Source organism: Ambystoma mexicanum, chromosome 3p (assembly GCF_040938575.1).
Source record: "Ambystoma mexicanum isolate Mex_15411 chromosome 3p, UKY_AmexF1_1, whole genome shotgun sequence".
Taxonomy (NCBI): Eukaryota; Metazoa; Chordata; class Amphibia; order Caudata; family Ambystomatidae; genus Ambystoma; species Ambystoma mexicanum.
The window spans coordinates 922,760,137-922,832,225 of record NC_090925.1 but is presented as its reverse complement, the minus strand read 5'-3'; positions in this window follow the sequence as shown (position 1 = coordinate 922,832,225).

Genomic DNA, 72,089 nt, shown 5'->3' with positions numbered 1-72,089 from the left:
ACCCCACCCCCCGCTCATGCCCCGTGTCTCCCTCCCATTCCCCCCACCCGGCTCATGCCCTGTGTCTCCCTCCTTTCCCCCCCACCCCCCGCTCATGCCCCGTGTCTCCCTCCTTTTCCCCCCACCCCCCGCTCATGGCCCGTGTCTCCCTCCTTTTCCCCCCCACCCCCCGCTCATTCCCGTGTCTCCCCTGTTCCCCCCACCCCCTGCTCATGCCCCGTGTCTCCCTCCTTTTCCACCCCACCCCCGCTCATGCCCCGTGTCTCCCTCCTTTTCCCCCCACCCCCCACTCATGCCCTGTGTCTCCTCTGTTACCCCCCACCCCCGCTCATGCCCAGTGTCTCCCTCCCGTTCCCCCCACCCCCGCTCATGCCCCATGTCTCCTCCTCTCCCCCAACCCCCCGCTCATGACCCGTGTTTCCCCTGTTCCCCACCACCCCCCGCTCATGCCCTGTGTCTCCCTCCTTTCCCCTCCACCCCCCGCTCATGCCCGTGTCTCCCCTGTACCCCCTTCCCCCCACCCCCCGCTCATGCCCCGTGTCTACCTCCCGTTGCCCCCCACCCCCGCTCATGCCCCAGATCTCCCTCCCATTCCCCCCCACCCCCCGCTCATGCCCCGTGTCTCCACTGTTCCCCCACCCCCCGCTCATGCCCCGTGTCTCCCTCCATTCCCCCCCACCCCCCGCTCATGCCCTGTGTCTCCCCTTTTCCCCCCACCCTCTGATCATGCCCTGTGTTTCCCCTGTTACCCCATCCCCCGCTCATGCCCAGTGTCTCCCTCCCGTTCCCCCACCCCCCGCTCATGCCCCGTGTCTCCTGTGTTCCTCCCCACCCCCGCTCTACCCCGTGTCTCCCTCCTGTTTCCCCCACACCCCACTTATGCCCCATGTCTCCCCTGTTCCCCCCCACCCCCGCTCATGCCCCGTGTCTCCCTCCTTTTCCCTCCCACCCCCTGCTCATGCCCCGTGTCTCCCTCCTTTTCCCCCCACTGCCCGCTCATTACCCGTGTCTCCCCTGTTACACCCCCACCCCCCGCTCATGCCCAGTGTCTCCCTCCCGTTTCCCTCCACCCCCCGCTCATGCCCCATGTCTCCCCTGTGTCTCCCCCCACCCCCGCACATGTCCTGTGTCTCCCTCCTTTTCCTCCCCACCCCCGCTCATGCCCTGTGTCTCCCCTGTTCCCCCCCACCCCCCGCTCATGCTCTGTGTCTACCTGACGTTCCCCCCACCCCCCGCTCATGCCCTGTGTCTCCCTCCTTTCTGCCCCACCCCCCGCTCATGCCCTGTATCTCCCCTGTTCACCCCACCCCCCGGTCATGCCCTGTGTCTCCCTCCTTTTCCCCCCACCCCCCGCGTCTCCCTCCTTTTCCCCTCACCCCCCGCTCATGCCCCGTGTCTCCCCTGTTCCCCCATCCCCCGCTCATGCCCCATGTCTCCCTCCTTTTGCTCCACACCCCCGCTCATGCCCCGTGTCTCCCTCCTTTCCCCCCCCACGCCCCACTCATGCCCTGTGTCTCCCCTGTTACCCCCCACCCTCCGCGCATGCCCAGTGTCTCCCACCCGTTCCCCCACCCCCCGCTCATGCCCCATGTCTCCCTCCTTTTCCCCCCACCCCCCGCTCATGCCCCATGTATCCCGTGTTCCCCCCACCGCCCGCTCATGCCCAGTGTCTCCCTCCCGTTCCCCTCCACCCCCTGCTCATGCCCCGTGTCTACCTGATGTTCCCCCCACTCCCTGCTCATGCCCCGTGTCTCCCTCCTGTCCCCCCCACCCCCACTCAGGCCCCGTGTCTCCCTCCTGTCCCCCACACCCCAGCTCATGCCCCGTGACTCCCTCCTGGTCCCCCCCACCCCCGCTCATGCCCCGTGTCTCTCTGCTGTTCCTCCACCCCCTGCTCACGCCATCGCCACATGGTGGCGTGCGGAGGGCTGAGGAGGGGGATCTGCCACCTGCACAGTAAGCTCATGCCCGTGTCTTCCTCCCATTCCCCCACCCCCCGCTCATGCCCCGTGTCTCCCGTTTCCCCCACCCCCTGCTCATGCCCCGTGTCTTTCTCACGTTCTCCCCCATCCCCCGCTCATTCCCTGTGTCTTCCTCTTGTTCCCCCCACCCCTCGCTCATGCCCCGTGTCTCCTTCCCATTCCCCACCCCCGCTCATGCCCCATGTCTCCCTCCTTTTCCCCCACCCTCCGCTCATGCCCCGTGTCTCCCACCTGTACCCCCCACCTCCCGCTAATGCCCCGTATCTCCCTCCTTTTCCCCCACCCCCTGCTCATGCCCCGTGTCTCCCCTGTTCCCCCCACACCCCGCTAATGCCCCATGTCTCCCCTGTTACCCCCATCTCCCGCTCATGCCCAGTGTCTCCCTCCCGTCCCCCCATCCCCCGCTCATGTCCTGTGTCTCCCCTGTTCCTCCCCATCCCCTCTCTACCCGTGTCTCCCTCCTGTTCCCCCACCCCCCGCTCATGCCCCATGTCTCCCCTGTTCCCCCCACCCCCGCTCATGCCCCGTGTCTCCCTCCTTTTCCCCCCCACCCCTGCTCATGCCCCATGTCTCCCTCCTTTTCCCCCCCACCGCGAGCTCATTACTCGTGTCTCCCCTGTTACCCTCCACTCCCCGCTCATGCCTAGTGTCTCCCTCCCATTCCTCTCCACCCCCCGCTCATGCCCCATGTCTCCCCTGTTCCCCCACACCCCCCGCTCATGTCCTGTGTCTCCCTCCTTTTCCCCCACCCCCCGCTCATGCCCTGTGTCTCCCCTGTTCCACCCCAACCCCCGCTCTACCTGATGTTCCCCCCACCCCCGCTCCTGCCCCGGGTCTCCCTCCTTTCCCCCACCTTTCCTTTTCCCCCCCACCCCCTGCTCATGCCCCATGTCTCCCTCCTTTTCCCCCGCACCGCGAGCTCATTACTCGTGTCTCCCCTGTTACCCTCCACCCCCCGCTCATGCCTAGTGTCTCCCTCCCATTCCTCTCCACCCCCCGCTCATGCCCCATGTCTCCCCTGTTCCCCCACACCCCACGCTCATGTCCTGTGTCTCCCTCCGTTTCCCCCACCCCCCGCTCATGCCCCGTATCTCCCCTGTTCACCCCGCCCCCCGCTCATGCCCCGTGTCTCCCTCCCATTCCCCCCACCCGGCTCATGCCCTGTGTCTCCCTCCTTTCCCCCCCACCCCCGCTCATGCCCCGTGTCCCCCTCCTTTTCCCCCCACCCCCCGCTCATGGCCCGTGTCTCCCTCCTTTTCCCCCCCACCCCCCGCTCATGCCCGTGTCTCCCCTGTTCCCCCCACCCCCTGCTCATGCCCCGTGTCTCCCTCCTTTTCCACCCCACCCCGCTCATGCCCCGTGTCTCCCTCCTTTTCCCTCCACCCCCCACTCATGCCCTGTGTCTCCTCTGTTACCCCCCACCCCCGCTCATGCCCAGTGTCTCCCTCCCGTTCCCCCCACCCCCCGCTCATGCCCCATGTCTCCCTCCTCTCCCCCAACCCCCTGCTCATGACCCGTATTTCCCCTGTTCCCCACCACCCCCCGCTCATGCCCTGTGTCTCCCTCCTTTCCCCCCACCCCCCGCTCATGCCCGTGTCTCCCCTGTACCCCCTTCCCCCCACCCCCCGCTCATGCCCCGTGTCTACCTCCCGTTGCCCCCCACCCCCGCTCATGCCCCAGATCTCCCTCCCGTTCCCCCCCACCCCCCGCTCATGCCCCGTGTCTCCACTGTTCCCCCACCCCGCGCTCATGCCCCGTGTCTCCCTCCATTCCCCCCCACCCCTGCTCATGCCCTGTGTCTCCCCTTTTCCCCCCACCCTCTGATCATGCCCTGTGTTTCCCCTGTTACCCCATCCCCCGCTCATGCCCAGTGTCTCCCTCCCGTTCCCCCACCCCCCGCGCTCATGCCCCGTGTCTCCTGTGTTCCTCCCCACCCCCGCTCTACCCCAAGTCTCCCTCCTGTTTCCCCCACACCCCACTTATGCCCCATGTCTCCCCTGTTCCCCCCCACCCCCCGCTCATGCCCCATGTCTCCCTCCTTTTCCCCCCACTGCCCGCTCATTACCCGTGTCTCCCCTGTTACACCCCCACCCCCGCTCATGCCCAGTGTCTCCCTCCCGTTTCCCTCCACCCCCCGCTCATGCCCCGTGTCTCCCCTGTGTCTCCCCCCACCCCCCGCACATGTCCTGTGTCTCCCTCCTTTTCCTCCCCACCCCCGCTCATGTCCTGTGTCTCCCCTGTCCCCCCCACCCCCCGCTCATGCCCTGTGTCTACCTGACGTTCCCCCCACCCCCCCCTCATGCCCTGTGTCTCCCTCCTTTCTGCCCCACCCCCCGCTCATGCCCTGTATCTCCCCTGTTCACCCCACCCCCCGGTCATGCCCTGTGTCTCCCTCCCGTTCCCCCCCACCCACGCTCATGCCCTGTGTCTCCCTCCTTTTCCCCCCACCCCCCGCTCATGCCCCATGTCTACCTCCTTTTCCCCCCACCCCCCGCTCATGCCCCGTGTCTCCCTCCTTTTCCCCCCACCCCCCGCTCATGCCCCGTGTCTCCCCTGTTCCCCCACCCCCCGCTCATGCCCCATGTCTCCCACCTTTTCCTCCCCACCCCCGCTCATGCCCCGTGTCTCCCTCCTTTCCCCCCCATGCCCCACTCATGCCCTGTGTCTCCCCTGTTACCCCCCACCCTCCGCGCATGCCCAGTGTCTCCCTCCCGTTCCCCCACCCCCGCTCATGCCCCATGTCTCCCTCCTTTTCCCCCCACCCCCCGCTCATGCCCCATGTATCCCGTGTTCCCCCCACCGACCGCTCATGCCCAGTGTCTCCCTCCCGTTCCCCTCCACCCCCTGCTCATGCCCCGTGTCTACCTGATGTTCCCCCCACTCCCTGCTCATGCCCCGTGTCTCCCTCCTGTCCCCCCCACCCCCGCTCAGGCCCCGTGTCTCCCTCCTGACCCCCACACCCCCGCTCATGCCCCATGTCTCCCTCCCTTTCCCCCACCCCCTGCTCATGCCCCCCTCCTTTCCCCCCACCCTCCGCTCATGCCCCGTGTCTCCCTCCTTTCCCCCCCACGCCCCACTCATGCCCTGTGTCTCCCCTGTTACCCCCCACCCTCCGCGCATGACCAGTGTCTCCCTCCCGTTCCCCCAACCCCCGCTCATGCCCCATGTCTCCCTCCTTTTCCCCCCGCTCATGCCCCATGTCTCCACTGTTCCCCCACCCCCCGCTCATGCCCCGTGTCTCCCTCCATTCCCCCCCACCCCCCGCTCATGCCCTGTGTCTCCCCTTTTCCCCCCACCCTCCGATCATGCCCTGTGTTTCCCCTGTTACCCCATCCCCCGCTCATGCCCAGTGTCTCCCTCCCGTTCCACCACCCCCCGCTCATGCCCCGTGTCTCCTGTGTTCCTCCCCACCCCCGCTCTACCCCGTGTCTCCCTCCTGTTTCCCCCACAACCCACTTATGCCCCATGTCTCCCCTGTTCCCCCCACCCCCGCTCATGCATCGTGTCTCCCTCCTTTTCCCCCCCGCCCCCTGCTCATGCCCCGTGTCTCCCTCCTTTTCCCCCCACTGCCCGCTCATTACCCGTGTCTCCCCTGTTACTCCCCCACCCCCCGCTCATGCCCAGTGTCTCCCTCCCGTTTCCCTCCACCCCCCGCTCATGCCCCGTGTCTCCCCTGTGTCTCCCCCCACCCCCCGCCCATGTCCTGTGTCTCCCTCCTTTTCCTCCCCACCCCCGCTCATGCCCTGTGTCTCCCCTGTTAACCCCCGCCCCCCGCTCATGCCCTGTGTCTACCTGACATTCCCCCCACCCCCCGCTCATGCCCTGTGTCTGCCTCCTTTCTGCCCCACCCCCCGCTCATGCCCTGTATCTCCCCTCTTCACCCCACCCCCCGGTCATGCCCTGTGTCTCCCTCCTTTTCCCCCCACCCCCCGCTCATGCCCCGTGTCTACCTCCTTTTCCCCCCACCCCCCGCTCATGCCCCGTGTCTCCCTCCTTTTCCCCCCACACCCCGCTCATGCCCCGTGTCTCCCCTGTTCCCCCACCCCCCGCTCATGCTCCATGTCTCCCTCCTTTTCCTCCCCACCCCCGCTCATGCCCCGTGTCTCCCTCCTTTCCCCCCCACGCCCCACTCATGCCCTGTGTCTCCCCTGTTACCCCCCACCCTCCGCACATGCCCAGTGTCTCCCTCCCGTTCCCCCACCCCCTGCTCATGCACCATGTCTCCCTCCTTTTCCCCCCACCCCCCGCTCATGCCCCATGTATCCCGTGTTCCCCCCACCGCCCGCTCAAGCCCAGTGTCTCCCTCCCGTTCCCCTCCACCCCCTGCTCATGCCCCGTGTCTACCTGATGTTCCCCCCACTCCCTGCTCATGCCCCGTGTCTCCCTCCTGTCCCCCCCACCCCCGCTCAGGCCCTGTGTCTCCCTCCTGACCCCCACACCCCTGCTCATGCCCCGTGACTCCCACCTGGTCCCCCCCAACCCCGCTCATGCCCCGTGTCTCTCTTCTGTTCCTCCACCCCCTGCTCACGCCATCGCCACACGGTGGCGTGCGGAGGGCTGAGGAGGGGGATCTGTCACCTGCACAGTAAGCTCATGCCTGTGTCTTCCTCCCATTCCCCCACCCCCCGCTCATGCCCCGTGTCTTTCTCACGTTCTCCCCATCCCCCGCTCATTCCCTGTGTCTTCCTCTTGTTCCCCCCACCCCTCGCTCATGCCCCATGTCTCCTTCCCATTCCCCCACCCCCGCTCATGCCCCATGTCTCCCTCCCATTCCCCCCACCCCCTGCTCATGTCCCATGTCTCCCTCCTTTTCCCCCCACCCTCCGCTCATGCCCCGTGTCTCCCACCTGTACCCCCACCCCCCGCTAATGCCCCGTATCTCCCTCCTTTTCCCCCACCCCCTGCTCATGCCCCGTGTCTCCCCTGTTCCCCCCACACCCCGCTAATGCCCCGTGTCTCCCCTGTTACCCCCATCTCCCGCTCATGCCCAGTGTCTCCCTCCCGTCCCCCCATCCCCCGCTCATGCCCTGTGTCTCCCCTGTTCCTCCCCATCCCCTCTCTACCCGTGTCTCCCTCCTGTTCCCCCAGCCCCCGCTCATGCCCCATGTCTCCCCTGTTCCCCCCACCCCCGCTCATGCCCGTGTCTCCCTCCTTTTCCCCCCCACCCCCTGCTCATGCCCCATGTCTCCCTCCTTTTCCCCCCCACCGCCCGCTCATTACTCGTGTCTCCCCTGTTACCCTCCACCCCCCGCTCATGCCTAGTGTCTCCCTCCCATTCCTCTCCACCCCCCGCTCATGCCCCGTGTCTCCCCTGTTCCCCCCCACCCCCCGCTCATGTCCTGTGTCTCCCTCCTTTTCCCCCCACCCCCCGCTCATGCCCTGTGTCTCCCCTGTTCCACCCCAACCCCCGCTCATGCCCCATGTCTACCTGATGTTCCCCCCACCCCCCGCTCCTGCCCCGGGTCTCCCTCCTTTCCCCCACCACCCCCCGCTCATGCCCCGTATCTCCCCTGTTCACCCCACCCCCCGCTCATGCCCCGTGTCTCCCTCCCATTCCCCCCACCCGGCTCATGCCCTGTGTCTCCCTCCTTTCCCCCCCACCCCCCGCTCATGCCCCGTGTCTCCCTCCTTTTCCCCCCACCCCCCGCTCCTGGCCCGTGTCTCCCTCCTTTTCCCCCCCACCCCCCGCTCATTCCCGTGTCTCCCCTGTTCCCCCCACCCCCTGCTCATGCCCCGTGTCTCCCTCCTTTTCCACCCCACCCCCGCTCATGCCCCGTGTCTCACTCCTTTTCCCCCCACCCCCCACTCATGCCCTGTGTCTCCTCTGTTACCCCCCACCCCCGCTCATGCCCAGTGTCTCCCTCCCGTTCCCCCCACCCCCCGCTCATGCCCCGTGTCTCCCTCCTTTTCCCCCCACCCCCCGCTCATGGCCCGTGTCTCCCTCCTTTTCCCCCCCACCCCCGCTCATTCCCGTGTCTCCCCTGTTCCCCCCACCCCCTGCTCATGCCCCGTGTCTCCCTCCTTTTCCAACCCACCCCCGCTCATGCCCCGCGTCTCCCTCCTTTTCCCCTCACCCCCCGCTCATGCCCCGTGTCTCCCCTGTTCCCCCATCCCCCGCTCATGCCCCATGTCTCCCTCCTTTTGCTCCACACCCCCGCTCATGCCCCGTGTCTCCCTCCTTTCCCCCCCCACGCCCCACTCATGCCCTGTGTCTCCCCTGTTACCCCCCACCCTCCGCGCATGCCCAGTGTCTCCCACCCGTTCCCCCACCCCCCGCTCATGCCCCATGTCTCCCTCCTTTTCCCCCCACCCCCCGCTCATGCCCCATGTATCCCGTGTTCCCCCCACCGCCCGCTCATGCCCAGTGTCTCCCTCCCGTTCCCCTCCACCCCCTGCTCATGCCCCGTGTCTACCTGATGTTCCCCCCACTCCCTGCTCATGCCCCGTGTCTCCCTCCTGTCCCCCCCACCCCCACTCAGGCCCCGTGTCTCCCTCCTGTCCCCCACACCCCAGCTCATGCCCCGTGACTCCCTCCTGGTCCCCCCCACCCCCGCTCATGCCCCGTGTCTCTCTGCTGTTCCTCCACCCCCTGCTCACGCCATCGCCACATGGTGGCGTGCGGAGGGCTGAGGAGGGGGATCTGCCACCTGCACAGTAAGCTCATGCCCGTGTCTTCCTCCCATTCCCCCACCCCCCGCTCATGCCCCGTGTCTCCCGTTTCCCCCCACCCCCTGCTCATGCCCCGTGTCTTTCTCATGTTCTCCCCCATCCCCCGCTCATTCCCTGTGTCTTCCTCTTGTTCCCCCCACCCCTCGCTCATGCCCCGTGTCTCCTTCCCATTCCCCACCCCCGCTCATGCCCCATGTCTCCCTCCTTTTCCCCCACCCTCCGCTCATGCCCCGTGTCTCCCACCTGTACCCCCCACCTCCCGCTAATGCCCCGTATCTCCCTCCTTTTCCCCCACCCCCTGCTCATGCCCCGTGTCTCCCCTGTTCCCCCCACACCCTGCTAATGCCCCATGTCTCCCCTGTTACCCCCATCTCCCGCTCATGCCCAGTGTCTCCCTCCCGTCCCCCCATCCCCCGCTCATGTCCTGTGTCTCCCCTGTTCCTCCCCATCCCCTCTCTACCCGTGTCTCCCTCCTGTTCCCCCACCCCCCGCTCATGCCCCATGTCTCCCCTGTTCCCCCCACCCCCGCTCATGCCCCGTGTCTCCCTCCTTTTCCCCCCCACCCCCTGCTCATGCCCCATGTCTCCCTCCTTTTCCCCCCCACCACGAGCTCATTACTCGTGTCTCCCCTGTTACCCTCCACCCCCCGCTCATGCCTAGTGTCTCCCTCCCATTCCTCTCCACCCCCCGCTCATGCCCCATGTCTCCCCTGTTCCCCCACACCCCCCGCTCATGTCCTGTGTCTCCCTCCTTTTCCCCCACCCCCCGCTCATGCCCTGTGTCTCCCCTGTTCCACCCCAACCCCCGCTCTACCTGATGTTCCCCCCACCCCCGCTCCTGCCCCGGGTCTCCCTCCTTTCCCCCACCTTTCCTTTTCCCCCCCACCCCCTGCTCATGCCCCATGTCTCCCTCCTTTTCCCCCGCACCGCGAGCTCATTACTCGTGTCTCCCCTGTTACCCTCCACCCCCCGCTCATGCCTAGTGTCTCCCTCCCATTCCTCTCCACCCCCCGCTCATGCCCCATGTCTCCCCTGTTCCCCCACACCCCACGCTCATGTCCTGTGTCTCCCTCCGTTTCCCCCACCCCCCGCTCATGCCCCGTATCTCCCCTGTTCACCCCACCCCCCGCTCATGCCCCGTGTCTCCCTCCCATTCCCCCCACCCGGCTCATGCCCTGTGTCTCCCTCCTTTCCCCCCCACCCCCCGCTCATGCCCCGTGTCCCCCTCCTTTTCCCCCCACCCCCCGCTCATGGCCCGTGTCTCCCTCCTTTTCCCCCCCACCCCCCGCTCATGCCCGTGTCTCCCCTGTTCCCCCCACCCCCTGCTCATGCCCCGTGTCTCCCTCCTTTTCCACCCCACCCCGCTCATGCCCCGTGTCTCCCTCCTTTTCCCTCCACCCCCCACTCATGCCCTGTGTCTCCTCTGTTACCCCCCACCCCCGCTCATGCCCAGTGTCTCCCTCCCGTTCCCCCCACCCCCCGCTCATGCCCCATGTCTCCCTCCTCTCCCCCAACCCCCTGCTCATGACCCGTATTTCCCCTGTTCCCCACCACCCCCCGCTCATGCCCTGTGTCTCCCTACTTTCCCCCCCACCCCCCGCTCATGCCCGTGTCTCCCCTGTACCCCCTTCCCCCCACCCCCCGCTCATGCCCCGTGTCTACCTCCCGTTGCCCCCCACCCCCGCTCATGCCCCAGATCTCCCTCCCGTTCCCCCCCACCCCCCGCTCATGCCCCGTGTCTCCACTGTTCCCCCACCCCGCGCTCATGCCCCGTGTCTCCCTCCATTCCCCCCCACCCCTGCTCATGCCCTGTGTCTCCCCTTTTCCCCCCACCCTCTGATCATGCCCTGTGTTTCCCCTGTTACCCCATCCCCCGCTCATGCCCAGTGTCTCCCTCCCGTTCCCCCACCCCCCGCTCATGCCCCGTGTCTCCTGTGTTCCTCCCCACCCCCGCTCTACCCCAAGTCTCCCTCCTGTTTCCCCCACACCCCACTTATGCCCCATGTCTCCCCTGTTCCCCCCCAACCCCCGCTCATGCCCCATGTCTCCCTCCTTTTCCCCCCACTGCCCGCTCATTACCCGTGTCTCCCCTGTTACACCCCCACCCCCGCTCATGCCCAGTGTCTCCCTCCCGTTTCCCTCCACCCCCCGCTCATGCCCCGTGTCTCCCCTGTGTCTCCCCCCACCCCCCGCACATGTCCTGTGTCTCCCTCCTTTTCCTCCCCACCCCCGCTCATGTCCTGTGTCTCCCCTGTCCCCCCCACCCCCCGCTCATGCCCTGTGTCTACCTGACGTTCCCCCCACCCCCCGCTCATGCCCTGTGTCTCCCTCCTTTCTGCCCCACCCCCCGCTCATGTCCTGTATCTCCCCTGTTCACCCCACCCCCCGGTCATGCCCTGTGTCTCCCTCCCGTTCCCCCCCACCCACGCTCATGCCCTGTGTCTCCCTCCTTTTCCCCCCACCCCCCGCTCATGCCCCATGTCTACCTCCTTTTCCCCCCACCCCCCGCTCATGCCCCGTGTCTCCCTCCTTTTCCCCCCACCCCCCGCTCATGCCCCGTGTCTCCCCTGTTCCCCCACCCCCCGCTCATGCCCCATGTCTCCCACCTTTTCCTCCCCACCCCCGCTCATGCCCCGTGTCTCCCTCCTTTCCCCCCCACGCCCCACTCATGCCCTGTGTCTCCCCTGTTACCCCCCACCCTCCGCGCATGCCCAGTGTCTCCCTCCCGTTCCCCCACCCCCGCTCATGCCCCATGTCTCCCTCCTTTTCCCCCCACCCCCCGCTCATGCCCCATGTATCCCGTGTTCCCCCCACCGACCGCTCATGCCCAGTGTCTCCCTCCCGTTCCCCTCCACCCCCTGCTCATGCCCCGTGTCTACCTGATGTTCCCCCCACTCCCTGCTCATGCCCCGTGTCTCCCTCCTGTCCCCCCCACCCCCGCTCAGGCCCCGTGTCTCCCTCCTGACCCCCACACCCCCGCTCATGCCCCGTGACTCCCTCCTGGTCCCCCCCATCCCCGCTCATGCCCCGTGTCTCTCTTCTGTTCCTCCACCCCCTGCTCACGCCATCGCCACACGGTGGCGTGCGGAGGGCTGAGGAGGGGGATCTGCCACCTGCACAGTAAGCTCATGCCCGTGTCTTCCTCCCATTCCCCCACCCCCCGCTCCTGCCCCGTGTCTCCCGTTTCCCCCCACCCCCCGCTCATGCCCCGTGTCTTTCTCACGTTCTCCCCCATCCTCCGCTCATTCCCTGTGTCTTCCTCTTGTTCCCCCCACCCCTCGCTCATGCCCCGTGTCTCCTTCCCATTCCCCCACCCCTGCTCATGCCCCATGTCTCCCTCCCTTTCCCCCACCCCCTGCTCATGCCCCATGTCTCCCTCCTTTCCCCCCACCCTCCGCTCATGCCCCGTGTCTCCCTCCTTTCCCCCCCACGCCCCACTCAAGCCCTGTGTCTCCCCTGTTACCCCCCACCCTCCGCGCATGACCAGTGTCTCCCTCCCGTTCCCCCAACCCCCGCTCATGCCCCATGTCTCCCTCCTTTTCCCCCCACCCCCCGCTCATGCCCCATGTATCCCGTGTTCCCCCCACCGCGCGCTCATGCCCAGTGTCTCCGTCCCGTTCCCCTCCACCCCCTGCTCATGCCCCGTGTCTACCTGATGTTCCCTCCACTCCCTGCTCATGCCCCGTGTCTCCCTCCTGTCCCCCCACCCCCGCTCAGGCCCCGTGTCTCCCTCCTGTCCCCCACACCCCCACTCATGCCCCGTGACTCCCTCCTGGTCCCCCCCACCTCCGCTCATGCCCCGTGTCTCTCTTCTGTTCCTCCACCCCCTGCTCACGCCATCGCCACACGGTGGCGTGTGGAGGGCTGAGGAGGGGGATCTGCCACCTGCACAGTAAGCTCATGCCCGTGTCTTCCTCCCATTCCCCCACCCCCCGCTCATGCCCCGTCTCTCCCGTTTCCCCCCACCCCCCGCTCATGCCCCGTGTCTTTCTCACGTTCTCCCCCATCCCCCGCTCATTCCCCGTGTCTTCCTCTTGTTCCCCCCACCCCTCGCTCATGCCCCATGTCTCCTTCCCATTCCCCCATCCCCGCTCATGCCCCATGTCTCCCTCCTTTTCCCCCCCACCCTCCGCTCATGCCCCGTGTCTCCCACCTGTACCCCCCACCCCCCGCTAATGCCCCGTATCTCCCTCCTTTTCCCCCACTCCCCGCTCATGCCCCGTGTCTCCCCTGTTCCTCCCACACCCTGCTAATGCCCCGTGTCTCCCCTGTTACCCCCATCTCCCGCTCATGCCCAGTGTCTCCCTCCCGTCCCCCCATCCCCCGCTCATGCCCTGTGTCTCCCCTGTACCTCCCCATCCCCTCTCTACCCGTGTCTCCCTCCTGTTCCCCCACCCCCCGCTCATGCCCGTGTCTCCCCTGTTCCCCCCACCCCCTGCTCATGCCCCGTGTCTCCCTCCTTTTCCACCCCACCCCGCTCATGCCCCGTGTCTCCCTCCTTTTCCCCCCACCCCCCGCTCATGCCCCATGTCTACCTCCTTTTCCCCCCACCCCCCGCTCATGCCCCGTGTCTCCCTCCTTTTCCCCCCACCCCCCGCTCATGCCCCGTGTCTCCCCTGTTCACCCCACCCCCGGTCATGCCCTGTGTCTCCCTCCCGTTCCCCCCCACCCCCGCTCATGCCCTGTGTCTCCCTCCTTTTCCCCCCACCCCCCGCTCATGCCCCATGTCTACCTCCTTTTCCCCCCACCCCCCGCTCATGCCCCGTGTCTCCCTCCTTTTCCCCCCACCCCCCGCTCATGCCCCGTGTCTCCCCTGTTCCCCCACCCCCCGCTCATGCCCCATGTCTCCCACCTTTTCCTCCCCACCCCCGCTCATGCCCCGTGTCTCCCTCCTTTCCCCCCCACGCCCCACTCATGCCCTGTGTCTCCCCTGTTAACCCCCACCCTCCGCGCATGCCCAGTGTCTCCCTCCCGTTCCCCCACCCCCCGCTCATGCCCCATGTCTCCCTCCTTTTCCCCCCACCCCCCGCTCATGCCCCATGTATCCCGTGTTCCCCCCACCCTCCGCGCATGCCCAGTGTCTCCCTCCCGTTCCCCCACCCCCCGCTCATGCCCCATGTCTCCCTCCTTTTCCCCCCACCCCCCGCTCATGCCCCATGTATCCCGTGTTCCCCCCACTGCACGCTCATGCCCAGTGTCTCCCTCCCGTTCCCCTCCACCCCCTGCTCATGCCCCGTGTGTACCTGATGTTCCCTCCACTCCCTGCTCATGCCCCGTGTCTCCCTCCTGTCCCCCCCACCCCCGCTCAGGCCCCGTGTCTCCCTCCTGTCCCCCACACCCCCACTCATGCCCCGTGACTCCCTCCTGGTCCCCCCACCCCCGCTCATGCCCCGTGTCTCTCTTCTGTTCCTCCACCCCCTGCTCACGCCATCGCCACACGGTGGCGTGCGGAGGGCTGAGGAGGGGGATCTGCCACCTGCACAGTAAGCTCATGCCCGTGTCTTCCTCCCATTCCCCCACCCCCCGCTCATGCCCCGTCTCTCCCGTTTCCCCCCACCCCCCGCTCATGCCCCGTGTCTTTCTCACGTTCTCCCCCATCCCCCGCTCATTCCCCGTGTCTTCCTCTTGTTCCCCCCACCCCTCGCTCATGCCCCATGTCTCCTTCCCATTCCCCCATCGCCGCTCATGCCCCATGTCTCCCTCCTTTTCCCCCCCACCCTCCGCTCATGCCCCGTGTCTCCCACCTGTACCCCCCACCCCCCGCTAATGCCCCGTATCTCCCTCCTTTTCCCCCACTCCCCGCTCATGCCCCGTGTCTCCCCTGTTCCCCCCACACCCTGCTAATGCCCCGTCTCTCCCCTGTTACCCCCATCTCCCGCTCATGCCCAGTGTCTCCCTCCCGTCCCCCCATCCCCCGCTCATGCCCTGTGTCTCCCCTGTTCCTCCCCATCCCCTCTCTACCCGTGTCTCCCTCCTGTTCCCCCACCCCCCGCTCATGCCCCATGTCTCCCCTGTTCCCCCCACCCCCGCTCATGCCCCGTGTCTCCCTCCTTTTCCCTCCCACCCCCTGCTCATGCCCCATGTCTCCCTCCTTTCCCCCCCCACCGCCCGCTCATTACCCGTGTCTCCCCTGTTACCCTCCACCCCCCGCTCATGCCTAGTGTCTCCCTCCCATTCCTCTCCACCCCCGCTCATGCCCCGTGTCTCCCCTGTTCCCCCCACCCCCCGCTCATGTCCTGTGTCTCCCTCCTTTTCCCCCCACCCCCCGCTCATGCCCTGTGTCTCCCCTGTTCCACCCCAACCCCCGCTCATGCCCCATGTCTACCTGATGTTCCCCCCACCCCCCGCTCTTGCCCCGGGTCTCCCTCCTTTCCCCCACCACCCCCCGCTCATGCCCCGTATCTCCCCTGTTCACCCCACCCCCCGCTCATGCCCAGTGTCTCCCTCCCATTCCCCCCACCTGGCTCATGCCCTGTGTCTCCCTCCTTTGCCCCCCACCCCCCGCTCATGCCCCATGTCTCCCTCCTTTTCCCCCCACCCCCCGCTCATGGCCCGTGTCTCCCTCCTTTTCCCCCCCACCCCCCGCTCATGCCCGTGTCTCCCCTGTTCCTCCCACCCCCTGCTCATGCCCCGTGTCTCCCTCCTTTTCCACCCCACCCCCGCTCATGCCCCGTGTCTCCCTCCTTTTCCCCCCACCCCCCACTCATGCCCTGTGTCTCCTCTGTTACCCCCCACCCCCGCTCATGCCCAGTGTCTCCCTCCCGTTCCCCCCACCCCCCGCTCATGCCCCATGTCTCCCTCCTTTTCCCCCCCACCCCCCGCTCATGCCCCATGTCTCCCCTGTTCCCCCCACCCCCGCTCATGCCCAGTGTCTCCCTCCCATTCCCCCCCGCTCAAGCCCTGTGTCTCCCCTGTTCCCCCCACCCCCGCTATTGCCCCATGTCTACCTGATGTTCCCCCCACCCCCCGCTCATGCCCTATGTCTCTCCTTTTCCCCCCTACCCCCGCTCATGCCCCCCGTCTCCCCTGTTCCCCCCCACCCCCCCCTCATGCCCCATGTCTACATGATGTTCCCCCCACCCCCTGCTCATGCCCCGTGTCTCCCTCCTGTCCCCCCCACCCCCGCTCAGGCCCCATGTCTCCCTCCTGCACCCCCACCCCCGCTCATGCCCCGTGACTCCCTCCTGTCCCCCCCACCCCCGCTCATGCCCAGTGTCTCCCTTCTGTTCCTCCACCCCCTGCTCACGCCATCGCCATACGGTGGCCTGCGGAGGGCTGAGGAGGGGATCTGCCGCCTGCACAGTAAGCTCATGCCTGTGTCTTCCTCCCATTCCCCCACCCCCCGCTCATGCCCCATGTCTCCCCTGTGCCCCTCTACCCCCCGCTCATGCCCCGTGTCTTCCTCACGTTCTCCCCCAGCCCCCGCTCATGCCCCGTGTCTTCCTCTTGTTCCCCCCACCCCTCGCTCATGCCCCGTGTCTCCCTCCCATTCCCCCACCCCCGCTCATGCCCCATGTCTCCCTCCCGTTCCCCACACCCCCTGCTCATGCCCCATGTCTCCCTCCTGTACCCCCACCCCCGCTAATGCCCTGTGTCTCCCTCCTTTTCCCCCCACCCCCCGCTCATGCCCCGTGTCTCCCCTGTTCCCGCCACCCCCTGCTCATGCCCCGTGTCTCCCTCCCATTCCCCCCCACCCCCCACTCATGCCCCATGTCTCCCTCCTGTAGCCCCCCACCCCCGCTCATGCCCAGTGTCTCCCTCCCGTTCTCCCCTACCCCCCGCTCATGCCCCATGTCTACCACCCATTCCCCCCACCCCCTTCTCATGCCCCGTGTCTCCCTCCTGTACCCCCACCCTCCGCTCATGCCCCATGTCTACCTGACGTTCACCCCGCCCCCTGCTCATGCCCTGTGTCTCCCTCCCGTTCCCTCCTCCCCCCGCTCATGCCCTCTGTCCTGTGTCTACCTCCCGTTCCCCCCCCCCGCTCATGCCCCGTGTCCCCCCTGTTCCCCCCACTCATGCCCCGTGTCTCCCCTGTTCCCCCCACCCCCGCTCATTCCCCATGTCTCCCTCCCGTTCCCCCCCACCCCCCGCTCATGCCCCGTGTCTCCCTCCTTTTGTACCCCCCACCCCCCGCTCATGCCGCATGTCTCCCTCCTGTACCCCCCACACCCCGCTCATGACCGTGTCGCCCTCCTGTTCCCCCCACCCCCCGTTCATGCCCCGTGTCTCCCCTGTTCCCCCACCCCCGTTCATGCCCCGTGTCTCCCTCCCATTCCCCCACCCCTCGCTCATGCCCCGTGTTTCCCCTGTTCCCCCCACCCCCTGCTAATGCCCCGTGTCTCCCCTGTTCCCCCCCACCCCTACTCATGCCCCATGTCTCCCCTGTTCCCCCCGCCCCCTGCTCATGCCCCGTGTCTCCCCCGTTCCACCCACCCCACGCTCATGCCCTGTGTCCCGTGTCTACCTCCCGTTCCCCCAATCCCCCGCTCATGCCCTGTGTTTACCGCCCGTTCCCCACCCCACGCTCATGCCCGTGTCTCCCCTGTTCCCCCCACCCCCTGCTCATGCCCCGTTTCTCCCTCCTGTTCCACCCCACCCCGCTCATGCCCCGTGTCTCCCTCCTTTTCCCCCCACCCCCCACTCATGCCCTGTGTCTCCTCTGTTACCCCCCACCCCGCTCATGCCCAGTGTCTCCCTCCCGTTCCCCCCACCCCCCGCTCATGCCCCATGTCTCCCTCCTCTCCCCCCAGCCCCCTACTCATGACCCGTGTTTCCCCTGTTCCCCACCACCCCCCGCTCATGCCCTGTGTCTCCCTCCTTTCCCCCCCACCCCCGCTCATGCCCGTGTCTCCCCTGTACCCCCTTCCCCCACCACCCGCTCATGCCCCGTGTCTCCCTCCTTTTCCCCCCACCCCCCACTCATGCCCTGTGTCTCCTCTGTTACCCCCCACCCCGCTCATGCCCAGTGTCTCCCTCCCGTTCCCCCCACCCCCCGCTCATGCCCCATGTCTCCCTCCTCTCCCCCCAGCCCCCTACTCATGACCCGTGTTTCCCCTGTTCCCCACCACCCCCCGCTCATGCCCTGTGTCTCCCTCCTTTCCCCCCCACCCCCGCTCATGCCCGTGTCTCCCCTGTACCCCCTTCCCCCATCCCCCGCTCATGCCCTGTGTCTCCCCTGTTCCTCCCCATCCCCTCTCTACCCGTGTCTCCCTCCTGTTCCCCCACCCCCCGCTCATGCCCCATGTCTCCCCTGTTCCCCCCACCCCGCTCATGCCCCGTGTCTCCCTCCTTTTCCCTCCCACCCCCTGCTCATGCCCCATGTCTCCCTCCTTTCCCCCCCACCGCCCGCTCATTACCCGTGTCTCCCCTGTTACCCTCCACCCCCCGCTCATGCCTAGTGTCTCCCTCCCATTCCTCTCCACCCCCCGCTCATGCCCCGTGTCTCCCCTGTTCCTCCCACCCCCGCTCATGTCCTGTGTCTCCCTCCTTTTCCCCCCACCCCCCGCTCATGCCCTGTGTCTCCCCTGTTCCACGCCAACCCCCGCTCATGCCCCATGTCTACCTGATGTTCCCCCCACCCCCCGCTCCTGCCCCGGGTCTCCCTCCTTTCCCCCACCACCCCCCGCTCATGCCCCGTATCTCCCCTGTTCACCCCACCCCCCGCTCATGCCCAGTGTCTCCCTCCCATTCCCCCCACCCGGCTCATGCCCTGTGTCTCCCTCCTTTCCCCCCCACCCCCCGCTCATGCCCCGTGTCTCCCTCCTTTTCCCCCCACCCCCCGCTCATGGCCCGTGTCTCCCTCCTTTTCCCCCCCACCCCCCGCTCATGCCCGTGTCTCCCCTGTTCCTCCCACCCCCTGCTCATGCCCGGTGTCTCCCTCCTTTTCCACCCCACCCCCGCTCATGCCCCGTGTCTCCCTCCTTTTCCCCCCACCCCCCACTCATGCCCTGTGTCTCCTCTGTTACCCCCCACCCCCGCTCATGCCCAGTGTCTCCCTCCCGTTCCCCCCACCCCCCGCTCATGCCCCATGTCTCCCTCCTTTTCCCCCCCACCCCCCGCTCATGCCCCATGTCTCCCCTGTTCCCCCCACCCCCGCTCATGCCCAGTGTCTCCCTCCCATTCCCCCTGCCCCCCACTCATGCCCCGTGTCTCCCCTGTTCCCCCCACCCCCTGCTCATGCCCCGTGTCTCCCTCCTTTCCCCCCCGCTCAAGCCCTGTGTCTCCCCTGTTCCCCCCACCCCCACTATTGCCCCATGTCTACCTGATGTTCCCCCCACCCCCCGCTCATGCCCTATGTCTCTCCTTTTCCCCCCCACCCCCGCTCATGCCCCATGTCTCCCCTGTTCCCCCCCACCCCCCGCTCATGCCCCATGTCTACCTGATGTTCCCCCCACCCCCTGCTCATGCCCCTTGTCTCCCTCCTGTCCCCCCCACCCCCGCTCAGGCCCCATGTCTCCCTCCTGCGCCCCCACCCCCGCTCATGCCCCTTGACTCCCTCCTGTCCCCCCCACCCCCGCTCATGCCCAGTGTCTCTCTTCTGTTCCTCCACCCCCTGCTCACGCCATCGCCATACGGTGGCCTGCGGAGGGCTGAGGAGGGGATCTGCCGCCTGCACAGTAAGCTCATGCCTGTGTCTTCCTCCCATTCCCCCACCCCCCGCTCATGCCCCATGTCTCCCCTGTGCCCCTCTACCCCCCGCTCATGCCCCGTGTCTTCCTCACGTTCTCCCCCAGCCCCCGCTCATGCCCCGTGTCTTCCTCTTGTTCCCCCCACCCCTCGCTCATGCCCCGTGTCTCCCTCCCATTCCCCCACCCCCGCTCATGCCCCATGTCTCCCTCCCATTCCCCACACCCCCTGCTCATGCCCCATGTCTGCCTCCTTTTCCCCCCACCCTCCGACATGCCCCGTGTCTCCCTCCTGTACCCCCACCTCCGCTAATGCCCTGTGTCTCCCTCCTTTTCCCCCCACCCCCCGCTCATGCCCCGTGTCTCCCCTGTTCCCGCCACCCCCTGCTCATGCCCCGTGTCTCCCTCCCATTCCCCCCCACCCCCCACTCATGCCCCATGTCTCCCTCCTGTAGCCCCCCACCCCCGCTCATGCCCAGTGTCTCCCTCCCGTTCTCCCCTACCCCCCGCTCATGCCCCATGTCTACCTCCCATTCCCCCCACCCCCTTCTCATGCCCCGTGTCTCCCTCCTGTACCCCCACCCTCCGCTCATGCCCCATGTCTACCTGACGTTCACCCCGCCCCCTGCTCATGCCCTGTGTCTCCCTCCCGTTCCCTCCACCCCCCGCTCATGCCCTCTGTCCTGTGTCTACCTCCCGTTCCCCCCACCCCCGCTCATGCCCCGTGTCCCCCTGTTCCCCCCACCCCCCACTCATGCCCCGTGTCTCCCCTGTTCCCCCCACCCCCGCTCATTCCCCATGTCTCCCTCCCGTTCCCCCCCACCCCCCGCTCATGCCCCGTGTCTCCCTCCTGTTGTACCCCCCACCCCCCGCTCATGCCCCATGTCTCCCTCCTGTACCCCCCACACCCCGCTCATGACCGTGTCGCCCTCCTGTTCCCCCCACCCCCCGTTCATGCCCCGTGTCTCCCCTGTTCCCCCCACCCCCGTTCATGCCCCGTGTCTCCCTCCCATTCCCCCACCCCTCGCTCATGCCCCGTGTTTCCCCTGTTCCCCCCACCCCCTGCTAATGCCCCGTGTCTCCCCTGTTCCCCCCACCCCCTACTCATGCCCCATGTCTCCCCTGTTCCCCCCGCCCCTTGCTCATGCCCCGTGTCTCCCCCCGTTCCACCCACCCCACGCTCATGCCCTGTGTCCCGTGTCTACCTCCCGTTCCCCCAATCCCCCGCTCATGCCCTGTGTTTACCGCCCGTTCCCCACCCCACGCTCATGCCCGTGTCTCCCCTGTTCCCCCCACCCCCTGCTCATGCCCCGTGTCTCCCTCCTTTTCCACCCCACCCCGCTCATGCCCCGTGTCTCCCTCCTTTTCCCCCCACCCCCCACTCATGCCCTGTGTCTCCTCTGTTACCCCCCACCCCGCTCATGCCCAGTGTCTCCCTCCCGTTCCCCCCACCCCCCGCTCATGCCCCATGTCTCCCTCCTCTCCCCCCAGCCCCCTACTCATGACCCGTGTTTCCCCTGTTCCCCACCACCCCCCGCTCATGCCCTGTGTCTCCCTCCTTTCCCCCCCACCCCCGCTCATGCCCGTGTCTCCCCTGTACCCCCTTCCCCCACCACCCGCTCATGCCCCGTGTCTACCTCCCGTTGCCCCCCACCCCCGCTCATGCCCCAGATCTCCCTCCCGTTCCCCCCCACCCCCCGCTCATGCCCCGTGTCTCCACTGTTCCCCCACCCCGCGCTCATGCCCCGTGTCTCCCTCCATTCCCCCCACCCCCCGCTCATGCCCTGTGTCTCCCCTTTTCCCCCACCCTCTGATCATGCCCTGTGTTTCCCCTGTTACCCCATCCCCCGCTCATGCCCAGTGTCTCCCTCCCGTTCCCCCACCCCCCGCTCATGCCCCGTGTCTCCTGTGTTCCTCCCCACCCCCGCTCTACCCCGTGTCTCCCTCCTGTTTCCCCCACACCCCACTTATGCCCCATGTCTCCCCTGTTACACCCCCACCCCCCGCTCATGCCCAGTGTCTCCCTCCCGTTTCCCTCCACCCCCCGCTCATGCCCCGTGTCTCCCCTGTGTCTCCCCCCACCCCCCGCACATGTCCTGTGTCTCCCTCCTTTTCCTCCCCACCCCCGCTCATGCCCTGTGTCTCCCCTGTTCCCCCCGCACCCCCCGCTCATGCCCTGTGTCTTCCTGACGTTCCCCCCACCCCCCGCTCATGCCCTGTGTCTCCCTCCTTTCTGCCCCACCCCCCGCTCATGCCCTGTATCTCCCCTGTTCACCCCACCCCCGGTCATGTCCTGTGTCTCCCTCCCGTTCCCCCCCACCCCCGCTCATGCCCTGTGTCTCCCTCCTTTTCCCCCCACCCCCCGCTCATGCCCCATGTCTACCTCCTTTTCCCCCCACCCCCCACTCATGCCCCGTGTCTCCCTCCTTTTCCCCCCACCCCCCGCTCATGCCCCGTGTCTCCCCTGTTCCCCCACCCCCTGCTCATGCCCCATGTCTCCCACCTTTTCCTCCCCACCCCCGCTCATGCCCCGTGTCTCCCTCCTTTCCCCCCAACGCCCAACTCATGCCCTGTGTCTCCCCTGTTACCCCCCACCCTCCGCGCATGCCCAGTGTCTCCCTCCCGTTCCCCCACCCCCCGCTCATGCCCCATGTCTCCCTCCTTTTCCCCCCACCCCCCGCTCATGCCCCATGTATCCCGTGTTCCCCCCACCGACCGCTCATGCCCAGTGTCTCCCTCCCGTTCCCCTCCACCCCCTGCTCATGCCCCGTGTCTACCTGATGTTCCCCCCACTCCCTGCTCATGCCCCGTGTCTCCCTCCTGTCCCCCCCACCCCCGCTCAGGCCCCGTGTCTCCCTCCTGACCCCCACACCCCCGCTCATGCCCCGTGACTCCCTCCTGGTCCCCCCCATCCCCGCTCATGCCCCGTGTCTCTCTTGTGTTCCTCCACCCCCTGCTCACGCCATCGCCACACGGTGGCGTGCGGAGGGCTGAGGAGGGGGATCTGCCACCTGCACAGTAAGCTCATGCCCGTGTCTTCCTCCCATTCCCCCACCCTCCGCTCATGCCCCGTGTCTCCCGTTTCCCCCCACCCCCCGCTCATGCCCCGTGTCTTTCTCACGTTCTCCCCCATCCTCCGCTCATTCCCTGTGTCTTCCTCTTGTTCCCCCCACCCCTCGCTCATGCCCCGTGTCTCCTTCCCATTCCCCCACCCCTGCTCATGCCCCATGTCTCCCTCCCATTCCCCCCACCCCCTGCTCATGCCCCATGTCTCCCTCCTTTCCCCCCCACCCTCCGCTCATGCCCTGTGTCTCCCCTGTTACCCCCCACCCTCCGCGCATGCCCAGTGTCTCCCTCCCGTTCCCCCAACCCCCGCTCATGCCCCATGTCTCCCTCCTTTTCCCCCCACCCCCGCTCATGCCCTATGTATCCTGTGTTCCCCCCACCGCCCACTCATGCCCAGTGTCTCCCTCCCGTTCCCCTCCACCCCCTGCTCATGCCCCGTGTCTACCTGATGTACCCCCCACTCCCTGCTCATGCCCCGTGTCTCCCTCCTCTCCCCCCCACCCCCGCTCAGGCCCCGTGTCTCCCTCCTGTCCCCCACACCCCCACTCATGCCCCGTGACTCCCTCCTGGTCCCCCCCACCCCCGCTCATGCCCCGTGTCTCTCTTCTGTTCCTCCACCCCCTGCTCACGCCATCGCCACACGGTGGCGTGCGGAGGGCTGAGGAGGGTGATCTGCCACCTGCACAGTAAGCTCATGCCCGTGTCTTCCTCCCATTCCCCCACCCCCCGCTCATGCCCCGTCTCTCCCGTTTCCCCCATTACCCGCTCATGCCCCGTGTCTTTCTCACGTTCTCCCCCATCCCCCGCTCATTCCCTGTGTCTTCCTCTTGTTCCCCCCACCCCTCGCTCATGCCCCATGTCTCCTTCCCATTCCCCCATCCCCGCTCATGCCCCATGTCTCCCTCCTTTTCCCCCCCACCCTCCGCTCATGCCCGTGTCTCCCACCTGTACCCCCCACCCCCCGCTAATGCCCCGTATCTCCCTCCTTTTCCCCCACTCCCCGCTCATGCCCCGTGTCTCCCCTGTTCCCCCCACACCCTGCTAATGCCCCGTGTCTCCCCTGTTACCCCCATCTCCCGCTCATGCCCAGTGTCTCCCTCCCGTCCCCCCATCCCCCGCTCATGCCCTGTGTCTCCCCTGTTCCTCCCCATCCCCTCTCTACCCGTGTCTCCCTCCTGTTCCCCCACCCCCCGCTCATGCCCCATGTCTCACCTGTTCCCCCCACCCCCGCTCATGCCCCGTGTCTCCCTCCTTTTCCCTCCCACCCCCTGCTCATGCCCCATGTCTCCCTCCTTTCCCCCCCACCGCCCGCTCATTACCCGTGTCTCCCCTGTTACCCTCCACCCCCCGCTCATGCCTAGTGTCTCCCTCCCATTCCTCTCCACCCCCCGCTCATGCCCCGTGTCTCCCCTGTTCCCCCACCCCCCGCTCATGTCCTATGTCTCCCTCCTTTTCCCCCCACCCCCGCTCATGCCCTGTGTCTCCCCTGTTCCACCCCAACCCCCGCTCATGCCCCATGTCTACCTGATGTTCCCCCCACCCCCCGCTCCTGCCCCGGGTCTCCCTCCTTTCCCCCACCACCCCCCGCTCATGCCCCGTATCTCCACTGTTCACCCCACCCCCCGCTCATGCCCAGTGTCTCCCTCCCATTCCCCCCACCCGGCTCATGCCCTGTGTCTCCCTCCTTTCCCCCCCACGCCCCGCTCATGCCCCGTGTCTCCCTCCTTTTCCCCCCACCCCCCGCTCATGGCCCGTGTCTCCCTCCTTTTCCCCCCCACCCCCCGCTCATGCCCGTGTCTCCCCTGTTCCCCCCACCCCCTGCTCATGCCCCGTGTCTCCCTCCTTTTCCACCCCACCCCCGCTCATGCCCCGTGTCTCCCTCCTTTTCCCCCCACCCCCCACTCATGCCCGTGTCTCCCCTGTTCCCCCACCCCCTGCTCATGCCCCGTGTCTCCCTCCTTTTCCACCCCACCCCCGCTCATGCCCAGTGTCTCCCTCCCGTTCCCCCCACCCCCCGCTCATGCCCCATGTCTCCCTCCTTTCCCCCCCACCCCCCGCTCATGCCACATGTCTCCCCTGTTCCCCCCACCCCCGCTCATGCCCAGTGTCTCCCTCCCATTCCCCCTGCCCCCCGCTCATGCCCCGTGTCTCCCCTGTTCCCCCCACCCCCTGCTCATGCCCCGTGTCTCCCTCCTTTCCCCCCCGCTCAAGCCCTGTGTCTCCCCTGTTCCCCCCACCCCCGCTATTGCCCCATGTCTACCTGATGTTCCCCCCACCCCCCGCTCATGCCCTATGTCTCTCCTTTTCCCCCCCACCCCCGCTCATGCCCCATGTCTCCCCTGTTCCCCCCCACCCCCCGCTCATGCCCCATGTCTACCTGATGTTCCCCCCACCCCCTGCTCATGCCCCGTGTCTCCCTCCTGTCCCCCCCACCCCCGCTCAGGCCCCATGTCTCCCTCCTGCGCCCCCACCCCCGCTCATGCCCCGTGACTCCCTCCTGTCCCCCCCACCCCCGCTCATGCCCAGTGTCTCTCTTCTGTTCCTCCACCCCCTGCTCACGCCATCGCCATACGGTGGCCTGCGGAGGGCTGAGGAGGGGATCTGCCGCCTGCACAGTAAGCTCATGCCTGTGTCTTCCTCCCATTCCCCCACCCCCCGCTCATGCCCCATGTCTCCCCTGTGCCCCTCTACCCCCCGCTCATGCCCCGTGTCTTACTCACGTTCTCCCCCAGCCCCCGCTCATGCCCCGTGTCTTCCTCTTGTTCCCCCCACCCCTCGCTCATGCCCCGTGACTCCCTCCCATTCCCCCACCCCCGCTCATGCCCCATGTCTCCCTCCCGTTCCCCACACCCCCTGCTCATGCCCCATGTCTGCCTCCTTTTCCCCCCCACCCTCCGCTCATGCCCCGTGTCTCCCTCCTGTACCCCCACCCCCGCTAATGCCCTGTGTCTCCCTCCTTTTCCCCCCACCCCCCGCTCATGCCCCGTGTCTCCCCTGTTCCCGCCACCCCCTGCTCATGCCCCGTGTCTCCCTCCCATTCCCCCCCACCCCCCACTCATGCCCCATGTCTCCCTCCTGTAGCCCCCCACCCCCGCTCATGCCCAGTGTCTCCCTCCCGTTCTCCCCTACCCCCCGCTCATGCCCCATGTCTACCTCCCATTCCCCCCACCCCCTTCTCATGCCCCGTGTCTCCCTCCTGTACCCCCACCCTCCGCTCATGCCCCATGTCTACCTGACGTTCACCCCGCCCCCTGCTCATGCCCTGTGTCTCCCTCCCGTTCCCTCCACCCCCCGCTCATGCCCTCTGTCCTGTGTCTCCCTCCTGTCCCCCACACCCCCACTCATGCCCCGTGACTCCCTCCTGGTCCCCCGCACCCCCGCTCATGCCCCGTGTCTCTCTTCTGTTCCTCCACCCCCTGCTCACGCCATCGCCACACGGTGGCGTGCGGAGGGCTGAGGAGGGGGATCTGCCACCTGCACAGTAAGCTCATGCCCGTGTCTTCCTCCCATTCCCCCACCCTCGCTCATGCCCCGTCTCTCCCGTTTCCCCCCACCCCCCGCTCATGCCCCGTGTCTTTCTCACATTCTCCCCCATCCCCCGCTCATTCCCTGTGTCTTCCTCTTGTTCCCCCCACCCCTCGCTCATGCCCCATGTCTCCTTCCCATTCCCCCATCCCCGCTCATGCCCCATGTCTCCCTCCTTTTCCCCCCCACCCTCCGCTCATGCCCCGTGTCTCCCACCTGTACCCCCACCCCGCTAATGCCCTGTGTCTCCCTCCTTTTCCCCCCACCCCCCGCTCATGCCCCGTGTCTCCCCTGTTCCCGCCACCCCCTGCTCATGCCCCGTGTCTCCCTCCCATTCCCCCCCACCCCCCATTCATGCCCCATGTCTCCCTCCTGTAGCCCCCCACCCCCGCTCATGCCGTGTCTCCCTCCCGTTCTCCCCTACCCCCCGCTCATGCCCCATGTCTACCTCCCATTCCCCCCACCCCCTTCTCATGCCCCGTGTCTCCCTCCTGTACCCCCACCCTCCGCTCATGCCCCATGTCTACCTGACGTTCACCCCGCCCCCTGCTCATGCCCTGTGTCTCCCTCCCGTTCCCTCCACCCCCCGCTCATGCCCTCTGTCCTGTGTCTACCTCCCGTTCCCCCCACCCCCCGCTCATGCCCCGTGTCCCCCCTGTTCCCCCCACCCCCCACTCATGCCCCGTGTCTCCCCTGTTCCCCCCACCCCCGCTCATTCCCCATGTCTCCCTCCCGTTCCCCCCCACCCCCCGCTCATGCCCCGTGTCTCCCTCCTGTTGTACCCCCCACCCCCCGCTCATGCCCCATGTCTCCCTCCTGTACCCCCCACACCCCGCTCATGACCGTGTCGCCCTCCTGTTCCCCCCACCCCCCGTTCATGCCCCATGTCTCCCCTGTTCCCCCCACCCCCGTTCATGCCCCGTGTCTCCCTCCCATTCCCCCACCCCTCACTCATGCCCCGTGTTTCCCCTGTTCCCCCCACCCCCTGCTAATGCCCCGTGTCTCCCCTGTTCCCCCCCACCCCCTACTCATGCCCCATGTCTCCCCTGTTCCCCCGCCCCCTGCTCATGCCCCGTGTCTCCCCCCGTTCCACCCACCCCACGCTCATGCCCTGTGTCCCGTCTCTACCTCCCGTTCCCCCAATCCCCCGCTCATGCCCTGTGTTTACCGCCCGTTCCCCACCCCACGCTCATGCCCCGTGTCTCCCCTGTTCCACCCCACCCCCCACTCATGTCCTGTGTCTCCCCTGTTCCCCCCACCCCTGCTCATGCCCCGTGTCTCCCTCCTGTTCCCCCACCCCCTGCTCATGCCCCGTGTCTCTTTCCTGTTCCCCCCACTCCCTGCTCATGCCCTGTGTCTTCCTCCTGTTCCCCCACCCCCCGCTCATGCCCCGTGTCTCCCTCCTTTTCCCCCCACCCCCTGCTCATGGCCCAGTCTCCCTCCTTTTCCCCCCACCCCCTGCTCATGCCCCGTGTCTCCCTCCGTTCCCCCCACCCCCTGCTCATGCCATGTGTCTCCCCTGTTCCCCCCACCCCCCGCTCATGCCCCGTGTCTCCCTCCTTTTCCACCCCACCCCCGCTCATGCCCCGTGTCTCCCTCCTTTTCCCCCCACCCCCCACTCATGCCCTGTGTCTCCCCTGTTACCCCCCACACCCCGTTCATGCCCAGTGTCTCCCTCCCGTTCCTCCACCCCCTGCTCATGCCCCGTGTCTCCCTCCTTTTCCCCCCCACCCCCCGCTCATGCCACATGTCTCCCCTGTTCCCTCCACCCCCCGCTCATGCCGTGTATCCCTCCCGTTCCTCCCCACCCCCTGCTCATGCCCCATGTCTCCCTTTTCCCCCCAGCCCCCACTCATGCCCCGTGTCTCCCTCCTTTTCCCCCCACCCCCGCTCAAGCCCAGTGTCTCCCCTGTTCCCCCCCACCCCCCGCTCATGCCCCGTGTCTACCTTATGTTCCCCCCACCGCCTGCTCATGCCCTGTGTCTCCCTCCTGTCCCCCCCATCCCCGCTCAGGCCCCGTGTCTCCCTACTGTCCCCCCACCCCCGCTCATGCCCCGTGACTCCCTCCTGTCCCCCCCACCCATTGCTCATGCCCCGTGTCTCTCTTCTGTTCCTCCACCCCCTGCTCACGCCATCGCCACACGGTGGCCTGCAGAGGGCTGAGGAGGGGGATCTGCCGCCTGCACAGTAAGCTCATGCCTGTGTCTTCCTCCCATTCCCCCACCCCCCCGCTCATGCCCCATGTCTCCCCTGTTCCCCCCAACCCCCCGCTCATGCCCCGTGACTTCCTCACGTTCTCCCCCATCCCCCGCTCATGCCCCGTGTCTTCCTCTTGTTCCCCCCACCCCTCGCTCATGCCCCGTGTCTCCCTCCCATTTCCCCACCCCCGCTCATGCCCCATGTCTCCCTCCCATTCCCCCCACCCCCTGCTCATGCCCCATATCTCCCTCCTTTCCCCCCAACCCTCCGCTCATGCCCCGTGTCTCCCTCCTGTACCCTCCCACCCCCTGCTAATGACCCGTGTCTCCCTCCTTTACCCCCACACCCTGCTCATGCCCCGTGTCTCCCCTGTTCCCCCCACCCCCCGTTCATGCCCCGTGTCTCCCTCCCATTCCCCCCACCCCCCACTCATGCCCCATGTCTCCCTCCTGTACCCCCCCACTCCCGCTCATGCCCAGTATCTCCCTCCCGTTCTCCCCCATCCCCCGCTCATGCCCCATGTCTACCTCCCATTCCCCCCACCCCCTGCCCATGCCCCGTGTCTCCCTCCTGTACCCCCCCACCCTCCGCTCATGCCCCGTGTCTACCTGACGTTCCCCCCACCCCCTGCTCATGCCCTGTGTCTCCCTCCCGTTCCCCCCACCTTCCCACTCATGCCCTGTGTCCTGTGTCTACCTCCCATTCCCCCCCACCCCCCACTCATGCCCCGTGTTTCCCCTGTTCCCCCCACCCCCCGCTCATGCCCCATGTCTCCCTCCTTTTCCCCCCCACCCCCTGCTCATGCCCCATGTCTCCCCTGTTCCCCCCACCCCCGCTCATGCCCAGTGTCTCCCTCCCATTCCCCCTGCCCCCCGCTCATGCCCCGTGTCTCCCCTGTTCCCCCCACCCCCTGCTCATGCCCCGTGTCTCCCTCCTTTCCCCCCGCTCAAGCCCTGTGTCTCCCCTGTTTCCCCCACCCCCGCTATTGCCCCGTGTCTACCTTATGTTCCCCCCACCGCCTGCTCATGCCCCGTGTCTCCCTCCTGTCCCCCCCACCCCTGCTCAGGCCCCGTGTCTCCCTCCTGTCCCCCCACCCCCGCTCATGCCCCGTGACTCCCTCCTGTCCCCCCCACCCATTGCTCATGCCCCGTGTCTCTCTTCTGTTCCTCCACCCCCTGCTCACGCCATCGCCACACGGTGGCCTGCAGAGGGCTGAGGAGGGGGATCTGCCGCCTGCACAGTAAGCTCATGCCTGTGTCTTCCTCCCATTCCCCCACCCCCCGCTCATGCCCCATGTCTCCCCTGTTCCCCCCAACTCCCCGCTCATGCCCCGTGACTTCCTCACGTTCTCCCCCATCCCCCGCTCATGCCCCGTGTCTTCCTCTTGTTCCCCCCACCCCTCGCTCATGCCCCGTGTCTCCCTCCCATTTCCCCACCCCCGCTCATGCCCCATGTCTCCCTCCCATTCCCCCCACCCCCTGCTCATGCCCCATGTCTCCCTCCTTTCCCCCAACCCTCCGCTCATGCCCCGTGTCTCCCTCCTGTACCCTCCCACCCCCTGCTAATGCCCCGTGTCTCCCCTGTTCCCCCCACCCCCGTTCATGCCCCGTGTCTCCCTCCCATTCCCCCCACCCCCCACTCATGCCCCATGTCTCCCTCCTGTACCCCCCCACTCCCGCTCATGCCCAGTATCTCCCTCCCGTTCTACCCCATCCCCCGCTCATGCCCCATGTCTACCTCCCATTCCCCCAACCCCCTGCCCATGCCCTGTGTCTCCCTCCCGTTCCCCCCACCTTCCCACTCATGCCCTGTGTCCTGTGTCTACCTCCCATTCCCCCCCACCCCCCGCTCATGCCCCGTGTTTCCCCTGTTCCCCCCCACCCCCCGCTCATGCCCTGTGTCTCCCCTGTTCCCCCCACCCCCGCTCATGCCCCGTGTCTCCCTCCTTTCCCCCCCACCCCCTGCTCATGCCCCGTGTCTCCCCTGTTCCCCCCACCCCCCGCTCATTCCCCGTGTCTCCCTCCTTTCCCCCCCACCCCCCGCTCATGCCCCATGTCTCCCCTGTTCCCTGTTCCCCCCACCCCCTGCTCATGCCCTGCGTCTCCCGTGTTGCCCCCACCCCCCGCTCATGCCCCGTGTCTACCTTCGATCCTCCCATCCCCCACTCATGCCCCATGTCTACCTGACATTCCCCCCACCCCCTGCTCATGCCCCATGTCTTCCTCCCGTTCCCCCACCCCACGCTCATGCCCTGTGTCCCGTGTCTACCTCCCGTTCCCCCAATCCCCCGCTCATGCCCTGTGTTTACCACCCGTTCCCCCCACCCCACGCTCATGCCCCGTGTCTCCCCTGTCCCCCACACCCCGCTCATGCCCCGTGTCTCTTTCCTGTTCCCCCACCCCCTGCTCATCCCCCTTGTCTTCCTCCTGTTCCCCCACCCCCGCTCATGCCCCGTGTCTTCCTCTTGTTCTCCCCACTCAAGCCCTGTGTCTTCCTCTTGTCCCCCCCTCCTATGATGCCCCTTGTTGACCTCCTGTTTCCCCCACCCGCCGCTGATGCCCTGTTGTGTTCTCTTTATACACCCCGCCTTCCCTTTCCATGGTGGCCATCTTGTAAAAGATTTTCCTTCCTACACAGGGACGCCGCAGGCGTACCGGTTTGGGAAGAAAAATCTTTTTTATACCACCTGGGTTCCCACTTTGAGGACCTAGGATGCTAGTGGTCTTCATCTATTGTAAAGGACGTTATGGTTACGTTGCACTAATAAAAACCTATGAAATTCAGTAAAAGAAAATGTGTTAAAGGGATTTTATGGATAAGTTGTACTAATAAAAATCTATGAAATTCAATGAAAAAAACTTTGTTAATGGGACGTTATGGTTAAGTTGCACTAATAAAAACCTATGAAATTCAATGAAAAAACGATGTTAAAGGGACGTTATCGTTCCAAGTAAAACCGAAAAACCCCTGAAATTCGCCAGTTATGGTAAGCTAAGCAACCATAACTCGCACCACCACCGTGCATTGCTAAGACTAACACCCAGGGCATCAAAGATGACATCACAAAGACCGTAAAGAGTCCCAGAACCAATTACTAAGATCCCAGTTTCCCTTGGGAACGTGCACTTCTGAGCTCAGGACGTGCAGTTTTTGTATTGCCTTAAATATGGTCAGGGAGGAGTCAGGTACGAAAACGCAGCACGCCGACCCCACCAATTTGTATACTCCACCACGCTCAGCCAGGATGAAGTCTAACACCATCCGGTTCTGAAGAGCCACTAATCTAATTGCTTTTTGTTCTAGAGTTCGGTTGATGGTTTACTCCATGACTCTTGCCAGTCTCCTAATATCCTCGGAATTCATAATCTGTCCCCAAAATGGTACAAAGGATTTTGCTACATCACCCAAGACTTGTGAAGGAGTATCACAGTTCTCGTCCCGTCTTGGATGAGCCCTAGAGATCTCAGTGGTACTAGCTACATATACCCCTGGTAGCAGGATACCCAAATAGCAAGTTCCCTGCCAATTCCTAGGTAGCCACGGATAAGCTTCTTTACCGCAAACAAAGACGACAAGCTCACCTACGTACAAAGGTCTGTCCTCACTGGTCAAGTTTGCAACATTGGTACAACTCTTGAAATTGCCCATTGACTGAGTACCATTCCTTTGTATGAGAAAGAGAAAGAGGTGGGACTATGATTGATAGTGTAAGAAGGTGGCGTGGCATCCCTGTTGCCTACAGGAGCCATTTTGAAAGAAATCAGAGATTGAAAAGGTTGTGATAGTCTATCGGAAGGCCTAATAGAAGCAACATTAAGCTTGCTCCTATTTGCAAAAAGTGAGCATCCCAGAGGCGCCAGGACTCGCCTTTCAAATTCAACCAAATTAGTCCCATCAAAGTTCCCTGAGATGCTATCATTCCAACGACCAAAGAATAGTGCCCTTAGAGAGGCATAACATGCAGTAGTTAAAGGCAAACGATGAATATACCAGCCCAACCCTTTTTCCCCATGCTGTGGCAAATGTGAACAGATCCAACAATTCATTCTATTCAAAAACCGCATGAGTTGCATTCATTATTAGCAGAAGTGTGTTGTTATGATAGCTTTGTCTGTGTTGGGAGTCCCTAGGAAACAGAGTGTGCAAGTGCACGAAAGTTGTAGACATAGTATGTACATTCTCAGTAGGCAAAAATGATTCAAGTGGACGCACTCCTTCTATGTACCAAAACCCAAAAGCAATCAATACTGTAAAACTGGTTAACACAATTATGAGAAAACAATACGTCCTCACGGACCATGTATTTGATCGTCCAATGTCTTTGTTGGCCACACGATTATTCGATTGTTCCGCACGAGTGGAGATAATGACAGGAATTGTTCCTCAAAGCTTTTTCTCGAAAAGTTCCTGTGAAAAACTCTGTAGTCCGTTTGCTGGCAATCTCCTGATCACATAGTTTCTTGATTGAAGATAGTCTTTCCCAGTCCCCAGCCACTTGTTTATACTTCAGCGCAAAAGTGGCAAAGGACATTCTCAACAATCGTTTCCTGTGGTCACAGCCATGCTGTACAGTAAGTCTAGTGCCGTGGACGCAGATTGTACCTTGAGACTCCTGGTACTGCGTGATCTGCGAACAGTGTGTTGTTGCTTCCTGATGGAAGTGATGAAATAACAACAGAATCGTGTAAGGGTGCAGAGGGATCTGCAGAAGAGTTCAGAGACAATGCAGCAGTCCCCTCAGGCCCAACGGGCTCAGGAAGTGTCTCCGAAACACCCTCGTCGCTGTTCAAGATTGATTGATCGTTGGGAACAAGGCAAGTAAGTTTCTTCTTATCTTCTCCGTCATGTGGCAAAGGGAAAGGTATTCTCTTGACATGCGTAGCGTGGATCCAGTGCCGTTTCCCCGGCAGTCTGTGTGGCCAACAGGACCTGGAAAGGCCCTCCCCTCTGCAGCACGGTGCGAGACTGGATGCTATTTCAAATGATTTTGTGAGCACCCAGTCGCCGGGTCGAATTCTGTGACCTGGCCCCTCGTATTTAACTGGGAGGACTTCTCGTACCTGTTGATAAATCAAATACAGATTTTGAGTTAACCGATCTCAGTATTCAGAAAGAAGTAAGTGCTCTACGTCTTTAAGAAACTTAGGCTTGGGGAAGTTCCAAATATTAGCTGGCATCCCCATTATAATTTCATAGGGGGAGAGTCCAGTTCTAGTCTGTGGGGTCATACGCATGGACAATAGTGCTATAGGTAAGGCGTCCGGCCATTTCAAATTGGTGCCGGCGCAAATCTTTGCAATTTTGTTTTTCAAAATACCATTGTGACATTCTACAAGTCCAGCACTTTGAGCATGTCTAGCCGAATGGAACCGTTTATCGATCTGTAATCCTGCACATACTTGCAGAATGACAGCAGCGATAAAATGTGCACCATTATCCGACCAGATGACCCTCGGCAAACCAAACCTAGGAAAATATTCCTTAAGCATGGTTTTCACCCTTGTCATTGCTGTGGCATCTTTCACAGGGAAGGCTTCAACCCATTTACTAAAAGCAAAAATAACTACCAATACGTATTTGAAGTTATTGCAACGTTCCATTTCGATAAAGTCAAAGTGAATCACTTCAAAAGGCACAGAGGGTGGACAAAAACTAACCCTCAGTGTCAATGTACCTTTCCCCACATTATGCTCTAGACAGACCATAGAACTCTGGACAAAATGCTCAGCAGTTTTCGGAAGGTTAACATTTACCCAGACCAATTCTAACATTTTGCAGATCTTTCTAGCATATATAAGAGTGGGACCATGGGCCATTGAAATCATCATGGTAACATACGCGTCGAGCACCATTCATTTGCCCTTTAAATTATCCACCCAAAACCCTTCTTCATTCAACCTTGCCAAACCCTCAGCCCATTGTTTAGTTTCCTCTAGAGTGGCATCTGTTTGAATATTTCTTATGGAATCAATCCCTTCATCTATAGTACAAATGGTTGTGGCTTCCCTTGTATACATATCTGAGTAGAGGTCAGTAGCAGTCTATTTAGCTATCTGGTCAGCAAAAGTGTTCCCTTTTCCTACATCATCTACGATTTTCTGATGTGCTGCGCACTTCATAATTGCTAGTTGAGTGGGAAGCACAAGCGCTGAGAGTAGCTGAACTATCATATTGGTCCCATATTGGATTTTTGTACCATGTGAGGTCAAGAAACCTTGTTCTGCCCATAATCTACCAAAGTTGTGAACCATCCCAAAAGCATACTGACTGTCAGTAAATATATTCACTCTAAGCCCTTCGGAAAGTTCACAAGCTCGAGCCAGTGCAATAATCTCTGCAGCCTGCGCGGAGTTATGCGCGATTCTCTTGGTTTCCACAATCGTGCTTAGTGTAGTGATGGCATAAGCAGCTGTGGATGTACCATCCGGAAGTTTGAAACAGGAGCCAACATAAAACAGCTCCCCTTGTGGATCATTCAGAGGTGTATCTTTCAAATCAATCCTGCCTTTAGTTTCTTGTTCTGTGGTATAAAAGCAGTCATGTGACATTTCGTCACTGCAAGCAATATCTTGCGGAAGAGGTAACAATTCAACCTGATTTAATACAGAACATCTTTTAATTTGAATATGCGGTGCAAAAAAGATCAATTCATATCTCGTTAATCGTGCGGAAGTAAGGTGTTGTGTCTGCGTTCTGTTTCATAGAACGTCTACAGAGTGAGGTACCAACAAGGTTAAAGCATGGCCTAGGACCATACCCTCGCTCTGTTTTACAGACGCAGCAGCAGCAGCGACAGCTCTCAAACATCTCGGCAAAGCGCAGGCAACAGGATCAAAGGTGGAGGAAAAGTAACCGCACAGACTATTCTTCCCCCCATGTTCCTGCGTTAACACAGCCAAAGCACATCCATCACGTTCATGAACGTACACCTCGAAGGCCTTTTCATAACTTGGTGTGCCCAAAACTGGTGCTGAACACAGTACAGTCTTGAGCAAATCAAAAGCTTTCTGGTGTTCCAAGTTCCACGGTAGTGGCAAAGAAATGCCCTTCTTTGTCAATGCCAACATTGGTTTCATCACTAGTGAGAAATTGGGGATCCACTGCCTACGATAAGAAGCCATTCCTATCAAGGCTCTGACTTCCTTCTGTATATTTGGGACAGACATGCTAGAAATGATTTTAATTCGTTCAGGTGTCAATCTTCTTACCTCCTTTGACAGGAGATAGCCTAAATAGGCGACCTCCTGTCGACAATACTGAAACTTTTTCAGTGAAGATTTATGTCCATGTTTTGCTAGATGAATAAGCAACAACACAGTGCTTTCCTTGCAAGCACTTTCTGAATCTGCAGCTAAAAGAAGATCATTAACATATTGCAGCAATGTACAAGTATTAGGCAACTCAAGTGTATCGAGCTGCTCTTTCAAAGCCCTACTGTAAATGCTCAGACTCTCCGTGTACCCTTGTGGCGCACTGGTGAATGTAAACAAGCGTCCCCCTAAGGTGAACTCAAACAAGTGTCTGCTATCCTCGTGTATAGGAATGCTAAAGAAGGCATTCTTAAGATCTACAACTCTAAAATGAGAAGCAGACGCTGGAATCATTGTCAGTATTGTCGTTACATCAGGCACAATTGGAAATTGTGGAGCAACAATCTTATTGATAGCGCGTAAATCGATAATGAAACAGAAAGGAATTGCATTATCCCCTTTCTTATACACGGGTAAAATCGGACTATTGCACAAACTTCCTGCAATTTCTTCAATTACCCCACGATGTACAAAATCAGAAACTATACACTTCAAAGCTTGCTCACCATCATCTGAAATCTTATACTGTGGAATACGTGGCAACTTTACTCCTGGTTTCAAAACAATTTTAAAAGGCTCAATCTGTAAAATACCAACATCATTGTCATCAATCGCCCACAAACACTCCAGAACTTCACTAAATTCCAGCGGCAAAGGTCCAGTCAGAAACTGTGAGGCAGAAAGTTGCTGTGGTGAAAGCGTCAAACGCACTCCATCCGAAGAACAATGAATTACCGCATTTAATTCCTGAAACAGATTCAACCTCAACAAATTCTCTCCACAATTCATTGTCAAAAGAAATGGGCAGTGATCTGTAAATTGACCCTGTGAGATCGGTACCGGAAAAGAAACCGGACTAACCACTGGCGTACCAGAAAACCCTGCAGAAACGTTAGTCTGCCCTGACAGTGGAATGTCTGGAACCCGTGAATGATCTATGGAACACTTCTGTGCTCCTGTGCCTATCAAAAATAGATGCTTCCTATTCCCCACCATAATTTCAACGTAGGGACCTTTCTGATTAATGGGAATATGCGTTGGTTCCCCTAAAGAAATAATATATCATCAAAGGCAAGATCTTCAGATAGATAGGCAGTAGAAGGATTATTGAAAATATTTCTGCTATCTACATTAGGTTGCTGATTATCTTGTGAAAAAGAGTGGGCATTTTGAGCAAACTGGCTTCTACCAAGACACCCTACCCCAGGGCAGCCTCTGGGTTGTCTACCCATGACACCATATGTGTTATTCGACCTCTGCTGGAGGATCGGGCATTGTGCTCGCCAATTACCCTCTTGTCTGCAATAAGCACATTGGTTTGTGTGTACAGGACCCTTATGGCACATTACCTTGTGGAACATACTGTCCCCGAAACTGTGTACTACCCCCTCTAGGTCCTCTAACTATCTGTTGCAGCAATACCTTAGTTTTCAAATCTCCTTTCTTCTTTTCAATCCTTTCTTTCTCATTATTGACTCTATTCTCATAATACTGAGCCATATGAAACACTTCGGAGTTTGTCCCAAACAATCCTTCACTCGGGGCTACTATTCTATCAGGCAGAGTCAGTATCACCTGTGGTGGTCTTTCACCAGCTTTCCTTTCTCTATCTTCCCTAACCAAGTTATTCCATGTGTCACCCAGCCCTGCAGCATCATCTACAGTCCTAATCTGTTTCCATAGATGAGCAGGTGGGAGCACAGGAAACAACAAATCTATATCACCCAAAGTGAAAACTGACGATTGGAAGACAGATTCGATTTCCTTGTAAAACTCTGTCGGATTTTTCCTAATATCTGGAATGTACTGTCTAATAGTATTAACTTCCTGTCTTGAGAACGGGAGTGATACTTAATGTGCATCAATATCATAGGTGGCTACACCCATTGCGGCATTAGCAGGGACCTCAACTTTAGGAACAAATGTCGGAGGAACCTCTCTCATAGTCAACTGAGAAATAGGCAACTCCGAACGCTTACTAAGCAACAGAGCTAAATCGAGCGCTAGAGCGGTGGAAGTAGTGTCAGATGAAAAAGCTCTCTTATAGATATTCAATAATTCTGCGGGACAACACATCTTTTTTTTTATACATTCATCCTGCAGGTATTCTACCATTATCTATATCACTTTCCTCTGCATTTCTGGAGTATACTGACTATACGTGTCATATACTTCTACGGGAGATATCGACATATCTGAAATCCATCTAAGTTCATCTCTTGTACAAATTCGTGTTTCTTCGCTCATTGGTTTACAAAGAGGAAGGAACCGTTTCTGTACATAAAAAGTATCCAAACTTTCACCATCTATTTCATCGTTCTGTAACCTTTCTAACTCCCTTCTAAACTCAAAAACCCTCTCGGCGTGCTCATATACTTTCTCTGCATTGTCTCTTGAATAAGCTAAAACATTCAAATCCCTCAACCTTTGTGGGATATCGACATCCTTCTATCCATTCCACATTATAATTAAATGCATTCCCATCCCTTCGATAAACACATTTTGCTCAGGAAGACTTTCTAGATTAGAGAGTGTAGCTAGAACATCAGATTGTTCACCTTTCTCTATGCATTGTCTAGTCCATGCATTCATTCTCTCTTTCTCTCTTTAGAAACTGTATTGCGAGTTACAATTTTTTATTCACCACTCTCTCCTTTATCAACTACAAGTGGAGCAGAACCACTTGGAAAAGAAAGTGTCGATAGATTCTGTACAACAGGCAGTGAGGACACTACTACTGGTGGCAATGACAAATCTACTGGAACCGCAACAGTTGGTAAAGGTGGAGGTACAGATGGAGAAACAACAACAGGAGACGGAGCAATAGCTGGCAGCAGAGGAGAAATAGGAGGAACAGTAGGAGGAACAGGAATTACTATGGGAGGAGGAACAACAGCAGGAAGAGGTAAAGCAACAGGAATAGGTACATAAGGAGGTGGTGCAGTGGCACCAGACCTACGTTCATTTAAAAGTTTATCCATTAGTTCATCTGATGCATGGAAATCATTAGACGGATATATTTTCTGTATGCCAAGTTGAAAAGCCCTATCCATGTTTCTAACAGACTCTGACTCTTTTTGCTGATCATATAATAATGCCTTTTCAGCGTTTTACATATGTCGACGTGCAGGTTTCTCTTTACTTTTAAGATGCTGCATAGCTTCTTTTTTCCAATTTTGTATTACATCGAATGCTGCAGGTCTAGCTTTTTTCTTTAACAATTTGGATTCTAAATACTCTATACAGGAAATCTCAAAGCTAACATTGATTGGCCACTGAAGTTCAGAAGCATGTCTAGTTTGTCTGTGCCAAATATCATTAAATACTATGCTACTAATGCTGTACCTACAGTACATAGTACATGCCAGTGACCCCTCCTGTGGTGCCGGACGGCCAAATTCCAAAGATTGTCTGTCTCTGTGGAATAACGCCCTGAAACAGGCAGACAATTTCCCAGGCATGTCAGATTACTGGTGTTACCTGGCAACGATTGTGCTCGCGAGAACAATACTACAACCAAATATCAGGATACTTAGGAATCGGGGCATGACTCACCTGATTCAAAGGACTAAGGGAGGTCCAATCATATTACTAAGGACAACAAAGGACCCTCGTGGTTGGTGATTTCGGCAAAACTGCCCACCTCGCTATATGGACCCTCGTCAAGATGCCGTCTTGGACCGCAAGCTCACCGTCCAGGGATCGGGTCGTGCAGTACTGTTGAGGTGTCACATCTCATCCAAGAAGGGGCCCCCTTTCTCACCGTCCGATCCCGGTCTGATAGCCGCGTCAACTCTGGCATCAATCTTGAGGGTCCCAATTCGGGTGCCATCTGTAAGAACAAGAAAATATCGAGGCTGAGTACCACAAAGGAAATGCACCAATCACGGGCTAGAAAGATTCACAGATCTTTTATTACTGTACAGTTTTACAAAGTAACACAGATAGCTATCTGGCTCTCAACACCCCGCAATGTGTACCAGACCAACAGAGAGAGGTGAGAGAGTGCTGGACGTCTAAATGTTCGTACTTTTATACAATTTTGAATAATATTGTCCAGCCTCTCTTCACGTTAATAATTTGTGGTCTAGAGTTTGTGCCTAGTTCACATATGGACCACACAATATTATAGAAAGGATTACATAAGTTTGCATTTCCATTGAGGCACAATGGCGATGTATGTTCTCAAATCCTGCAGCAAGCATCATTCATTATCCCTTTACAATTGCGTTTGGCCTGTGTCCACGCTCGAGGTATGCTTTACATTGTCTCAATGTGTATTCAATGATGAGTCTTGCGAGCGCAGACAACACTTAAACATCAGTTCATGTGCAGTGCAAGGCCTTATTGCCTAGTCTAAACAGTCGGCTCTTAGACAGTCTAAACATTAACAGAACTCAAAGGTCAGGAAGCTTGGTTGCAAGTTAAAAAATAGTCCACCATTTTAGAATGAAGAACACACAAATAGAAATCAAAATGGCAGATGAATCTTAAAATGGCGGCGAAGTCAACTCAAAATTGGAACTTTTGCAACACGGTTTTTCTCATAGAGCGACTAGGTTTAGGCCAATATAAATATAAAGGAGGCACTATACATTTACCGTTTAACAAGTCGCCACACAGCAAGCAGCAGGTATGCCACAGGTGACTAACCAAAGGCAGTCTGATCAAGGTAATAATGGATTTGTACCAAGAGGCATGGGAGGTTTCTGAGGAAGAGGCTTCCAGAATAACCATGGAAATTTCCAGAATAATCGAGGTGGGTTTCAGGATATGCAGAATGATAGCTAGGGCATGCAGGAAAGGCAAATTAGGAGATTTCCTCCTGTATGTTGGACATGTGGAATGACAAGGCATGTAGCGCGCATGTGTGGAAGTCAAGGGTTTGTGCAAAATGGGCAGTTCTCAAGAGGGGGGACCACTCATCCGCCTGCATATAGTCAGCAAGGTAGGGAGGGGTTTGCCCAAAATCAGACAGTGCAACAAGCACAAGTGCTGAGAATGCAACAAACTTTGCAAACTTTGCAAACACAGCAGACACCATTGCATCCGCCACAAGGACAATCACAGCATGCACCCATGCAGATACAGCAGGGCCCAAACACAGGACAGTTAATGACTCCTAGGATAGAGGCTGCCACCGTTGAGAGAGGGAACCCTTTCAGGGGCATTGGAATAATCATGTACTCACAATCGGACAGCTCACTGGGTGACTTGATGTGTCCAGTGCTATCTGTGACTGCCAATTCTCAAGAGGAACCGAGGGTTGATGTCATTATAGGAGGCAAATCTTTTTCTTTTTTGGTAGACACAAATGCAACATGCTCATCTATACGAGAGCGGAAGTTTATATTATCTGGAAATGCCATCAATGCTCAATGTTTCACAGGAGCTACAAGTAGAGTACCTTTTACTAAGAAATTGCCAGTCTCTGTAGGAGAATGTGATATGTATCTACCATTATTGTATTCAAGGCTGACACCAGTAAATATACAGGTCGAGATTTAATGACAAAGTTAAATATGATGATTTTGTTTACTGATGAAGGCATAGTGTGTTCAACTCCAGGAATGCATTATTTAAAGGTAAATGAATTTATCATGGCATTTACTGGGCAAATGGCCATACGAGGAATACCGTTAGAACCAGATGTGTTTTACTATGGGGTGTGCACTATGTTAACATGGTTACCTGACTTAGTGGGTAAGACTGTGAGGATACCTGATTAGTTTTTATTCAGGCCAAAGATACCTATGGATGAAGCGGGGGGGGGGACAAATATTTCCCTTAGAGTTGCAAGCAGCTACAGTGTGAGTAGAATTAGCTATGCTTGACAGAGTTGATAATTAAGGCAGACGATGGAGCACAGTGATTGCCATTGGAGAGGGTTGCAGATTGACTGATGTCACTGATGAGGATATGTTTAGAGACCACCCATCAGATGACGAAGTAGTATTTGAAATGAGTATCACTTATTGGGGAGGGCAATAAGACGTGAGGTTCCCCAGAAAATGATGATAGTACGGCAACGTCCTGCATTTTGTGATGAAGACATGGCGAATGTGCCAATTTTATAATGGACAACAAGCCCTTATGATGTAGGCCTATTAAAAGGGGTAGGAGAAGTTAAGATTAAACTGAAGCCAGGAGCAATTTTGCCTTGAGCTTGACAGTATCCAATGTCTCGAGAGGCACACAAGGGTATTTTTAAGATATTGTCCACCTTAATGGATCAAGGCATTCTAGTAACATCAGCGTCACCATGCAATATCGCAGTGTACCCTATGAAAAAATCTAAGGGCGGGTCCTGGCATTTAATTCAGGACATGCACCCAATTAATCAGATTGTAGACACAAAGTTGCCTCTAGTTCCTAATCCAGTGACAAATCTTATGTAGTATTCCTGTTGAGGTGCGATATTTAACTGTGATCCCTTTGCATAAGGATTCTCCAGATCTGATGTCATTTACGTTCAGATAGACTAAGTTAAAAAGCACAGGATTACTTCACGGATATTGTGAGTCCCCATCGATTTTCAACAGAATCTTGCAGATGGACCTTAGCAATATTGATTTACAAAGTGTTGTATTGCAATACGTAGATGACATTTTAGTCTGCAGCACATCAGAGGAAGAGTGCAGCCGTGATTCGGTTCAGCTACAGATTATTCTAGCAGAAAAAGGATAAAGTGGATAAGGAGAAATTGCAGTATTGTCAAGAAGAGCGTGTTATATAAAAGGCAGTTAATCTTGCATGAAGGAAAGAAAGTTACACCTAAAAGGGCTGAGGCTATTTTGAAAACAGCAAAGCCACACACGATAAAGCATATGCAAAGATTTTTGGGACTATGTAATTACGTTAGAGCATGGGTATTTGATTATAGTTCATATGTACGACCCTTGTTACAAGCTCTGAAAAAGGCACAGGCAAATCAGGAAAAAATTGTCTGGACTGAATAAATGGAGGTAGGGCTTGATGAGTTGAAAAAAGCAATTTGTACAGCTCCAGTGTTAGGGATTCCCAATTATGCTGAGGAATACCTCCTATTTTCGTACACGAATGGTACAGTCATGACAGCAGTACTCACACAGAGAACTAGGTTGGGTACAAGCCTCTAGCATATTACAGTGGGATTCTGGACCCATCCACCGCGTTCACCATTGAGAAAGCTGCCTGCATAGTGATGGGGTGTTCCATGACATTATTTGTTGAACATGCTTTGTTTGCTATTTTGGAAAAACCTAAGGGTACTTTGACGTCTCAAAGTGCTTCTGCCTATGAGGTGGTCATATCGAGTCCAGCGATTAAAATAGTCAGATGTAGAATAGTGAACCCTGACATGTTTGTAGCAGAACCACTGGCAGAAGACAAGTACGCACATGATTGCTCGAATTATGAGGAATTCTATGATGAGATCCCAAGGGTGAAAGAAAATGCTTTGGCAGCTGAGGAAATTCTCTTTGTTGACGGTTCTTCAAAAATCGATCAAAATGATGGCCAAAGATATCCAGGTGCTGCTGTGGTAAAGCACAGGGGGGGTTTGTAGTATTGATAAGTCCATAACTACCATCTCACTTTTCAGCACAGGCTGCAGAAATAGTGGCACTGATTGTCACACTTGAGACACATGCAGACCAGGAAGTAAAGGTATACAGTGACTCCGCCTATGTGATATCGACAGTACACTTAGGGATTGCACATTGGAAAAGGAAGGGGTACCTCCGAGCGGACGGCACCTTATTAGACAGACTTATTAGAGCACTACAGCTCCCAGTAGCCATTGCGGTCATTAAGTGCGCAACCCACACTAAAGAAGCAGACATTATCTCACGCGGGAATCAAGCCGCAGAGGAAGAAGCAAAATGAGTTGCATGTTCAGAAGCCATAATGAGCTTTGATACGCCTGATTTGAATGAGAAAATGGTGGTGATGATGTGTGTGAATGACAGTTTTAACAATTTGTCTAAGACTCAATAGATGGAAATTCAAGGGGAAGCACCGCAGGATGAGAGGGATCTGTGGACACGTAGGGGGTGTTCTTTAACCCCTTGCAAAGCATTGTGGTGACAGGAAAGCACTGGTAAACCAGTGATGCCTGTAGCCTTATTAAGGAGGGTGTTTGAACAGCTGCACTTCCCTGCGCATATCACTAGAGAAAGCCTCGCAGCAGCTACTGCAAAGGACTGGTTTGTACTGAACCTGTTAGAACACGTTGCATTTTATGTAGTAAACTGCATCATATGTCAAAGGTTTACTGCTGGGCACACACTGCATACAGTTAGAGGAGTTACCCCACGACCTAATGGTCCTTTTCAGTATTTACACATCAACTACATCGATATGCTGCAGATCTGTAATAGATAAAGATATATAATAGTGGTGGTATGTCTCTGTTCACAGTGGATTGAAGCTGGTCCTTGTACACATCCAGATTCCACATGTGAAATATTTAGTACAAGAAATATGTTTCCTAGATGGGGAAAATGTGAAGTATTAAGATCAGATAATGGCTCTCATTTTGTCAACAAAGTGTTTGAGCAAATAAGCTTGTTGCTTAGTATAAAGCACAAGTTCTCATCGGCTTATTACCCTCAAGCAAATGGAATCTGTGAGAGGCTCAACGCCTTGCTTAAGGAAAGGATAGCTAAATTGAAGCTTACATTGAGAAAAGGATGGTTAAATTGCCTGCCCCTTGCATTATATGCGTTGAGGAATCAACCAGGCTCTGACCATCATCTTATGCCCCATGAAATGGTGACAGGGAGGTGAATGAGGATACCCCTCACTCCTCCATCGAGAACTAGAAGTGATGCCCAGACGACAGCAGAACTGTTAGGAAATGAGTTAAGTGCCTACTTAACGTGTATGACTACAAGTATCTCTATATTTTCAGAACAAATCAAGCGGAAGGGGTGTTGGGCTCAAAACACAGATGGAGATCCTGTAGCAACCAAACCTGAACAATTATGTCTTCCCAAACTTTTCCCCAGTGATGATATCCTAATAAGTAACTTTATGGGGAAGTGGCACGAGCCCTGATTAAACGGGCCGTTTGTCGTAGAAGATGTCACGGCAACAGCAGTCAAGGTCCTAGGCAGATGATATTGGATATTCCTTGGTGACGTGAAAGTCTACACCAGAGAGTGCCCTTCACCCCATCTCAGTCGGAAGCAAGCAATGGAGAAGAAGTTCAGCACATGCAGACTAGATCGATGATGAGGAAGAAGGATGCAGAGACTGTCAAATAAGACAGATAAAGAGTACAGTGGACTGTGGTTCTGTCAGGACACTCTTTGAAATTGCTAAATAAGGAGTGAAAGAAAAGTTATTTGTTCTTGAGCCACAGGAGCTTGCTAAACATTGGACTGAGACACATTTAAGTATTGATCGAGAAGGAAGAGATGCCAGATTTGGAATTCCTTTTTGATGACTGGAAGAGGGAACAGTTCCCTGATTCCTTTCTCACTGAGTTTCTTTTTTGGAGGCACCCATGGTAGTGCCTGATGGCCACATCCACCAGATCATTCTCACAGTTTTTCTCTTCATTCGTCGTGCATATCCTGCGCTTGTGTGGAGAACTACTAGTGTTCATCTGTTCCTGCAAGATCCTAAAAGTGGTCCAATCATGAGGAGATTGCTTGCAGCCATAGTAGAGCAAGTACTCCAGCTTCCTGAGTACAGTGTGGAAAACATGAATGCCCCTATCTGAGGACAATGCTACTAGACTAGTTGAAATGGTCTTTTATTTCCTGATTGAAGAATGTCCTCATCTTGTTCGAAGGCAAACTGACGTTCGTACTTTCCTGAGAGATCCGAGAAATCTAGTGGCGCTTAATCAATTGCTTTGTGACATTAAGGAGCAAGTACATTTATTTTCTGAGAGAATCTAAAGAACAATCCTGAATGAGGCTTTTGAGGGAAGACGTTCAGAACTTTCTATCTTTGGTCTTCTATTACTTACTAGAAGCACATCCTTATTCCGACTGGCGAAAACATGACTCTTTTGTGTACATCAGGAATCCTGTCAATCGTCTTGTAATCAGCCAGCAGCTTGAAGAGCTTGTGGAACAGATCCAGATGCTGCCAGAATATTTTATGATGTTGCCCGAATAACATTTGATTTTTCCTTCCTTAAAAAAGATTGAGAATGGGCAACATCGATAGCAACAATACAATTGCTAACAACGAAAGGCCACCACGACGAGCAAGGGGATACTGCTGCGTCAAGTGGATCTATTTGTATGTCATTTATACATGCATCTTATTCATTGTGATCCTTCTCTCACTTGCAGTACATACTGTCTATTATGTACACCCAAGTAGGGCAAGGGTACCTGTGTATCTTCCTATGCAGCAGTAGGGTACAGGTGTGGCAACTACAAGACAACTGAGACCTTATGTAAATGTTCCTACTCCAGGGGCACATATGAAAGAGCCTAGTCCTATAACCAATAAGTCTCAGCTTTCCTATGGAGGGAGGTCAGCTTTACAGGTTTTCCAGGATATTTGGTTACCCTCAAATTATGACAATAGAAAGACACATTTTGTGACTGACCCTACACCAGTAGCACATGTAAAAACACCATGTTCACTGACAAATGTTCCTTAGATTCCCCCAGTAGGAAGAAATTATGCTGATATAATTCATGAACTGATTAAGAAAACTCATGAGACAAGAGAGAGACCTAAGAGAAGTTCTAGGGAGGATGATCATGAGTTTAATGATTACCTGGATAGTACAGCACATTTGGGAAACAATATGTGGTGTCAGCATTTGAAAGAAGTGGGAAGAAGTACCTTCGAAGGAGGAATGCTATGTATGTGCACTCCTGCCTTATAGTATGGGGAAGTCTAAGATCTTCATAGCTATTGAAATCGATGTCCTGACAGCACATTGGCCCTCATTACGACCCTGGCGGAAAGTGACTGACCGGACCGCCACAGCGTAAATAGCGTTTCCGCCATTGCACGAAGGAGCAAAGTGCGGCCCATTCCGACCCATCGGGCACGAGCACCACGGCATGGCGGAAGTGCAAAGTCCGCGATGGCGGAAATGACCCCAAAACGGCCCACACCGCCGCCGTACGGCGCCCTAGGTGCAATACCGCCACCCATCACAGCGGACACCGCAGTGTGCGCCTACCGGAAAGTACGGTGACCGGAAATATACGGAAACGGAAGTTAAAACATGGGCCCGGAACGGGAAACATCCCGCCGTACACCTATAAAACCACTAAAACCACACAACCACTAAAAACACTACCCTGAGACACACCCCAACCCGTCATCCACCCTAGCGAAACCAAGAAAAATGGGAAAAGTAGCGAAGAAAGCGTGCGACTGCAAGCGGCAGGTCCACTTCTCCCGTGAGGAACTCACCGTGCTAACAGAGACCCTCCAGGAGAATGCTGCCGTCGTCTTCTGCACGCAAATGACCAGGACGGCACTTGCAAACAAGAAGGCCATATGGGCTCTGGTGGCACAGCGGGTAAGTGCGGTGGGGACCGCACCCCACAGCAATGCCGAAAGCGATGGGACGACCTGCGGATACGCGTCCGCAGCATACTCTCTGCCAACCGCAACATTGCCACAGCCACCGGGGGAGGTCCTGAATCACCCATCAAGTTGACCCCCTGGGAAGAAATCTGTGCCTCCACCATCGGAATGGAGAGCATAGAGGGAGTCGGAGGGATGGAGAAAGGAGTGCAGACATCCGAAGATTCAGGTAGGTGGGCCAGATAAAACAATGCCAAATCCACAAAGTCCATCCATGTGAAGTACCATGTGTCCACATAGTGCAACAGAAACACATGTCCAGGAGAACGTCCACACACATCGGCCTGATAGCGCACGTTAAAACCCACAATAAATACATAAATAATTAAAAACCCCTAAAACACGCACTACACGTGCAGCAGGCACACCCTAACTGCAGGCTGCCAAACAACTGCACCCTCACTCCACACACAAATGAAAGCACCTCCAAGGCCCCGACCCAAATCACCCTCAGGTACCACCCCAATGCATGTGATACAATGCCATTCCAATTCCCACAGACCCATCAATAACCCTCGCCCTCCTTTACTCCACCACAGGGTCCGATCCAAACGACGAGCATCAGGACACCCCTACCAGCACACCTGCAAAGAGGGCCAAGACCAATGGCCAAAGACCCTCCACCTCAGCTGCACGCATCAAGACACGGCAGCAGCACAAATCAGGTGGCAGCACAGAGGAGGGAACATCAACAGGCACCCCAGCAGCCAGCATGCCCACACCACCACCACCACAGGTCCCCCCAACGGATGCCACAGAAGGCACTGCCCCTGGTGGCAGCAGCACCATAGGTGACACCCCATTGATGGCAGCATGCTCCGACACAGAAGACGGGGATGTCGAAGTCAGATCCATCCATGACCTGTCTCAATCCCCCTGTCTGTTCCATCCCGTACACCATGAGGATACCACGCAGGGGCACCCACAAGACGACGACTGGCCATCCCCCACAAGCCCTGTGGCAAGGCAACATGAGGTCACCAGCCCCTCTGTGACACCCCCGCAAATGGCCATGGCCCAGCAGAGGCAACAGTCCCTCGACCAGTTAATCGTGCAACAGCAGCAACTGGCCACGCTCCTCAAGGACCATGCCGATGAATGTGGGGGCACTAAGGCAGACATAGAAACATCAACTGAGACACTTAGGGCAGAAATGGAGAGAGGTACAGAGACACTAAGGGCACAAATGGAGAGTAGCACCGAGAGCCTGGGAGTCCAAATGGAGAGAAGCACCGAGAGCCTGAGGGGGGAACTGCATGCGACGTCCAAGGACGTATGTGCCGAACTTGCCGCAGTGCGCCGTGTGCTCACTGAGCTCTCGCAAACCCTTAGGGACATGCATGGACGTGAGCAGGCAGAGACATCATCCGTTGCAAGTTCCGTCCAGGGCAGCCCCCAACATAGATCTGGGAGGAACCTGCGCTCCACAGGCAGGGGTGCCCCTGATACCCGCAGAGGGGGCTTGCAATAGCGACTGCCCACTGACAATGAGCATCTTTGGACACTGGTGTTCGGGGGGGAGGTAGGAGGGTGGAGGGGGTGTGTTGGGCTCACTTGGGTGGCGGGTCGATAGGGTGTACAACATGATATCACATATGCCATAAACAGTGCACGATCAACCAATGAGATGTGTGGACATTGATCTTTGTGTACTAGGCCATCATAGGCGTACAGTCCATATTGTGCATGTCCCAGACACACACAGTGCCACGAGTCCCGTGTCCATGTATCAGCCACCATGCGTGAGTGCTAGAAGCATACATCAATGAGATGCTGACGAATGTCACGGCCCTCCGGTGCCTCGCAGACTCCTTGAGGTGCTGCCACATCCCCACCCTCATCATGACCATCATCAGGTGCTTGCAGTTCTGCGTCAGGGGGCATGGGCACATTTCTACGTACGCACATGTTGTGGAGCATGACACATGCCATCACCATCTTTGCAACCTTCTCATGGCGGTACAGGAGTGCCCCGCCAGACCTGCTGAGGCAGCGGAAACGACCCTTCAGTAGGCCGAATGCCTGTTCAATGACTACACGGGTACGTGAGTGGGCATGGTTGTAGTCCTCCTCATGCTGGTCCCGTGGGTTCCGGACTGGTGTGAGGAGCCATCTCTTCAGTGGATATCCAGCATCACCTGTATGTGGACGATAAACGTATGATGTGGAATGCCATTGCTACGTACGCACACCCCCCCCCCTTCCTGCCAGGTCATTGCCGAATCACATACCCCACATTATCATGCATGTAATGAGACTCACCGAGTAGCCAGGATCTGTTCCCTGCGTGTCGCTCCATGTAGCGTGGTATTGTAGAGTTCCTCAAGACCATAGAATCATGGGTTGATCCAGGGAATCTGGCACAACAATGTGTAATGATCCTGTTGGAGTCACACACCATTTGTACATTCAGAGAATGAAATTGTTTTCGGTTGCGGTACTGGGCCTCCATGGCATGTGGGACGACCAATTCCACATGGGTGCAGTCGATGGCACCAATGCAACCCGGTATGCCGGCAAGTGCATGGAATCCCACTTTTGTGTTGGTAATTTCCTGCTCCGAGCGTGGTAGGGAGATGTAGTCGTCTGCGTGCTGCAGGAGGGCATCGAGCACTTGCAATAGTGTCCGTGAGAACAGTGGCTGAGAAATGCCATGCAACTGTCCGACTGTGTGCTGGTAGGTGCCTGTGGCCAGGAAGTGTAGTACAGACACCACCTTCAGTAGGGGTGGGATGGCGGTTGGGCTATCTATCATGCTGACAAGGTCAGCCTGTGTCATGTCCACAATGGCGGCTATGGTGTCCCGGTCCAGACGGTAGAGGGTGTGGATCTGCTCATCAGTGAGGTTGAACGGATGTGCTCGGAGGCGTGGGATTGCGGGCTGCCTGCGTGGTGGTAGTGGCTGTGCTGGCGGCCCTTGCTGGCCCTGCCTTGCCCTCCTCCTCCTCCTGCGTCTCCTCCGTGCGGCCGGTTGTAGTTGGTGTTCGTCTTCTTCTTGGAGTTGGAGTACTTGCAGTGCTATCATGTCCCCCAGGGCCAACATCGCGAGTCCTGCCGGTAGCATTTCGGTGTGGTTGTGGGAGGAGACTGGGTGTGCAATTTATGTGTTTTCAGGCTGTATGGCCTCCACCTGTGGTGATTCATTCCACCTGTGCAAACTGCTCTCCCCTTTGGCCGAGCACGTCCCGCACACAACGCTGCAATTCGGGGAATGGCATCTTGCTATTGCAATCATGTATTTGTACCCGATGGCCGTGTAACATTGGTTGATATGTTCATTCTGCTGTGGTCCCATTGTTTCACATTCTATCTGTGCAGTCGCGAACAGACTTGTGAAGGGTCAGTGGAACGTAGTACTCGAGTAACGGTGGACCCTCATGCATCACTGTACCGAGTTGCAACGACGGGCGGGGCGTCCCATTTGTGGGTGAAGGCAGTTGCCATTTTCACACACAGCCGCACTCGATGGATTAATTAGTGATTTCAAACGGCCACAGATGCCTCTTCGACGTGATGTTGCAAATGAGGAATTCGAAGGGCCGCGCTTTCGGTTTTCAGCTAGCGGCGAGGAAATGCCCACAGGTCTGACTGCAAATATAACGTACTATTGTTCAATGTCCTTGGGACAGGGGCCATGGCGAGGATGCAATGATTGATATGAATGGTTTGGGATGCGCAATGGCGACGTGGGCGATGAGGCCGGACGTTCCCAAATACATGTTACTTCACTACACTGGAATTACGGGCTGGGGCACTGTGGATTTTGCAGGCTGCATAACGCACAGACTCAATGGATATTTCTAATGTTATGTGAGTAAATATTCAGGCGTTTTAATCCCGGGATGAGGGAATGATGAATGGATGCATGGGCAGGTGATTTGATACAGAGTTTGCCATGTACAGGGCTTCTTGGAATCTATCCGCCTCCCCTACGCTATGTGATGCAGGGCTGCCATAGTGGGACCATCGTCTATCTGGCCTTGTTGAGCCCTCCCTGTCTCGACGCGCCCTCAGACACTTGTGTCCATGCACGTTACCAATCCCATCTGATGGATTCTGTTTTGACAGACGCATGCACAGGTACACTCGTTTGTGATGGTGTTTACACCTCGATATAGATAGTTATGAGTCGCAAGTGGTTTTTGGGTGGTGATGAACCTTTGGAGTGGGCTAGCATGCATATGGCTGTGGATTTAGTGTGATCATTGAAGTGAGTTGTTCGAATGTAGTTCTGATGGCCATTCTGTTCTTTTTCTTTTCTTTTGGTTGACAGGTATCTCCTCCCCTTTTGCCACTGCCATCTGTATGCCACTCCTGCAGATGGCTTTTACTCCCGACACCTGCTGCTTCGTGTTAATCAGTGGAGCAGCATTACGATCTTATGGGACGATCGCCAATGGGCCACATGCCCTTACGCAGTACTGGTGGCTCGGAGCAACATTTCGGCCTTTCAGCTGGACTAGTGCCTCCCCATTGGGACGGCCCTGCGGTTCTGTGCGCTTCCATGTTGCCTTTTCGTACGTGAATGTGGCTCTGTGTACCATGATGGAACAGGGCGTCACACAAGTAGTGGCTGGTCATTTCTTGCGGATGCAGCCCACAATGGTGAAATGTGTTTTGGAGTTCATGGCCTGATGGCTGTATGGGCTTGGTGATTTTGTTGTGCATTAAATTTCTATTCTGATTTGGCCCGTGTAGCGTTCTTCTTTGCAAGTGATGTGGCATATTCCTATTTGGGGAGCGATGTATTGTGAGGAGATCTGCATTGGGTTCCAGCTTCGGAGTTTAGTTGCGTGGTACTGTGCTGGGCGCGTTTGCCTACGAAGCCCGTGAGGTCAGGGATGGGGGCTGCCAATATGACTGTTTGAATGTTGTCATGCTCAGGGGCGGGGGATTGGGTTTTGTGTAACAGATGCCGGTCAGCCAGGTGGACTGGTGGAATGATGTGATTTTCGGAATATTGCTGGTCACAGGTGCCTGTGTTTGCGTGCGTTTCTTGGTGGGGGACTGTGGTCATGTCCATTGGGATGGCTTCTGTATTCGTGCCATCTGTGCCCTGCAGCTCCCATTGGCCCCTCTTGTGTTTCATTTGTTCGTTGGCATGCATGGGTGACTTGTACATTTCACTGGTTGCATTGTGACTTCATTGCACCTACGGGGAGTTGTACTTTGTGGGCAGGGAGCGGTGTACAGGCACTCAGTGGGGCCGTTTACGGTTGATTCGCGATGCCGTACTTCTCACCATGGCGGAATGGTACATTCCGCCATGCTTGATGGCGTTAGGTACATGTCCGCTAGGGTCGGAATTGGCGTACCCTTGCGCCATGGTGGTGTTTACGGTTTGGCATGGCGCGCGCGCGCGTGCTTGGTGCAGTTAGCGTTGGCGTTCACTACGGTGTCGCTAATGGCTTCGTACTTTGCGGTGACGGGTCATAGTCGCACCGAGCGCTATTCGATGGCGGTATTGCATTTCCGCCATCGTTTTCCGAATTCCGCCAGGGTCGTAATGAGGGCCATTGTGTCTATCACACATTTCATTCTGCCGAACAAGAGGTCAGTTCATGAATCAAACAGCCTATCTAAAATGGGAAACTGAATGGACAGATCCGGATGAAGATGACTATGTCCAAGACACAAAGACAAGAATAGGAGCGCTTACAAAAATCATGTGATACGATAAGAAAAGCCTGGAGTAAAAGGAGCTGCAATCAGATGGGAAGTAAACAGAAAACTTGAGAGTCCAGGAAAATCTGCAGCAGAAAATCAAAGATGGAAGGAAAGAGGACAAATGCAGATTTGGGGTTCAGTGCTTTCACCGGATAGCTGGGAAGAAGGTGTGGTAATCTGCAGAGATTGTGTAATAGTTGGTCATTACAAGCCAACTGTTGAACATGTGTAAAGACTGTGTAAACCATTATGGTCAAAAACTACTGACATGGGTCAAAGACAAAGGAGGTCCTTTGCAGATAGTGCCTTTGGAAAGTGCAAAGTTGTGTTTCAGAAACAATGGCACTAGAAAAGTCAGAGAGAACCAGAATTGTGGTTGAATCTTTGAGGCACCAGGAATGAGCATTGGAATAGCAGTGATAATGGATCACTACTAGGCTTGTTTAGTTTAGTTTAGTTTATGCATGTATATAGTGCGCACCAGACCCAAAGGTATCAGGGTGCAACAGTACAGATAATTCGAAGCTTGGTTAACAGGTCACATAGTTATGCAGAGTGCATAGGTGCAGTTATTGCATTTTAGTACACAATACAGGCATAGCAGAGTACATACATGTAACATATGCAGTTATTAGCAAACATACAGAAATATACAGCAGTAGTGCCAGAGTGTGATTTCGGCTAGAAGATGTATAGGAGTAAACAGTTAGATGTAATTCAACTTAAACCAGTTACTCTAGCTTAGTCTGAACTTAGGATAGGATTGATCTTCCCTAATGTGGTGTGGTAGGGAGTTCCATAGTTGGGCAGCTTTGACATTGAAGCTGTTACCACCGACCTTGTTTAGCCTAAATCTTGGAACAGTGATGCAGTTAGTGTTGATGAGTCAGTCTTGTGGGTCTAGTGGAGGTTCCTCTTTGAAATCTGTTTGTGAGGTAGCAAGGGGCAGCATTGTTCAGTGCCTTATGTGTCAAGGAGGCTGTTTTAAATGGATCTTGTTGAGAGTAGAGAGCCAATTGTTTTGGCGCCTTATCGCTGAGATGTGATCCCTTTTAGGCACGCTTAGTGCCACTCTTAGGGCATTGTTTTGAAGGATTTGGATTTTTTGGATGATAGATTTGTTGGCACCAATGTATAGTGCATTGCAATAGTCGAGCCTAGATAAGATCAAGGCTCTTGCTAGGGTAATACAATTGTCATCGGAGAGAAAGGGTTTGCACGTTCTAATCAGCTTACATGTGTAGGCTGTGGCAGAGGCCATGCGTTGACTTGTTTAGCTAGGGAGAGGGTAGAGTTGAGGTAGAAACCAAGTGTTTTTACCTCCTTGGCTACCTTAATAAGATTACCATCAATGATGAAGGATGAGTAATCCTGTCCTAGTTTTTTTAGGTTGGTATGGGTACCCAGAATGATGAGTTCCATTTTTTCATCATTCAGGCATAGACCATGAGTAGCCATCCATGCCTGGATGATGAGATACACACTGTTCACCAAGGCCAAATCCTCTCCATAATCCCCGGAAAGTGGGAGGAGAATCTGGGTATCATCTGTATAGTTAGTGTAGGTGATACCAAGAAGGTCCAGATCATCGAAAAGGGGCTTGGTAAATATGTTGTACAGAGTGGGGGAGACACAGGATCCCTGGGGGACACCACACGTGATAGGAATGGGGTCTGCTGCCACTGAGGTTGTAAAACCCCTCATGGTTCTGTCGCTCAGGAAGGATTCAATCCATATTATAGTCTATTTTGAAAAGTTGGCAGCAGTGTCCAAGTGTCTGCATGAGACCTTGTAATCCACCAGGTCGAATGCAGCTGAGAGGTCTAGAAGGTTCATAGTGACTGTTCGACAGTCAAAATTTCGAATGATAAAACTTTCGACAACAAAGCATCGAAAAAAAAACTTTCAAATGCATCCCCCCAAACCCCTGTTTTTTAAAAAAACAAACACTTTTTTTACTATAAGAAACTGAACTAAACCCTATAACATAAAAAAATGCATTCAAAAATGTTTTTTTCAAAACTTTGTATTTGAAGGTTTTGTCATTCGAAACTATTTTTTCGAAACTATGAAAGGACACCGGTCTAGAAGTAGGAGGAGGGCCATTTTCCCTTTGTCTCCCAGCTCATCGACCTGTGCCTTCAAGTCAATAAGGGCAGTCTCTGTTCCGTAATGGGACGATAGTTAGTAGGTATTAACGGATCTAATGTTTGTTTTTTTAGTAATGGGAGCATTGTTTGAGATTGGATGAGACGGTGCCAGATACAAATGAGGCGTTAATCAGTTTGGTAATGAAATGGGCAAGATCTCTTGCAACATCTTTTATGAGATGAGCAGGGCAGAGGTCTCCCTGACAATTGGAGGGCTTGAGTGAAAGAATTACTTTCTCAGCCTCATGGATAGAGATTTTGGTGAAATAGAAATACAGGGTTGGGTTAGCCCATGTATCCTTAGAGAGGACATTAGGAGCGCTATGGTTAGGTGGGGGGTTAAGGGATTTTTTTTGTGATATTTTATTTTGAAATGTGGTCACTTTATTAGAGAGGGACTGTTGTATATCAGAGCACCATGTTTTGTCCTTGGTACAGGTTTCGGGGGTACTGATAGGGGATTCATGTTCTTTAAGGATAGAGAACGGTTCTTTAGTGCTAGAATTAGCACTAGAGATACGTTTGTTGTAAGAATTACATTTGGTGAGGAAGATCTATTTTTTGTATTGGAATGAGATTTCGGTGAGTTTTGTTTTATTGGAGGTGGATGGGAGAAGTCTCCATGTAGTTTCACAGCTCCTTTTTAGGTGTCTGAGGTCTTTAAGTTGGGGCGTGAACCATTTGTTCAGATGTGCTTTCGGCTTGCTAGGTTTGAGTTTGAGGGGTGCAATGCTGTCCAGTGTAGTTAGCATAATTTTATTATATTCCTTGACAAGTGAGCTTAGGTCAAGGTTGTCAACTAGCAGATTGAGGGTAGGCAGGATAGCTGGGATCACTGTATCCCTTGTTATGTTTTTTTTGTTTCTGTCTAGGAGTTAGGTTGGGGGAGTTTGGCTGTGAGGGTTTCACATGAGAGTGTATTTTGGGTAGGGGCAAGACTCATAGAGAGGCTAGATTTAGAGATGATGGTGGTTCCTCCACCCCATACATTTTCTCTGTCTTGTCTGATTATGGTAAAACCATCCGGGACAGCTAGGGCGAGATGGGGTACTGCTGCTTCATGCATCCAAGAATCCGTAATGGCTAAGAAGTCAAGGGTGTTAGTCATTATTAGGTTGGCAATGTCTGTGGCATTTGCCACTAGTGACCTTGCATTTATTAGTGCTGCCTTAAGTGGAAGAGCAGGTGTAGTGGTGATAGGGGGTAATGGCAGTTGGTGGAATCTTTTTGGGTTATTAGAGATCTATGGTTTGGATGAGGCTTGGTAGAGATCAATGTTATTATTAGTTGTGTCATTAGTAGTCCTATGGGCACTATGGCGGGTGGTTCTGGCGTTGGCCGCAAGTGATATGGCAAGTGGTTCATGAAGTTTACTGAGGCGTGAGTGGATCCAGAGCTTAAATGAAGCTGCCCAAGGATTGGGGGGACTATGTTCTATAGTAAATGTTCATGTTCCAGCATTGGTGATTCCTAAAAGTGATCTGAACATTGGTGACTTTCCAAAAGCAGATGCTCATCTGTGGAAGAAGAGATCTGTTGAACTCCTGAATCAAATGAAGAGAGAGAACTATTTATCAGCCAAGTCAATAGAAGCCTTTGATTCCATCCCATATGAACACACATTTTCAGTCAGACTTCATCGATGTTCACGATAATCTTCATGCTAAGAATCCAGATAGCAGCAAAATCTAAGTGGTTACAAATAACCAGATGGGAGTTGTTGCAGACAATCAACAATACCATAAAGGGATTCAATGCTATCAATGAAGCACTGAGAGCCATACAACTGATGACTCTTGAAAACAGGTACGTCCTGGACATGATTACAGTTATGGATGGAGGTGTTTGTGCCAAAATTGGAGAATCATGTTGCACGTTTATACCTTCTCATGATGACAAGAATGGCACCTTGACAGAGGCCATAGAGATGCGACGAAGCTACCCGTCCAGGTGGTAGACGAAGTGGAAGATATTGCTGATGACATTTGGTTTGGATCACTCTTTTCCTGGTTTCCACAATGGATGGCAGATATGTTCATGTTCCTTGGAGCCCTGATAGTGATGCTGATGCTTGGATTCTGTGTAATCAAATTGGCTAGTTCACAATAAAAGAAGACTGCAAAGAAAGATATAAGGATGAAAATAATGATTGATGTTGAATCAGGATGGAAGACTGTAAAGAGCTAACAGATGAAGAAATCAGAGATTATCTGAAAGCCAGTGTCCATGCACCTGAGGGAACAAAGTTCCTGTACCTAAAGTACCATAAGAAGTATGTGGGTAAATGGATCTACTGCAGTCCAAATGGACAGTGCATGCCTATGACATGGAACTAGGATGAGCATGTGAAGTCAGTTGCATGTCTGAAAGGAGTAATAAAAATATGGGTCCTGAAACAGCATTTCTTCAGAAAGGATGTCTTGATGTGAAGGATGATGGGAGAGTGGTCGATGAATTGCCCGAGGGGGGAGTGTAGAGAAGGAGCCAAGTACCCCCACCTCAAGCATCGCTCCCATGTTGCCTATATGCTGGGAACCAGAATGTGAAATATGTGCCGTATCAGTGAAGATACCAATACGAAGGAGAATCCTGGAAGCCAGGTTCCCATTGCGAAAATCACACCAGCATAGACGACAATATGATGGCCATTTGAATGAAATCCCAGAAGAAGCAGGAAAAGTGAGCAAAAGGGAAGAGTGGTGATGTCACACGAAGCAAAACTGACACACCCAGAAGAGATGTATAGACAAGAGAACATAGATATTCTATAGGCATCAAGAAAGTATCAAAAGATAAGCAACATTTCAGGATTGAGAGTAAGATGCTTATGCTACAGAAACGATGAAGACATTAAGGGTCTGATTCATGGAACATTTTCCTATGGGATTGCACCATTATCAAAACACTTTAATGAATCAGGCCTTATGTCTTTTTACATGTGTACAGATGCAAAGTAACGCAAGCAGACAAAGTATTCTTGAGGCTAGCTATGCAGTGAATAGATTGCGGCATGCGCCAATATATATATATTATATATATATATATAAATATATATATATATATATATAAATATATATATATATATATATATATATATATATATATATATTTATATATATATATTCAATGAAAAAACTTTGTTAAAGGGACGTTATGGTTAAGTTGCACTAATAAAAACCTATGAAATTCAATGAAAAAACTTTGTTAAATGGACATTATGGTAAAGTTGCACTAATAAAAACCTATGAAATTAAGTAAAAAACGTTGTTAAAGGGACATTATGGTTCCAAGTACCGGAAAACCCCTGAAATTCGCCAGTTATGGTAAGCTAAGCAACCATAACTCGCACCACCACAGTGCATTGCTAAGACTAACACCCAGGGCATCCAAGATGACATCACAAATGTCATTGATGACATCACTGATGACATCACATGTCTGGCGTCTGGCTCCCCCTTTTTTCCTTTATATCGATATCTTGGCCACATGGTTTCCTTCAGTAACAGTCAGGAATTACAAATTGAAAAGGTACTCTATTTGTAGACTTATCCTTCAAGTATGTTCTTACAGTAATTCCCTTAGGGTCCAGTCAAATCATGTGATACATATGCATAGGGTAAGTGGCACCTTTGAAATAGAGCAATCATTTCTCTGCATAAACGTAATCAGTTAGAATATGAACACTTTCTGCTACTACTGCTGTTTTTTTCCTTACTTCAAAGTCCTTGTATATACTCAAATTTGTATGTGTTGTTATCTCTTTGTGTTTTGTCTATAATAATGCAATTATGTATTAAGTGGGTTTTATTACCTACTTATCACCTGTTTCACAGTAAACAAAACTCTAATAAGAAAACAGTTATCATTTCACTATTCAACATGGCAAACTTATGAATATTGCACCTCCATCATATATGCTGCACACAATGCCTATATTTCTACAAGAGTAGCTTAGTATACTGGATAGAACTTCATAATAGAATGCTATTTACATCAACACATTGCTTAATGTATGTACTAATTAGCACTTGATATTTATTCCAATATTTCTTGCCCCTTTTTGGTCAACATTATAATGAGAATACCTTCTACAGAGTTTTCATGAAAAGTAAATGCACATGTGATGTCATCAGTGATGTCATCAATTACATTTGTGATGTCATCGTTGATGTCCTGGGTGTTAGTCTTAGCAATGCACTGTGGTGGTGCGAGTTATGGTTGCTTAGCTTACCATAACTGGCGAATTTCAGGGGTTTTTCGGTTTTACTTGGAACCATAACGTCCCTTTAACAACTTTTTTTACTTAATTTCTTAGGTTTTTATTAGTGCAACTTTACCATAACGTCCCTTTAACAAAGATTTTCATTGAATTTCATAGGTTTTTATTAGTGCATCTTAACCATAACGTCCCTTTAACAAAGTTTTCTTCATTGAATTTCATAGGTTTTTATTAGTACAACTTATCCATAACATCCCTTTAACACATTTATTTTTACTGAATTTCATAGGTTTTTATTAGTGCAACGTAACCATAACGTCCTTTTCAATAGATGAAGACCACTAGCATCCTAGGTCCTCAAAGTGGGAACCCCGGGTGGTATAAAAAAGATTTTTCTTCCCAAACCGGTACGCCTGCGGCGTCCCGGTGTAAGAAGGAAAATCTTTTACAAGATGGCCACCATGGAAAGGGAAGGTGGGGTGTATAAATAGAACACAACAGGGCATCAGTGGGGGGTGGGGGGAACAAGAGGTCAACAAGGGGCATCATAGGAGGGGGGAACAGGAGGAATACACGGGGCATGAGCGGGGGTGGGGGAACAGGAGGAAGACAAGGGGCATGAGCGGGGGGTGTGGGGGACAGGAAAGAGACACGGGGCATGAGTGGGGGTGGGGGAACAGGAGGGAGACACGGGGCATGAGCGGGGGTGGGGGGGAACAGGGGAGACACGGGGCATGAGCGGGGGTGAGGGGGACAGGAGGGAGACACGGGGCATGAGCGGGGATGGGGGGAACAGGAGGAAGACATGGGCATGAGTGGGGTGGGGGAATGGGAGGAAAACACAGGGCATGAGCTTACTATGCAGGCGGCGGATCCCACTCCTCGGCTCTCATGCAAACGATAAACAAAGATGGCGGAGCGAACAGGGAAGTGTGTCCGCTAAGCGGACACAGATATCACTAATTATTTTCACTTACATTTTTGACATTTAAAAAGAAACTACTGGACGGATTTACACCAAATAAAAAAAACAGGCTGGTGTAAATCCGTCCAGCGGTTTGGGCTGTAGGCATGAGCAAGGTTTTTTCCCATTATGTCTACGGGAAAAAAAGAAGTTTTAGGACCCCTCCTATAACTTTGCACCCCCTGGACCAAACCTCACCAAACTTTGCAAAAATTCAGAGTGGGCCAGATACTTTTTTTGCAAAGTTTGGTGAGGATTCGTCCAGGGGGAGCGAAGTTATAAGCCGCCCAAAAAGTGCTCTTCCTATGGAAACAGCAACTTAACCATAACTACATGGCCACTAGATTCCACAATGCATTTTAGCAGAGCCGGACCAGAAGAAGCAAGGCTTTTTCCAGTGTGTTGCAGTTGAAAAGCAATTGAATTACAGAGATGAATCAAAGAAGGGCGAGGCTGGATCAGCACCAAGAAGCCAAGGCTGCTCTAGGCTGGAATGATCAGTCAGTAGCTGCAACTGTGTGAAAGAACAAACTCCTGTTCAGCAGATGGGCACGAAAACCATGAAGTAAGTATTATAATAGTAGTATTTTAAATACACTAGAGTTCAAAATCATGGTCTTCAGTCACATGGATGTCTGAAAATGGGCAATCATGATGAACCACACCTACGCAGGTAGACAGATCATGCTATACTCTCTTGTATCCTCCAGAGCAAGGAACATTTCCAAGGCCAAGTTCAAAGCCTGCAGACCACAAGAGGTGATAATAGATGATATTGGTGGGAAGCTATGGGAAGCTATGTTCAAGACCAACCCACCAGCACCTGGAGGCCAGCCTGCATGCTGCTGTCGTATGTGGAAAAGTACTGACGGATGTAAGGGTGTCAACCAATTATCGAGGGCCACATAGTAAAGAGCCCTATAGTTTGGGTAGCCAATGGAACGTTTTATATTCAATGACGTTCATAGTGACCTGTTTGGGAGGTGAGCTTAGTTGCTGCACCTGACGTTAAAGACCCTATCACTCTCTTAGATAAGTATGGAACGTATACCTGGATGTTCCCATAGACCCAATCACTTTCTCCAATAGATTTTTGTAGTTTGCCACATAGGTTGACGTCAGTAATGACAAGTTTTTACTAAATTAGATGTGTTGAAAGATCATGCTTTGCGACGTCCGTTGATATCTGTTGTACTCCCTGTTTTAGACAATTGCAAATAAAACTGTTGTGATTTGTGAACTTCCTGAGTTAGTTTGATTATTGATGTTTGAGTATCTTCTGCATTCCCATTAATCTCAAAGTATTGCTACTTCGTCCTAAAGGGATGGGTCGATAATCCTGGTTCATAATGTTGCCTCAGTAAATTGCTGACACACTGCACAATTAACAATACAATTTTGAACATGCTCATGCAAATTAGGAACAACCGAGTGTTCATTCAAGTCAGCTGCAATAAATTCTCTGAACGTTTGTGCCGGGTTGCAATTGATCTAGTGCTGCTGTCAATAGTTCTATTCACATGAAAGGCTTTGCTGTGATGTTCTGCCTCCATAATAGGTAACGAGGGGACAATTAGCAGCCTCTTTCTCCACAATTCCCACTCTTGCTTTGGTGCGTGCCCCTGTTTCTCTATTATCTGTGTAAGTGGTAATGCATTTTATGAATCAGTTATTTGCATTTGATATGCCATCTCCTTGTCTGTTAGTGCTACTAGCTCTAATCTGGATGTCAAATATGATGCTCCTTTGTCTCCTGTGTCTTCTGCTTAGAGTGGGCCCATCAATGAATCAACCGTAACAACAATTTAGCATGTTGTACTGGCGTGCTGTCAAATCGCTGAAAACCTCTTTGTTTCCAGCTAGACAATCCTGAATTAATGGTCAATGTTACATATGCTGAATCAGAGTAGATCATCACTTCTCGGTAAGCATATATTTCTAGGGCTGTGTCATGACCACTGTGAGGGGGCACAAGTTGTGCCACAAGCAGGCTCCCACCAGAACCCTGAGTGCCTTAAAACCACTGCAAAAGGACTCCTGGAGCCAGTCCTGGCGCCTTTGGCACCAGGCTCATATGTAGAAAGGAAGGGGTGTTCCAATTGGTTCCATTTATGTACATGGGCCTTTAAATCCAACATGGAAGCACCCACACAGTCTAGTTCTAAGAACCAAGCCATGCGGTCTAGTGTTTTGGGTGTGGCAGGCCTGGAACTACTTTCCCTGGTACTACTTTACCTGGGCTATATAAACCACACCCTGACTGCAGAACACGCTTCGTGCTATTCTGCAACCAGCAGCGTGACGCTCACTGTGTCCAGCTCCTGGTCTTCAGCATCCTCCTGTAATCCTGCAAGAACAAGAACAAGAACAAGATTATTCTGTCTTACCTGAGAAAACACCATCCAGCATTCAGCATCTCAACTAGGCTGCAATCAGTGGAAACTGAGAGAAGAAGAAACATCACTCACCTGTGAGTACTAGCTTAAGGACTTCTGGCGAACCGCTACCACAGCTGCTGTTCGAACATTGCGACCTGCAATAACGAGAAAGGGAAAAACAATATTAGAACGCGTGCTTCCAAAACATCGAATTCCATCAGTCTTAACTGAATTCCATCTTGCTACACCACGCTTCCATCCGGAGCACCACAGCAACATCTGCAAAGGAAAAGAGACATATTCAGGTTCACTTTCAATATTAAACAACCGCACAGCACTGCAGTTACCTTAACGGATTCCGGGGCCTGTTTTTCATCGCACTCTCATCCACTCGCAGCACCACAGCGACCTGTGAGGAGAAAAAGAAGAAAACACAGGTTAGCTTTAAAAGACAATAAAGGCGCTGCGCTTCACGCTTTCTCTTACCTAGAAACGTGCCTCTCCATCCGGCAGGCCAGAATAAAGACCTTCACACCTGAAAAGAAGGAGATAAAGACATTAACAAATTCCCACCATAAACAGAACAAAGACTTACAATTAACAAACCTACCTGCCTACCAGTAGATTCGGGGTCACAGCAGGCTTGGGCCCAAGGAAGGCGTATTGCACCAGTGAAGCAACTCGGGCAGCTCGCCAACAAACGTCAAGCACCCCTGCACAAGAAACGCAGGACGGATAGCTCACCCTACAAATAACTAAGATTCACTATGCATCCAGGGTTCCTGATCTGAGAGCCTTCCAGACACCCCCGGGGATATCAGGTGAGCGTAACAGAACACAAAGGGCCTCATTACACGGTAGGCGGTAAGGGTTTACCGGTACCGGTAAGGGCACCGGTACCGTTAAACCCTTACTGCCTTACTACGAGGTCCCTTTGCGGGACCGACCTTAACGGCTGGTTTTACCAGCCGTTAAGGAACGGGCCCGCTAAGGGACCTTGGTGCTAATTACGGTACCGCAATTTGCGGTACCGTAATTAGCGCCTTCCCCATTCCCATTGAACCCTATGGGGGCAAAAATGGGAATGGGAAAGTGCCTTGGTGAATGGGGAATTACCGCCCTCCTTGGAGTAGGGTGGTAATTCCGCCATCCACCAAGGCGGACACGGTAAAATACCGGCGGCAACCATGGCGCTAATAGCGCCATGGTTACCGCCTACCGTGTAATGAGGCCCAAAGCCTTTAAACCTTATCCACCTGGGCGTCATGGAGACATCTGAAACTGATCAGTTAGCCCAGCTTTTGGGACAATTACGTGCTGAGGTACACCGAGCCTGGCAGGAAACCAATGCCTTAAGACAAGAGTTAATAGTCACAAAAGACCGTACTGATGAACTAAGCAAACAGCGACTACAAACACAGACGGGGTAGGCTCCATTGCCCAGATTCACCGCATCCATTGCTACACCATCCTCAGTCAATCCAGTACAGATAATATTGCCAGGAGCAGTACCCCTGGCACCTCCAGAACGGTTTCATGGAGGCCCCAGAAGGTATGCAACATTCATGAACCAGTGCCTCCTCCATTTTCTTTGTAGGCCTGGGGCTTTCCCAAACGACTGGGCGATGGTGGCCTTCATGTTATCATATTTGAGTGGAAGTGCCGTAGACTGGTCGGTATCTTTAGTGAGCCGGGATGACACATTACTGCAGAACTTCAGGGGTTTTCAACAGGAGATGGAAAAGTTATTTGCTCGACACTTGCATAGACAAGCTCTTGATAACGAACTCCTGTCCCTCCGCCAAGGGAATCAAGATTTGCTGACCTACATTGCCACCTTTAATAGACTGGTTGTAGAAGCAGGGTGGCCAGAAGATGAAAGAACCACGTTGTTTCATCAGGGCCTAGGAGGAGACCTGAATGGTGTCCTTGCTCAAGTGGTGGACCCACCTAAAGACTGTGCAGAGTGTATCAACCTGGTAGTTCAGTTGGACCACGGATTACAGGATCGAAGAACAGACCGAAGTAGACTCAGAAATTGTGCCATGTACGTACGTTCAAGAGATAATGTTCAACGTTCATCAGAAAATACCACAGAACCCATGCAGATTGGAGGAGTATGACCCCCTTTAACCAAGGTTGAAAGAGACAAGAGGAGACAGCTACAGTTATGCCTATACTGCGGTAAATCGGGTCACTACCTCAAAGAATGTCCAGTGAAACCTCCAAGGAAGGTGGTAGGCGCTACAGAGAAAGAAGATGATGGAAAGGAATCAGAAAACTACCAGGCCCAGCAAGCGTAGAGGTCCGCTTGTCGAGCAAGAAGGATGAGTCACAGACCTCACATTTTGCCCTACCAGTAACCTTGATCAATCAACAACGACCATCACGGATGCATGCCATAGAGGCATACATAGACAGCGGAGCAGTTGGTAATTACATAGATCGAGATCTGGCAACAGAAATGGGACTTCCCTTATGAACAAAACTAACAACTGAAAAGGTAACTACTGTTGACGGTAAAGAAATTGCTACGGGACCAGTAACCCAATGCACAACAGAATTAAACCTTCTGTGTCAGGATGGACATCAAGAAGCAATCACGTTTGACCTCATAAAAGCTCCCCATTTCCGGTTGATCTTAGGGATGCCATGGTTAGTAACTCACAATCCCCACATAGACTGGTGTGCAAAGAGACTGACCTTTTCCGACAAATGCGCCCACGCTTGCTACCCGAAATATATACCACGGCCAAACCTGAAATCTGTTCAAGGAATAGCATCGGGGATCGCGGAACCAATGGACACCTTACCAAAAGAATATCAGGATTATCAAGATGTTTTTCAGAAGGAACAGGCTAACACATTACCGCCACATTGGCCCTATGACTGTCAGATCGACCTGATACCTGGCGCACAGGTTCCTTGTGGTCGAATTTATGCACTTACGGAAACCGAAAATCTCCACTTGAAGTCCTATCTGGATCATTATCTGGCTAATGGGTTTATCCGCCCGTCAAAGTCACCGGCAGCCTCTCCCTTATTCTTCGTACTCAAGGTAGGACTTGCATTGATTACCACGCACTTAATCAAATCACAGTAAAAAAAACGCTACCCCTTGCCCCTTATCCCGGAACTGTTGGACCAAGTCAAGGATGCCCAAATCTACAGCAAACTGGACCTCAGAGGAGCATACCACCTTCTACGTGTTAAGAAAGGGGATGAATGGAAAACCACGTTTCGCACCAAGTCTGGCCTGCACGAATATCAGTTAATGCCTTTCGGGCTGTGCAACACTCCCGCAACGTTCCAATACTTCATGAATGATGTATTACGGGAATTAATCGATGTATGTGCCCTGGTCTATATTGACGACATTCTGGTGTATTCCCCCACTGAAAGAGATCATGTGGAAAATGTTCGCTCAGTCCTTGCAAAACTTCGCCAGCACAACTGTACGCTAAACTCGAGAAATGCTCCTTCCATGTCACCGAAGTTGAGTTCCTCGGTTTTGTTCTCTCGCCAAAGGGAATCAAGATGGATTTACACAAAGTAGATGCCATCCTTAATTGGCCGTCACCTTCTTCACTTAAAGGAACCCAAAGCATGCTAGGCTTTGCACATTTTTATCGCTGAATTATTCCAGATTTCTCACGGATAGTCCACCCGATCACATCGTTACTGAGAAAAAACAACAAAAAATTCCAATGGACTGAAGAGGCGGAACAGGCCTCTCGAGAACTCAAGAAAAGATTAACCTCTGCACCAGTTTTATGACATCCTCTCCCTGATTTCCACTATGTAGTGGAAACTGATGCTTCCAGCTTAGCTATGGGGCAGTTCTCTCTCAAAATGATCCAGAGACAGGCCAATAACATCCCGTGGCCTTTTGGTCACGTAAATTCTCACCACCAGAACTTAACTATGCAATTACAGACAAAGAATTGTTGGCAATAACATCAGCCTTCAAAGCCTGGTTGCAGTATCTATTAGGTGCCATACATACCATCACAGTAATCACAGATCATCGAAACCTTCAATACCTAAAGTCAGCAAAAGCCCAATCGTCACCACAGTTACGGTGGGCTCTATTCTTCGCAGAATATTATTACGTAATAACATACCGACCAGGAGTTCGGAATGGGAAGGCTGATGCCTTGTCTCGTATTGGTGTTGAAGAGAAAACAAACAGTACCCCGGACCCTGTTGCCATCATCCCAAGTGATAAACTACTGGGACTCACCACCACATTGACTCTGAGTGAACTTTAAGATAAGATTCAAACCTAAATGAACCCTCGAGATCTTGCAGAAATGGAATTCCCAAAATGAACATCACACGGTTCTGGATGGATTACCCTACTTCAGGGAACAACTATATCTACCAAGTAAAGATCTGCAAGAATTGGTCATGTCTGGTTATCACGATTCCCTGATCGAAGCCCGTCCCGGAATTGCTAACACTCTAGCCAAGGTTAAAGGGAATTATTGGTGGGCAGCCTGGCGTAAGGACATTGCTCGATTTGTTCTATCCTGTGGGATATGTGCACAGAATAAATCACAAAAACAGAAACCAGCTGGCCTCCATCAACCACTGGATATTCCACCGGCTACCTGGCACACTCTTTCTCTTGATTTTAATACGGACTTACCTTCCTGTCAAAGTTTTAATAAAATTCTGGTGGTTGTAGACCTGTTCTTTAAAATGGCACATTTCATTCCATTCAAAGGACTTCGTAACGCTACCGGTCTGGCAAAAGCATTTCTTGAACAGATTATAAAACTGCATGTTTTCCCCTCAGTCCTAATCTTAGATCGTGGAAGCCAATTTGTATCCAACTTCTGGAGGAAATGTTGTACCATGGCACAAATCGATGTTCGATTATCCACTAGCCTTCACCACCAAATGGATGGACAAACAGAAAGAACAAACCAGACATTAGAACAGTATCTATGTTGCATGCTGCATCAAGTGGAAGAGAATTGGAAAGACTTGTTATGGATAGCGGAATACATATACAATAACTCCATATACACCAGCACGAAACAAAGCCCATTCTACACAATATACGGAAGACATCCACGTACCTCTGAACTAGACGCCCCCGCGACCTTGGAACTTCCAGCGGAAAAGACTCTACACACAAGCATAACACAAGCCTTCAAAAGGGCAAATGAACATTTACTGCAATCCAAAGACAGCCAAAAAGAATTCTCGGACCGGCATCGAAAGAAAGCTCCCGATTACCAAGTTGGAGACGAAGTCTGATTGGCATCAAAACATGTGCCCATAAAAGATACCCGGACCTTTTATCCAAGATATCTAGGACCCTATACCATTGAATCGGTGATAAATCCAGTGGCTGTCAAGTTAGCCTTACCACCAAGCGGGCACATTCATCCGGTGTTCCACGTGTCACTTGTAAAACCTGCACAACCAGGAACCCGAGTCTTAACACCACCAAAACCTGTGCTAGTTGATGTAGAGCCTGAATTTGAAGTTAAAAAAATCCTTGATTCGAAATGTACCAGATCTAAGATATACTATTTAGTGGACTGGAAAGAGTACGGGCCTCAAGACAGAACTTGGGAACCAAGTCAACATATTCATGCACCACGTCTGGTTAAGAGGTTTCACTTGGATAACCCCACCAAACCCGGACCGGACAGGAAGGATACCATGAGAGGGGCCTTTGGGGGGAGTGCTGTCATGACCACTGTGAGGGGGCACAAGTTGTGCCACAAGAAGGCTCCCACCAGAACCCCGAGGGCCTTAAAACCACTGCAAAAGGGCTCCTGGAGCCAGTCCTGGCGCCTTTGGCACCTGGCTCATATGTAGGAAGGAAGGGCTGTTAAAACTAGGTCCCATTTATGTACATGGGCCTTTAAATCCAACATGGAAGCACCCACACAGTCTAGTTCTAAGAACCAAGCCATGCGGTCTAGTGTTTTGAGTGTGGCAGGCCTGGAACTACTTTCCCTGGTACTACTTTACCTGGGCTATATAAACCACACCCTTACTGCAGAACACGCTTCGTGTTATTCTGCAACCAGCAGTGTGACGCTCACCGTGTCCAACTCCTGGTCTTCAGCATCTTCCTGTAATCCTGCAAGAACAAGAACAAGATTATTCTATCTTACCTAAGAAAACACCATCCAGCACTCAGCATCTCAACTGGGCTGCAATCTGTGGAAACCGAGAGAAGAAGAAACATCACTCACTTGTGAGTACTAGCTTAAGGACTTCCGGCGAACCGCTACCACAGCTGCTGTTCGAACATTGCGACCTGCAATACCGAGAAAGGGGAAAACAATATTAGAACGCTGTTAAGATGGAGTTCTGAACTCTGTCCTGGAGGGGCAGAGGTTCAGAAGGCCAGCCTAGTTTCCTGGAACAGGGTAACCTCTGGACAAGCCAGACCAATCCGGGTAGCGATGGCGGCGTTCAAGACTAGGTCTCAAGATGGGTGAGAGTGACTGAAAGCCCGCAATGAGCACATAAAGCAAGGACGCTTACAAATTACTCCAGGCAGGTGTTATATTAAAAATATAGACACATTTATTACAAGGCCTTTGTAACATCGACCATAGTAAAGAATCACGATAAAACTCAAGTAAACCAACACATCACGATCAAATACAATATATATACAATTACCGAAGGGTCTACAGAGTTAGAAGCACGAAATATGCAGACCACCTGGATGCGGAGGGAAACAGGCAGTGCAAGTAATCGTTAGACCCAGTTCACCTTCAGAGGCCACCTAACTAGAAGGAAGTCCGAGCCCTACGAAGAGTGGAGCCTTGTGCTCAAAAGTACCTGCACACACTGGTGCCAACGGGCCAAGGGGAGTCTCTTCAAGGAAATCATGCAGTTTAGAGCGGTGAACAAATGAGGACGAACAGATTTCCGCTACTCAAGCGCGGCCTCTACTTGTGGGCAGAAGCAGAGCGCAAGTGCGAAAAAGGCGCGCTGTTTAACACAGCGAGGAAAAGCTACAGGCTACTGCAGGAGGGCGACCAGTTCCTAGCGTTGCTACTCACCGGTCCGCGATGCAGGCAGACCCAGGCTTCTCCGCCTCAGTTTCAGTGCTGGCAGGTTCAGATACGAGCAGGGGGCGTCTCGGCGTCATGTAGATTCCGCAGCAGCAGAAGTTAGAGTTGAGGATGTCCCAAACGCAGTAAACCTGCACAGATTGTTACCACAGCAGGGCAACGCAGCGGCCATGTGTATTTCAGCCCAATGCACACTTCTCACTTCAGACCTGGGAATGCCAAGTGTACGAATCGTGTGAGAGTGCCAAGGACTCGGAATACAGCAACAACCTGACGGCGGTTACAGAGCAAGGCTCCTGGGTAGGCTGGTCAGTCCACTGGATGTCCCAGGGACGCTTCTGAAGGTTTACGTGCAGGAGATGATAAAGATGCCGAGAATAGTTGTTCCCACTATTCCAAAGGGTCGAAGTACCAGTACAGGCCTTCTCGAGGCAGAATGGTCTCACAGGGCGAAAGCAGTGCAGAGGAGCAGTCCTTCAGCGGGTCACCAGCGATTCCTCGGTTCAGCCTCTTAGTTGCAGGATACTTGGCTCCTGTATCCGTTGTTCGTGAGAACTCAGGAGATCGACATGGTAGTGGTGTTTCCAGCCTCCTCTTATCCAGAGTTGCCTTTGCGCCAAAACTGAGAGGACCCAATGGGAGATCTGCTCACAAATCACTCACACCATAGGACCACGGTGGTCCCAGGCATTGAAGACACACTAGACTCTCTGGCACCCAGGATATGTATTGGGACCAGACATCCCAGCCCACATCCTGGCGGCACACTCAAGGCATGCAGAAGCCCGCAAAAGCATCTGTGTTTCGCAGGAAAGTACATGCCCAAATAAGGGTGGCCCCGGGTCGGCTCGACCTGGGGAAGGTGAAGGGGCAAAACGGTCAATGGACAGGACAAAGAACCTCATGGCATGGCCATTTTGGAAGCCAGGCCACCCATTTTGGCCAAACGCGAGAAGCGCGGTTAACAGGGCAAAAGGGAGTTCAAAACACAAAGAAACGATCGCTGCCACCAGTCCCGTCCGTGACATACTTGCACAGTTCGTTACAAATCCATCGAGAGTTTCTAGGGCCTGTAGAATGACTAGAGACCCAAGAGCGCAGTAATGTAAGTTACGGTGCACTCTTGTGCCATGTTGCGCGAAAGCTGCAACATGAGAAAAGAACTACGGAAAACAACGTTTCCCGGTACTGACTATCTTAAGGGCATGTCAGTTTCCCCGTAAGAATGGAGCGAAATCCCAGAGGAGTGAGGCGGAAGGTTGCGCTTCTCTGGCAAAGTCTACATCAGGGTGTAAAACAACAGCAAAAAGTTTGGGGTTTGCCACATGGAAGGAAAATTACCTACAATATGAAATCTTTAGTAACAAACACGTGCTTCCAAAACATCGAATTCCATCAGTCTTACCTGAATTCCATCGCGCTACGCCCCTCTTCCATCCGGAGCACCACAGCACCATCTGCAAAGGAAAAGAGACATATTCTGGTTCGCTTTCAATATTAAACAACTGCATAGCGCTGTACTTACCTTAACGGATTCCGGGGGCCTGTTTTTCATCGCGCTCTCATCCACTCGCAGCACCACAGCGACCTGTGAGGAGAAGAAGAAGAAAACACAGGTTAACTTTAAAAGACAATAAAGGCGCTGCGCTTCACGCTTTCTCTTACCTAGAAACGTGCCCCTCCATCCGGCACACCAGCATCAAGACCTTCACACCTGAAAAGAAGGAGATAAAGACATTAAGAAATTCCCACCATAAACAGAACAAAGACTTACAATTAACAAACCTACCTGCCTACCAGCAGATTCGGGGTCACAGCAGGCCTGGGCCCAAGGAAGGCGTATTGCACCAGTGAAGCAACTCGGACAGCTCGCCAACAAACGTCAAGCGCCCCTACACAAGAAACGCAGGACGGATAGCTCACCCTAGAAATAACTAAGATTCATTATTCAGCACTGAGCATCTATGCATCCAGGGTTCCAGATCTCAGAGCCTTCCAGATACCCCCGGGGATATCAGGTGAGCGTAACAGAACTCAAAGCCTTTAACCTTATCCACCTGGTCGTCATGGAGACATCTGAAACTGATCAGTTAGCCCAGCTTTTGGGACAATTACATGCCGAGGTACACGCAGTCCGGCAGGAAACCAATGCCTTAAGACGAGAGTTAATAGTCACAAAAGACCGTACTGATGAACTAAGCAAACATCTATTACAAACACAGACGGGGCAGGCTCCATTGCCCAGATTCGCTGCATCCGTTGCTACACCATCATCAGTCAATCCAGTACAAATAACATTGCCAGCAGCAAGAACCCTGGCACCACCAGAACAGTTTCATGGAGACCCCAGAAGGTATGCAACATTCATGAACCAGTGCCGCCTCCATTTTCTTTGTAGGCCTGGGGCTTTCCCAAACGACCGGGCGATGGTGGCCTTCATGTTATCATATTTGAGTGGAAGTGCCGTAGACTGGTCGGTATCTTTAGTGAGCCGGGATGACACATTACTGCAGAACTTCAGTGGTTTTCAACAGGAGATGGAAAAGTTATTTGCTCGACACTTGCATAGACAAGCTCTTGATAAGAAACTCCTGTCCCTCCGCCAAGGGAATCAAGATTTGCTGACCTATATTGCCACCTTTAATAGACTGATTGTAGAGCAGGGTGGCCAGAAGATAAAAGAACCACGTTGTTTCATCAGGGCCTAGGAGGAGACCTGAAT